Here is a 70,173-nt window from a genome sequence, read left to right as displayed (position 1 = left end):
TATTAGGAGGGTGGTCGGAGTTGGCCTCCTAGAAATGGTGAGATTCCAGTGAGGACCTGAAGGAGGCGAAGGAGCGAGGAGAAGCAGGTATCTGGGGAAAGAGCTTTCCAGGCCCAAGGAGGAACTGCTATAGAGGCCATATCGCAGGAGCATGGGATGTGGGGGGACTCGGGGGCCAGCGTGGCTGGAGCTGCCCAGGAGGGAAACGGGTTGGACAAGGAATCAGATCGCGAGGCCCTGGAGGCCATGGCAAGGATTTGGGCTTTTATTCTGAATGGAATGGGAGTCACTGAAGGTTTTCAACAGAACAGAGACGAGATCTGATCCACATTTTAAAAAGATCCTTTTTGGGGCACCTGGGTGGCTCAGTCGGTTAAGCATCCGACTCTTGATTTCCACTCAGGTCATGGTCTCACAGTTTATGACTTTGAGCCCCACAGTTTGAGCTGTGCTGACAGCGTGGAGCCTGCTTGGGACTCTCTCTCCCGCTCTGCCCCTCCCCAGCTCGCCCTCTCTCTCTCAAAATAAATCAATAAGCTTAAAAATTAAAAAAGATAAAAGAATCCCTTTGGATACTAGGCTGAGAATGGATGTAAATGGACAAAGCAGAAGCGGGAGCTCAGTTAGGAAGCTACGGCAACGATCCAAGGAAGACTCAGACAAGGGTGACGGCAGCTGAGGTGGTGACAAAGGCCAAATTCTGGATGCAGCTTTGTGACAGAGCCAATGGAAGTTTGCAATTGGAATATGAGATTTAAGAAAAAGAGAAAAATCCACAGATTTTGGTCTGAGCACCTGGAAGGATTCTCATCAACTGAGGTGGAGGGGGGGGCCCCAGATGAGCAGACCTGGGGGGAAAGGTGGAAGATCAGGGGTTCCGCTGTGAACACGTTTGATTGGCGATGTCTACACTCGACACGACGATGGAGATGTTGAGCTGGTGGTTGGATACGCGAGCATGGAGTTGAAAAGAGAGTTCCGGACCGATGATGTAAACTTGGGAAGGAGGCGGGCGGGCGGCACGGATCAGTGTATAGACCACGGGATGGGAGTAGAGCACCACAGAGGTGAGGGGGCACAGAGAAGAGAGGAGCCACCAGGACCAAGACCAAGACCAGAATGTCCCACATGAAGAGAGAAGACAGAAGAGGGGGAACCGCAGAGCAGCCAGGGGTGGGGTGACAGGGAGTTAGCAGGAAACCCCGGAGGGAATGACGTCCTGGCCCCTCGACATGGTTTCTCCAAGAAGAGAGAGTGACCCGCTGTGTCAGGCCCCACTGATGGTCAGGTCAGATGAACTAAGGTGACTTAGTTGGGGGGGCAGGGAACAGGGACATCGATAGCTTTGAGGAGTTTTGCTGCAAAGGCGAGCTTTTTAAAAAATTTATTGGGACGCCTGGGTGGCTCAGTCAGTTAAGCATCTGACTTCAGCTCAGATCATGATCTCACGGTTCATGAGTTCGAGCCCCTTGTCAGGCTCTGTGCTGACAGCTCGGAGTCTGGAGCCTGGAGCCTGCCTCAGATTCTGTGTCTCTCTCTCTCTGCCCACCTCCTTCACACTTTGTCTCCCTCTCTCTCTCTCAAAAATAAATATACATTAAAAAAAAGAACTAACTGTAAAAAATTTATTTCTTTGTTTATTTATTTATTTATTTTTGAGGGAGAGAGGGAGATCGTGAGTGAGTGAGGGAGAGAGAGAGAGAGAGAGAGAGGGAGAGAGAGAATCCCAAGCAGGCTCCACACTGTCAGGGCAGAGCCCGACACGGGGATCGAACTCTCGAACCATGAGATCATGACCTAAGTCAAAATCAAGAGTTGAACGTTTAACTGACTGAGCCACGCAGGTACCCCAAGGTGAGCTTTTTTTTTTTTTTTAATGGGCCGATAGCTGGCTAGGAAAATCTGGTATAAAAAAAAATGTGGAAGAAATCACGTGTTTGCTGTGTAACAGGTCACTGGCTGAGATAGGGAGGTGCTGGGAGGTTGAGAAGTGAGCAGCATATATAAACCAGTCACTTAAGAACACGTGAGCCTGAAGGGTCTCACGGCAACAGTGTGATTGCCGGGGGGTCTTCTGGGCCCACTTGAAGTTTGTGGTCAAGAGTTGTGACAATTAAATATAAGCTGATACACAGTATACGAAAGGCACTTAGAACAGTCTGGCATATAGAAAATGCTTGACTCGTGTTAGCTATTATTATTTTAAATTAAGCATAGAAAGGCCTAAGAGAATCAAAACTTTAGCAATAGAAATGTGATGATGAGAGGAAATCTGGGGCGCCTGGGGGGCTCAGTCGGCTGAGCGTCTGACTCTGATTTGGGCTCAAGTCAGGATCTCATGGTTCATGCAACTGAGCCCTGGGATTCTCGCTCTCCTTGTCTCTGTCCGTCTGTGCTCTCTCTCTCTATCTCCCTCTCCCTCTCCCTCTCCAAATAAATAAAATAAACTTAAAAAAAAAAGAGGCAGCCTACCAAATTTGATATTTTATGTATTTGTAATACTTTAGAGCATTTGGTCTATTAGAATGACAGCTGTGTAACTCCAATTTCAATGTGTAATTGAAAAATAAAAATAAAAAAATCAAATAAAATTAATTAATTTTAAAATTTTCTTTTTTTAATGTTTTATTTATTTCTGAGAGAGAAAGACAGCGTAAGCAGGGGAGGGTCAGAGAGAGAGGGAGTCACTGAATCCCAAGCAGGCTCCAGGCTCTGAGCTAGCTGTCAGCACAGAGCCTGACATGGGGCTCGAACCCACAAACCGTGAGATCATGACCTCAGCTGAAGTTGGACGCTTAACCGACTGAGCCACCCAGGTGCCCCTAATTTTAAAAATTTCAAAAGAGGGTATGCCTTGGTGTCTCAGTCGGTTAAGCGTCTGACTCCTGATTTTGGCTCGGGTCATGATCTCATGATTGTGAGATGAGGCCCCATGTCCAGCTCCATGCTGGGTGTTGAGCCTGTTTAAGATTCTCTCTCTCCCGGGGCGCCTGGGTGGCTCAGTTGGTTAAGCATCCAACTCGGGCTCAGGTCATGATCTCACATTTTGAGGGTTCAAGCCCCAACGTAGGCTCTGTGCTGACACTGACAACCTGTTTCAGAGTCTCTGCATCCCTCTCTCTCTCTGCCCCTCCCCCACTCATACTCACTCTGTCTCTCTCTCTCTCTCTCAAAATATAAATAAACATTAAAAAAAAAAAAAGGGAGGCACCTGGATGGCTCAGTTGGTTAAGCGCCTGACTTCGACTCAGGTCATGATCTCACGGTCAGCGAGTTCAAGCCCTGCGTCAGGCTCTATGCTGACAGCTCAGAGCCTGGAGCCTGCTTCAGATTCAGTGTTTCCCTCTCTCTCTGCCCCTCCCCCACTCATACTCACTCTGTCTCTCTCTCTCTCTCTCAAAATATAAATAAACATTAAAAAAAACTTAAAAATAAAGATTCTCTCTCTCCCTCTGACCCCTCCCCCTCTCAAAAAAATAAAATAAATTTAAAAATAAATGTGTAATTGAGTAATTGATTAAGACTTATGATTGCAAGTTGAAATCTTACTAAAGTAATGCATCATATTGGAACATCTAAGTGAGTTTGGGGCTCACCATATTTATTAATTTCCTAGATTGATAAGAATAATGTTGTACTTAGCAAGATTCTGTTTGTTAAGTGAGAAAATGTAAATACTTAAAAAGAAATCAAACATATTTAAATGGATCCGTGCAGGTTTACAATGCGAAGGTGTTTAACTGAGTTTGGAAATAGGACCAAACATTTAAAGTCTCCTTAAAAGTTATTCTCAAGATGCATTAGGCTTATAAATAGAACAACAAGATTTGTGAGTTGAACATAAAAGCCTAAGAAGAACTAAGGTTTTTGGATTTGTAATTTTAATAAATTGACTCCATTTTTAAAACCAAAAATAAACCTTCATAATAGCCTTCTCTGCAGACAAAACATCCTCAAGGGCACCAAAGGACAGAACCAAACAGCTCCAGGGACAGCTGCTTCTTGTGGGAGGAGCGATCAGAACCGAGCACGAGCTATCCTGCTGGGGAGGGGCATGTGGGGGCTGGGCGCCGGGAGTGGGCACCGTGTGAGGATGGGGTCAGTAGNAGGGGGGGGGGGGGGTCACCCGGCCAGGGCGGGAATTGAGAAAGAAAGGCTGGGTCTTCAAGGCAACTGGAAGGTGTGGGTAAGACACGTGAGAGAGCAAGGAGGCAACTTCAGGTGGGAGTGCTCTTCACGGAACTCCCTCGCATGTTGTTCAGGATGCACCAGGAAAAGTGTAAATTGCTTTTAACTTTGGTCACTGAACAGTATTTCTTCCCGAGCAATCCCAAGCCAGAGGGACCATGGGAGGCCTTGGTTTAAGAGAATGTGGGGGGTCCAGGCAGCAAGCTGACAGTTGCGAAGGTCCCTGCAGTTCTGCCCTAGCAAAGGGTATCACATCTGGAAGGCACATGGGGTGTGGGTGGTAGGAAGGGGGTGCTGCGCTGGACGGAGACCATTTCGGAAGCTTTTCTTCAGCGTGAAAGGAGCCACCCTCAGGAGTGTCCTTCTCCTTCGGCCTGGTTCCTGTCCACCAAGTAGCCTTCTGGGATTTGTTTTGTTACATTCCGTTTTTCAGCTCCTGTCTATTTAGTGTTTACTACGTGCCAGGCATTGTTCTTCATTCTATACACAATCATCCTGTTAAATTCTTATAAGAACTCAGGGTGGGGGTGGGTGCCCAGGGTCAGGTGGCTGGTTAATCCAGTCCTAGAGCCCAAATTCAACTAGATTCTACCCTGCCTTTCATTGACAAAGTTTGCTTCCCAGAGACCTTGATATCAGGCTTAACAATGTTAGCCCTATCAGATTTCAGTCTCCTCAGGTATAACATGGGAATCATGCAGGCTACATATTGGGCAGTTACATCAAGTGACAGGGACAACTGTACTGGGGCATGGGTAAAGAAGGAAATATTTCTGGTTTTCTTTAGGAAGACCCTGTGCCCTAAACTCAAGGGTAAGTGCAGGAAAGGAAAAGAGTAGACCAATCTCGCTCATTCTATTGATGCAAAATTGAGTAAAATCATGGCAGAATGAGAAATGTGACATTTCTTGTGCAACTGAGTTTAAGACTGAGTTCACACTCTTTAAACAATATTAGCAAAACAAGTCATAATTCCAGGTTGTGGGATTGAACTCTGGGCGAGGCTCCATACTGAGCATGAAGCCTGCTTAAGATTCTCTCTCTCTCCCTCTGCCCCTCTGCCCTGCTCTCTCTCTCTATCAAATAAAAAAAATGTTTTAAAGATAAGCAAAATAATGGTGTATTAAGAAATAAATATGCCACAATCAAGAGGTATTTATTATAAGAATATTAAAATAGTTCAATATGAATAAATCTATTTATATAATTTATTATGGAAAGTAGACTACAATAATCATTTAAAAGAAAAATATACCAAGACCAAGTGGTATTCTTCACAGAAAGAAAAACATAGATCAATATGAGAAAATGTTACTATAATTTATCTTATTAATAGGTAGAAAAAGAAAGCTGTACAATATTATTAAAAGATCGTGAAATTTCATTTCAAAAATTTAATATCCATAACTAAATTTTACACATCTTAGTAAATTAAAAGTGATTCTTTCTTATGAGTATTGTTTTCAAATGTCTCAAATCAACTTTAAGCATCATGCTTCACAATGAAACTCTAGAAATAGTTTCATCAATAAAGACAATCTTAGGGCACCCAGGTGGCTGTCTGTTAAGTGTCCAACTCTTGGTTTCTGCTCAGGCACAGTTCATGAGATCAAGCCCTGTATCAGGCTCTACACTGAGTGTGGAGTCTGCTTGAGATTCTCTCTCTCTCTCTCTCTCTCTCTCTCTCTCTCCCTCAGCCCCTCTTTCCTGCTCATGTGCTCTAAGGTAAATTTGTTTTAATGTTTATTTATTTTTGAGAGAGCATACAGAGCATGAGTGGGGGAGGGGCTGAGAAGAGGGGGAGACAGAGAAACTGAAACAGGCTCCAGGCTCTGAGCTGTCAGCACAGAGCCTGATGCAGGGCTCGAACTCAGGAATGGTAAGATAATGGCGTGAGCCAAAGTTGGACGCTTAACTGACTGAGCCACCCAGGCATCCCATCTAAGATACTTTTTTTATTAAAAAAAAAAAGAGCAATTACAGATCCCTGCTACAATGCTTAATTAACAGTTCTGAACATTCTAGTTGATTTAATTAGAGAAACACATTACAGGGGTATAAATATTACAAAGAATGAGGCAAAATTATCATTATTTAAAGCTAACATGATTATATATCTGGAAATCCTCCCCCAAATCCATTAACAATATTAAGTGAGTCCAAGAACGTGGCCAATTACAAAATCAATAGACAAAAATCAATAGCATTCCCATCAAACAATAAAAAGCAGAGGGGTCTTGTTTGGATGCTGTGCTTGCATAGAAAATATGTGTACTTGCTCAACCAGCTTGGGGGAGCTGATGGATATTCCAGAGAAGGGTTTCAGTTCGGAACTGATTCAAGCAGCGGGTAGGACAGCCTGTCAGGGGCTTAACTAAAGGGATTTTATTTTGGCTCCAGTGTCCTTATGGTGGCTTCTTGTGTCTCCCACTCTGCCATTCTGCTCTCCTCTGACATCACAGTCACAATAAGGAAAGATGGATGGAACGGGGCAATTCATATAGAAAATGCAACTGACGGAGTCTTCCATACGGGGGGTAAAGTCACCAAGCATACCACCACTATGGAGCCTTGATTAAAAAGAAAGGAAAAAGCCCAAGAGCTTTGAAAGTCAGCTGATTAGAGAAGCAGAGGGAAGTTTGGAGAAAGCCTGTATCTTCAAGGTTCCACTCCATGTCTGTATCTATGGGTGGGCAGCCCTCAACTTCACCCTTGGCTCCCAGAGAGTATATGATGCAGCAGCCTGGCAGGGACATTGGCCTCTGCGGGATGAGCAGGGGCAGTGGGCAGGATTTTCCGAGAGCCTTCACAGCAGAGCTTCATCCGGAGGGGAGATAGTGCCCCCTAGAAACAGCAGTTTACTTATTAGTTTGGGGTCCCTTGTACTGGTAAACTGGTACTGTATTGGTACTGTACTAGTAAAAAAATTTTTTAATTAAAATTTTTTTAATTAAAAAAACATTCTGATATGTAGCATTCACTGATTTCCATGGTATAAATACTCCCAGTGTGGCCAATTTCAAGCTGCCACAGTATAACAACCAGCTCACAGAATTCTGGAATATTTAACAGTCTGCTCTTAGGAGCCAGCATGTGCTAACTCTAGCACGTCACTCTTAGGAGCCTTTCTTTGGGGACTCTCAGAAATAACTGGGGGGGGGTCCCTTGGAGGAGAGACTGAGGATTTGCCATCATGTAGATGGGGTGTTGGGTCATTATAAGTTGAGTATGAAAAGGTAATCAGACAATTAAACCCAACTTTGTAGTAACAAGCTGATGAGCTAGATACTTGGGCTACATTTGCATTAAAATCTTTTGGGGGGCCTGCGTGGCTCAGTTGGTTAAGCGGCAGACTTCGGCTCAGGTCATGATCTCATGGTTCATGAGTTCGAGCCCTATGTCGGGCTCTGTGCTGACAGCCAGCTCAGAGCCTGGAGCCTGTTTCAGATTCTGTATCTCCCTCTGTCTCTGCCCTTCCCCTGCTCATGCTATCTCTCTCTCAGAAATAAATAAAACATTAAAACTCTCAATGTGCATCTCATTGCACAATAGACAACCTTGTGGATAAATTCATTCAATGGGTATTTATGGAAAACCTCTTTGCCAGGGACAGTTTGAGGCACTAGGGATGAAGAAAGTNTAAATAAATAAACTTAAAAAAAAAAGATATAACAATTCTAAATTTGTATGTACCTAATAACATGCTTTTAAAAGGTATAAAGCAAAAAATGGTAGAAATGACAAGGAAAAACAGACAAATCAACCATCACAGCTGGAGATTTGAACATATCTCTTTCAGTAATTTCTAGGACAAGCAGACAAAAAACAGTACGAAAATAGAAGATTTAATGATTAACAAGCTTGACCTAGCAGACATCTATAAGACACGGTATCCAACAACTGTTGATTTCATGTTCTTTTTCAGGACACATGGAACATTTACAGATATCAGTCATATCCTAGGCTATTACGTAAGTCTGAACAAGTGTCAAAGTATTGAAATCATATAGATATGTTTTCAGGCCACAGTGCATTTGTTATGCATTAATAGGGAAAAGGTAACCAGAAAATCACTATATATTTGAACATTAAGAATTATGTTTCTAGGGGTGCCTGGCTGGCTCAGTCAGAGGATCATGCAACTCTTGATCTCGGGATTGTGAGTTCAAGCCCCACACTGGCTGTAGAGATTACTTAAAAATAAATTCTTGGAAAAAAAAAAGAATTATACTCTAAATAATTCATGTTATTCATTGACTACATAAAACCATAATAAAAATGTGTTCCAGGGGTAAAAAAGAAAAATAAGATTAAGTGATATATATGTGTGTGTGTGCGCGTGTGTGTGTGCAACAATGGCATGCGAGTTAGAAGCTGGGTACTGGAGTGAGGGTGTTTTAACGTTGTTGCATAGCTCCAAGGGGAAAAAGACATTGACTAATTTTAGACGTTGATGAGACATTGATAGTAAGGTGAAAATTACTAGGGTAACTACTGTAAGAATAGGATCAGAAAGTATTTCTTCCAGACTGATGGAAGGCGGGGGGGAGAATAAGAGAAAAGAATAGACCTCTCATAATCGATGGAAGATGCAAACAAAAGTATAAATAACAATACGTAAGATTGGAATACATATGGAATTCCACATGGATGGCAAAAATGGTGTTTCCAGCTGTTTCTAGGGACTGGGTGGGAAGGTGGCGTGGTGCAGGAGGATTTAGTTCCCAGCAGAGTCCTGGTCCTGGGAGTACCAGCACCAGGGACTTATTGGAGGCTGTTGATTGTCCCTCCCACACGGCTCCGGCTGATGTATTCAGTCTGCTCCAGTGACCTTCCGGCTTCTGTATCTCGTTATCCGAAGGCTTTTCCCAAAGCTGCAAAAGACCCCCATGCCCTGAGAGTAACTGACAGGGTGGGTATATAAATACCCCAGCTCCTTCGCCCCTCTGATGGGCTTACTTAGCTCTGGTGGGTAAGCAGTAGCTGGTGATACCAGACCCTTCGCTCACAGCCTTCCCAACCCTGTGCCATTTCCCCACTCTTCTATTGGTGTTTCTTGCACTTTCTGAAAAACTGTGTACACTGAAATCCATGTTTCAGGGTCTGCTTCTGGGGGAAGCAGGGACTGTGTTAGAGAGAAGCTACTGGACCCAAGTGGCTGTTGGACACAAGAGGCACCGCTTAGTGGCTGCTGTTCCCAAGGAAGCCATGGACCAGAACCCATTGGAGCACCCTGTGTTTTGACCGTGAAGCACAAGACTCAGGGTTGGGCTGGTCAGCGTGTAGGCCTCAGCCAGCAAGAAAATCTGGAGGGATCAGTGTGTTTCTCCTGGAGTCACAGAGGACGACAGGCAAATCTGCTTCTCAAGAGCACATGGCCTCAGGCAGCCTGGGCCTGCTCGCTGGCAGGGATGGTCCAGACGTAAGACTTTCTGGACACAGTCCCCAGGGAAGACTGAGTGTCATTTCTGGCGAGTACATAAACTTTCTTAAGGGGAAATGGATCCAGGACTTTGAGGCCTCCCTTTACATTTCAAAAAAGCTAAATGGGGGAACTTCCAGGCTCCTTCCCTCCTATGGCTGCAAGAAAAGGATTTTTTTTAAAATATTTATTTATTTTTGAGAGAGAGAGACACAGAGTGTGACTGGGGGAGGGGTAGAAAGAGAGGAGACACAGAATCCGAAGCAGGCTCCAGGCTCCAAGCTGTCAGCACAGAGCCCGATGTGGGGCTCGAACTCACAAACGGTGAGATAATGGCCTGAGCTGAAGTCCGGCACTTAATCGCCTGAGCCACCCAGGTGCCCCTGTAAGAAAGGGAATTTAAGGAGCCCTGTTTCAGTAGTTGGGACCCGACACAACTGAGAAGAAAGAGAGTGGGCTGTAGAAAGAGCAGAGCTCCACTCAAATCCCTGTGTTGTCCCTCGCTGGATGATGTAGAGAGGTGACTTAACCTCTCTGAACTGCAGTTTGCTACCTGTGATACAGGGATTATAACTGTATTACCTTACAGGATTCTTGTAAAGAGTAAATTAAATATTGCTTATAAAGTGCTTGGCACAGGGGCACCTGGGTGGCTCAGCTGGTTAAGCATCCAACTTCGGCTCAGGTCATGATCTCACAGTTTGTGAGTTCAAGCCCCACATCAGGCTTGGAACCTGGAGACTGCTTCCGATTCTGTGTTTCCCTCTCTCTCTCTGCCCCTTCCTCCACTTACACTCTGTTTCTCTCTCTCTCTTTTTCTCAAAAAATAAATAAGCATTAAAAAATGTTTAAGTGCTTGGCATAATATCTGGTTCATAAGTAGTAATCAATAGATTATACCATAATTATTATACCTGCCACAATCTTGCCTACAATAATGAAAAAGAATGGAAACAACCTAAATGTCTATCAATAGGGGATTGGTTAAATAAAGATATTACATCCATATATACAGCGGGATTCTGTGCAGCCGTTAAAAATTATGATGCAGATCTATACATGGTAACATGGAAAATGTTCACATACAGATGGTCCCCAACTTGCAATGGCTCGACTTTACGATGGTGGGAAAGAGACATGCATTTGGTAGAAAGCGTATTTCAAATTTGAAATTTTGATCTCTCCCGAGGCTAGGGATACGCAGCACCATACTTTTTCGTGATGCTGGGCAGTGACAGCCACACCTTCCAATCAGCCACTCAATCAGGAAGGTAAACAATCGGCACATGGACAAGCATCCTGCGTCTGGACTGCCATCCCGGTTCTCACTGTCAGCACACTGTTCAATGAATTACATGAGACAGTCCACACTGATTATAAAATAGGCTTTGTGTCAGAGGATGCTGCCCGACTGTAGGCTGCGTATGTGTCCTGAGCACGGTCAGGCAGATGGACCGAGCCAAGCTATGGTGTTCATAGGTTAGGTGCATTCAGTGAGTTTTCAACTGTACAATATTTTCAACTTACAGTGAGTTTTGGGGGATGTAATGCCACCTTTAAAAAAAAGATTTTATTTCTGGGGTCACCTGGGTGACTCAGTCGGTTGAGCATCTGACTTCAGCTCAGGTCATGATCTGATGGTTCACGAGTTCAAGCCCCGCTTGGGGCTCTGTGCTGACAGCTCAGATCCTGGAGCCGGCTTCAGATTTTGTCTTCCTCTCTCTTTCTGCCCCTCCCCCGCTCATGCTCTTTCTCTCTCCCTCTCTCTCAAAAATAAATAAACATTTAAAAAATTTTTAAGGATTTTATTTTTAAGTAATCTCTACACCCACTGTGGGTCTCCAACCCACAACCCCAAGATCAAGGGGGTTGGATCCCCCCTATGCTCCTCTGACTGAGTCAGCCAGACTCCCTGAGGATGCAACCCCATCTTAAGTCAAGGAAGATCTGTATTTATTATTTAGTAGAGGGAAAAAAGCAGGTTACATCTCGGCATATATCCTTTGACCTGATTTTATGTTTATACCCAACTTCGTATAACTGTAAAAAATGCACATGGAATTCTAGGTAGAAGTACTTGGAAAGATGTTAGGAAAGATGTACACCAAACGGTTAACACTGATTATCACTGCAGACTGAGTACCCGAATAGATTTTATTTTTCTTTCTGTGTATCTGCACTTCAATCTTTTAAATAACTACCATGTGTGACATATGTAATAAAAATAATAAGAAAGGAAAAGATAAAAAATTTGTGGTCCAGAATAAGGGCTCCAAATGAGGTCTGCCGACACAAAGCAGAGCCAAAACGGAATGAGGTTTTTGGGTTTTTTCCAAATAAAAGGGAAGCTTTATCCAGCTTGTTGTTTTTAATTTATTTTTGAGAGAGAATGACAGAGACAGAGTACGAGCTGGAGAGAGGCAGAGAGAGAGAGGAGGAGACACAGAATCTGAAGCAGGCTCCAGGCTCCGAGCTGTCAGCACAGAGCCCCACGTGGGGCTCGAACTCACTCACAGACCGGGAGATCATGACCTGAGTCGAAGCCAGATGCTTAATCAACGAAGCCACCCAGGCGCCCCAGCTTGTTTTCATTGTGACAAAGCATGCATAACATAAAGTTTACCATTTTAACCATTTAAAAATGTACACCTCGTGACCTGAATCATCTTTACACTATTATTTAACTACCACCGCCATCCACCCCCAGAGCTTTTTCACCTTCTCAAATTGACACTGTGTCCCTACTAAATTCATTCCCTCCTCCCTTCGGCTCCTGCAACCCGCATTCTAATTTCTGTCTCTAAGAATCTGACTGCTGTAGATACCTCATATAAGTAGGATCATACTTTATTTGTCCTTTCCTGGCTAGCGTATTTCACTTAGCATGGTTATCAAGGTTCATATTGTGGTGTGTATCCGAATTTCCTTATTTTTAAAGACTCAATAATATTCCGTTGTGTGTCTGTACAGTTTGTTTATCCACCCATTCGTTGATGGACATTTGGGTTGTTTCCACCTTTTGACTGCTATGAGTCGTGCTGCTATGGACAGCAGTGTCTTACCAGCTTTTAAATAAAAGGTCACCATCCGTCAGTCTCTGTCTGGCCTCTCTCCAGTAGCTGATTAGGCTGAGATTCAGCTAACATTTAACAAGTAGCTCTGAGCTCCAGGAACTAGGCTAAGTGCTTTCAATCCATTGCTTTGCATAAATCCTCAAAACAGCCCTGTGAGTGAAGTAAGCCACAATTATTCCCATTTTATAGAAAAGGATACTCAGGCTCCGAGAGGTCCAAGTGTCACGTCCAAGGTCATGGTATCAGGATGGGCTAGGTTATGTTGTAAATAACATACCTCCCCCCGCAAATCTCAGAGACGATTTTTCTTCTTTGACAGATATTTATTTCTCACTTGCGTTACAGGTCCTCAGCGGTCAACTTGTCTGACCTTCACTCCAGGCCTCTCAGGGCCATTGCTGGATTCGTGGCAAGCAGGAAGGAAAAAGATGGCGGTCCACAAGCCAGCTCTTAGCGTGGCTTAGCTGAGAAGCAACATGGCCATTTGCTCCTGCATTTCATTCACCAAATCAGCTAAATATATATAATATATGTAAATGTATATATAGAATTGTATATACATATATGTACAGATGTATACATTGTGTGTGTGCATGTAATGATCTTGCCTGCCTACATTTTATATATATATACATTATATGCTCTACATGTTATATATTCTACATAATATATACTATTTATATATTATGTATATGTAATATATAACATGTAAGCAGACAAGACCAGTGGAAGATCAGGAAGGTTGTTTTCTGGTGATGTAATTATGGGTATTTTGCTTTTATGGATATGTACATATTTAGGAAAAATTATTTCTGATGTGCATTGCCACGTCCAGGCCCTCACGGGCCTCCTGCAGTGGAAAGGAAGGCAATGAACGAGCGGTTTCCATAAAGGGCTACGGAGTCCCAAGAACCTGAGAGTAGTCAACAGCCTTCCCCAAATTGCCCAGGGACTCAGTGGTGAAGGGCACTTAAACAGAGTGTTTAAGGACAATAGCTTTAGCTTTGAATAAGTTTGCACGTATAGGATTAGGAGGAACTTAACGGAGGACCATGGGGGAGAAGAAGGGGGGAAATGGTGGGGGAAAGGGAGAGAGGCAAACCATGAGAGACTCTTGAATGCTGAGAACAAACTGAGGACTGATGGATGTGGGGGGGAGGGGGGAGATGGGCATGGAGGAGGGCACTTGTGGGGAAGAGCACTGGGTGTTATATGGAAACCAATTTGACAATAAACTATTTGTAAAAAAAAAAAAAAAACAAAAACCGTGGTTTCCTCACCTTAGCCACGTGAGCCACCCCTCCACTCCAGGCAAATTCCTAACCCTCCCTGTCAGCCTCGGTTTTGCACTCTGTAAAATGGGTGGTTGTAAGATTCGCTGAGATAATGCTTATAAAATCCAGAGCTCTGTGCCTGGCGCTGTGAGTCGCTGATATTTAAGAAGATGCTTGACCCAGGACTTCCAAATCCAAGTTTGTTGCTCTTCCCAGATCACCGCCCTGCCCCTAACTGGGGACCAGGCTTACTTCGGCAGCCACAACGATGCTCCCTGCAGTGTGGTAGGGACCTCGTACCTCTTCAAAGGTAATGAATGAGCTGCTGTCTCCAGAGAGAGGGAGCTGGGAGGCACGGGTGAGAATACTACTTTATCCTTCTGAACTGTTTGAAAAGACCATTTACTTGCTCATGAATTCCTTTCAGATTTAAAAATATGGGAATGAAGTTATTTTAATGATTTGAATTCATGAACTATTCAGTTACTCCTTCAGTGGAAAGCTCCTTTCCCTCCGCAGAGCAGTTTTCCTCCAAGTTTAGTCTGAGGATCGCTTGTGCTAGAATTCAGTGCTGCCCCCCCCCGCAGGCTCCGATGAACCAGAATTTCTGGGGCGGTGGGGGAGGAGGGAGGCTGCTTAACCTCACTTTTAATTAGCTCCCCTGGTAATTCTTAAAGACACCAGACTTTAAGAATCGCTACTTTATGAATCCTCTGGCATATCAAGTGCTTAGGAACGCTGCCTCCCCCTCAGTCGGTCTTCCCTGAGATTGTATTACAGTTCAGCCAGGCCGAGAGAATCCACCTGTAACTTCGTCATTACCTGCTGTGCAAGCTAAAATTATTCACCTCATCCTCCTGTGGTTCTACCAATACCAGTGGTCAAATGCTGTCTCAACTGGTTAAATAATAGAATATTATGTAAATATTTTTTTAAAAAAGAATAGGCAGGCCCTTTCCACCATACTGTGGATGAAGCCCTAAGATATGCAAAGTGAAAAAAAAATCAAAGTGTACCACAGGGTGCTTAGCCTGCTAGCACTTGTGCAAAAAGCGCTACACGAACACACACATACAAGATATGTGTACACATATGTGCTCGGATATGCAAATCTTTGTGCATCCGGGTCTTTGGAAGAACATACAAGGGACTGAGGGTGGGGCCGTGGTTGTCCCTGGGGACAGGAACTCGGTGGCTAGGGACATGGGTAAGAGAAAGACTTTTTAAAAAAATGTATTTATTATTTATTTTTGAGAGAGACAGAGTGTGACCTGAGGAGGGGCAGAGACAGAGAGAGAATCACAAGCAGGCTCCATGCTGCCAGCACCGAACCCCATGTAGGGCTCGAACCCGCGAACCGTGAGATCATGACGTGAGCCGAAATCAGGAGTCGGATGCTTAACCGACTGAGCCACCCGGGGGCCCCGAGAAAGACTTTTCACAGTACTGTATACCCACCTTGGCTCTTGGAGTTTGAGCCATCTGAAGGCATGCCTTTTTCAGAAATACATTAGACCCCAGTGTAAAACCAGGCTGCCCAGGGGATGCTGTCCTTAAGCTCTGAACGAGCTGAGACTCGTTCTCAGCTCGTCCTATGGCTCCCTGCTCCTCAGACCATCTTTACAGCCAGGGCCATCCTTGCCTGGAGTCCATCACTGTCGCAGTCTGTCCACAGACAGATGCTGATTGCAGTGTTACGCCAGACGACTCTGTCGGCACTTAACATTCCAGTCCAGAGGCAGCGAGAGCACACTTGAAAAAGATTCCCTGATGTTAGATTTTGGCAAGGAGCAGGAGGTTGGTGTGCTTATGTAAGCCAACACTGCTCTCAGAGGTGACGTGCCCAGGAAGCCAAGGTATTTGCTCGGCCCACTGCGACAGCAGGGCTGGTACTTGACCAGAGGCAGCCCAGTGGGAGGTAAGAGGGAGGGGTCTGAGTCCCAGTGCTGCTGAGGGACCTTGACCAATCCTAATTGACTGGTTTCAGCAGAAAGAGAAATACATATACTTTTAAATTTTTTAATGTTTTATTTATTTTTGAGAGAGAGATAGAGACAGCATGAGCAGAGGAGGGTCAGAGAGAGAGGGAGACACAGAATCCGAAGCAGGCTCCAGGCTCTGAGCTAGCTGTCAGCACAGAGCCCGATGCAGGGCTCGAACTCACAAACCGTGAGATCATGGCTGAAGTTGGACGCTTAACCAAATGAGCCACCCAGGCACCCCAAGAGAAGTATATTATTAAGAATACCCTAAGGATGGGGTGCCCAGGGGGCTCAGTCGGTGAAGCATCTGACTCATTTCGGCTCAGGTCATGATCTCACGGTTCCTTATGGAGTCGAGCCCCGCATCCGGCTCAGCGCTGTCAGCTTGGGGCTCTCTTCCTTGGGATTCTCTTTCTTTCCCTCTCTCTCTGCTCCTCCCCACCCCCAACATAAATACGTAAATAAAACTTTTAAAAATAATTTTTAAAAATTTATTTTTGAGACAGAGACAGAGGACGAGTGGGGGAGGGGGGGAGAGTGAGAGAGAGAGAGAGAGAGAGAGAGAGAGAGCCTGAATCTGAAACAGGCTCCAGGCTCTGAGCTGTCAGCACAGAACCCGATGCAGAACTCGAACCCACGAACGTGAGATTATGACCTGAGCTGAAGTCGGACGCTTAACCAACTAAGCCACCCAGGTGACCCAAATAAAACTTAAAAAAAAAAAAAGAAAGAATAACATAAGGATACCATATGATCCACCAATTCCACTCCTAGGTATTTACCCAGGAGAAAAAGAAATATTATGTCCATACAAAGACTTGTACAGGAATGTTCATAGCAGCTTTGTTCGTAATACTCCCTAATGGGGAAACAATCCCAATGCCCGTCAATAGGTAAACAGATAAACAAATCATGGCATATCCATTCAACAGAGTACCACTCAGCAGTATAAAAGATACTTGCCACAACACGGATGAATCTAAAAGTAATTACACTGAGAGAGGGGGGAAAAAAAAGCCAGACAGAAAAGAATGCACACTGCATAATTCCATTTATATAAATCTCTAGAAAATGCAGGCTCAATCTACAGTGACAGAAATCTGCAGATGAGTGGTTGCTCGGGGCTGAGAGGGCAGGGGGCTGGGAGGGAGGGGTTACAGACAGTCAGGAGGACACTTTGGGGGCTAACGGAGATAGTGGTGATGGTCTCACGGGCGGTCACATATGCCAAAACTTATGGATTACACACTTTAAATAGGTGCCACTTCCTGTGTATCAAATATACCCCAAGAAAACTGTGTTTCAAAAAAGAATCGTGGGGTATCATGCGGAACTCCGGAAACAGGTGATGCATTTGGGGTTGAAGGGAATGTTCTATATCTTCATGGTGGACTTTATATTTGTGGGGTTTTGTTTTGTTTCATTTTGAATTTTGTTTTTAGGCAATCTCTGTACTTACCATGGGGCTTGAATTTACCACCTGAAATCAAGAGTCAGCTGACTAAGCCAGCCAGGCGCCTCTGTGTATTTGTTAAAGCCCGTCGAATTGCGTGCTTAAAACTCAGGGTTTCGGCACATACACATTTTACCTCCGTGAAACTGATTTTTAACCAACAGGACATACACATGAGCATGAGCACATACCCACACGAGAACAGGTGGGCAGCTGGACCCCAAGAACATCGGGTGCCCACCCACCTCTGCTGCAAACATATTCTTTCTCCGTCTTTATCTCCTGTGTCTGTTTCTCCATATGCCCACAGCATTCTTCTCTCCCTCTAATCTTCTCACCCATCGATTTCTTTCCAGTTCTCTGGCCTAAAAGGTAAAACCTTTAGCTGTCAATACTTTCTGAGCCTTATATGTTAAGGCCAAGGCATTAAGGAAAAAAAAAAAAAAGGAACTTCTCTCAGAGTCAAGCTACAAAATTCCTGGGGAAGGATTTGAGGTTGCGTGTTAGGCTTTAATTCACTTATATCAAAAATATACACCAGGGACGCCTGGGTGGCTCGGTTAAGTGTCTGACTCTTGATCTCAGCTCAGGTCATGATTTCATGGTTTGTGAGTTCAAGCCCCACATTGGGCTCTGTGCAGACAGTGTGGAGCCTGCTTAGGACTCTGTCTCCCTCTCTCTCTGCCCCTCCCCTGCTTGCACATGTTCTCTTTCTCTCTCTCTCCCTCCCCCAAAATAAATAAACTTAAAAAAAAAAAAAACCAGAGGGGGATGCCTGGGGGGCTCAGTGAGTTGGGCATTCAACTTCGGCTCAGGTCATGATCTCAGGATTTGTGAGTTCGAGCCCCACATGGATCCCTGCTGTCAGCACAGAGCCCACTTCAGATCCTCTGTCCCCCACCCCTTTCTCTGCCCCTTCTCCGCTCATGCTTGCTCTCTCTCTCAAAAATAAATAAACATTAAAAAAACACGGGGTGCCTGGGTGGCTTAGTCGGTTAAGCATCCGACTTTCACTTAGGTCATGATCTCGCGGTTTGTGGGTTCGAGCCCCGCGTCGGGCTCTGTGCTGACTGCCAGCTCAGAGCCTGGAGCCTATTTCAGAGTCTGTATCTCCCTCTCTCTCTGACCCTCCCCTGCTCACGCTGTCTCTCTCTCTCCTAGAAATAAATAAAAATATTAAAAAAAAACACACCATACGGTGCGCCTCTTGCAGGCATTGTGCCGAGCCCTGGGTTCCCCTAGAGAATGACACCAATGAAATCTCTTCCCCTGCGTGGCTTCCAGTCTAGTGAGGAAACAAGCAAACTCCAAACCAGGATCAGCACCTTGAAAACCAAAAATGAGAGTAAGGGCATAGAGAGTGATGGGGCCTGGGGTAATTCTAAATAAGGTCGCCAAGGATGGTCTCTGAGGAGGTGACATCTGAATAGGCACCAAGGCTGAGAACTCAGTTCTCCAAAGATCTGGCTGAAGAGAAGTTCGGTTCTCGTAGAAGGAACAGCAAGTGGAAGCCCCTGAGACAGGTGTGTGAGTCAGTGCGGCTGGACTTTACTCAGGAGAATGAAAGGGGTCAAGAGAAGAAGCAGGGAACCTGGTAGGGAGTGCTGGAGGTAGAGCCAAAGGACTTGTGGGTGGGGGAGGTGTTGGGGAAGAGGGAGGGGGAGGGAGAGGGGAGAAAGGTGGTGTGTAGGCAAAGGCAGGAATAAAGTGACTTAATGTGGCCCGGGGCGGAGTCCCCCTTGCTAACAAGGTCCTTCCCACAGTGATCGGGTGGCTGAAGACGGAGATGGGGCGAGCAGGCAGTTAAAGGAATATGTGCTTATTTTAAATGCTCTCTGAGTCCCAGTAACTAGGGCTGGAAAAGGAGATGGCTGGAATAGCTTCAGCGGTTCTCAGCGGGGGTGGAAACACCCACTACAGAATCCTGGCATTTAGAGGAGGGGGCTGGGGATTCTACACATCCAGAAATATGTAGGACATCGCACACGATAACGAACAGTCCCATGTCCCACTTTTGAATATATGTCCCACTGCAAATTCATTAAGATGAAAAGCCTATAAAGCTATCTGAGGCTGGAATCTAACTCCATTTTACATACTAACATGGTTTAAAAAAATATTTCCCTGGGGGGAGGGCTTGGGTGGCTCAGCCAGTTAAGCGTCCGACTCTTGACTTTGGCTCAGGTCACTCTCACGGTCATGAGACCGAGCCCCCTCATGGGATTCAGTGCAGAGCCTGCTTGGGATTCTCTCTCTCTCCCTCTGTCTCTGCCCCTCCCCTTCTCGTAATCTCTCTCTCTCTCTCAAAATAAATAAATAAACTTTAAAAAATAAAACAAAATACACTTTATATATTACTTTCCTTCCATTTCTCTCTTTTTTTTACTGTTGAGATTGCAATCCTGAACCCATTATATATGTAAACTCATTTAATTGTCAATGCACTAGTATGAAATAGACACTGCTGTTGCCCCCGTTTTATGGATGAAGAAACTGAGGCACAGAGTAAGACCCCCAGCATACACAGCTAATAAGCAGCTGAGCACGGATTCAAACCCAGGAAGTTTACTCCAAATTTTATATGCTCTAAAGCACGAACACTATATCATGTAGACTTTAGGTAGGTTTTCTGTGAATTTTACTTCAGGATAGTAAGGTCATTACTAAATATTGGTCTAGGGGCACCTGGGTGGCTCAGTCGGTTAAGTGTCCAACTTCGGCTCGGGTCATGATTTCACGGTTTGGGAGTTTGAGCCCCGCATCAGGCTCTGTGCTGACAGCTTGGAGCCTGGAGCCTGCTTCGATTCTGTGTGTGTGTGTGTGTGTGTGTGTGTGTGTGTGTGTGCGTGTGCGTGTGCGCTTTCTCTCTCAAAAATAAAATAATAAAAATAAAAATAAAGTGTGCAGTGCAATAACGTTCAGTACCTTTACGATGTTTCGCAACCAGCACCACTGCCTTGTTCCAGAACATTTCATCACCCCAAAGGGAAACCTTGCATCCCTTACACAGCCACTCCCCATTCCCCTCTGCCCCAGTCTCTGCCAACCACGAATCTGCTTTCCGTCTCTACAAATTTCTGTCTTCTGGGGATTTCATATAAATGGAATCATACAATACATGACCGTCCAGGTCTGGATTTTTCACTCGGAATAATGTTTTCGGGGTTCATCCAGGTTGCAGCAGGTGTCAATACTTCATCCCTTTAACAAATCTTTCTATTGAGGTAAAATTCACAGAGCATAAAATTGAACATTTTAAAGTGTACAATTCCGTGTCCTGTAGTACATTCGCAGTGCCAGGAGACTGCCACTCTACCCGGTTCCAAAACGTTTCATCGCCCCAAAATAAAACCCGTGCCTATTAAGCAGTTGATTCCCATTCTCTCCTCCCCTCACCAACCCCCGCCCCCAGCCCCTGGTGGCCATGAGTCTGCCTTCTGCATATAAGGATTCATCTATTCTGGATGTTTCTTATGCATGCGATCATACATGATGTGAACTTTTGTGTCCGGCTTCTTTCGATGAACATGATGTTTTCAAGGTTCAGCCACACTGCAGTGTGTACATCCGGACTTCATACCTTTTTGTGGTTGGGCAATAAATATTTCATTGTATGCAAAGACCACATTTTGTTTATCTTATTCATCCATTGGTGGACATCTAGGTCATTTCCACCTTTTGGTTATCGCGAATAGTGCGCAGCTATAGACACTCGTACACACGTTTCTGTTTGAACACCTGCTTTCCACTCTTCGGGGCGCATACGGACGAGTGGGTTTCTGTCTCTCACAGGAACTCTATCCCTGAGTCACTGACGAACCTCCATCCTGGTCCACCATCGTACACTCCCAACAGCAATGTTCCGCCTTCTCCACCTCCACATCCCCCTAACGATTTTTCAAAAAAGTATTGTGTCTATCCTGGTGGGCAGGAGGTGGCGTCTCATTGTGGCTTTGATCTACATTTTCCTAATGTCTAGTGACATTGAGCATCTTTTCATGTGCTTATTAGCCATTTGTACATTTTCTTCGGGGAAATGTCTAGTCGAGTCTTTTGTCCATTCTTAAAAATTGGGCTGTTGGTCTTTTTGTTGTTGAGTTGTGCCTAAGGAAATCATCTGAAATTTGCAAAGGCGTCTAGACATAAAGTTATTCGCCACAGTGTTATTTGCGTCAGGGAAAAGGCTGAGAGTAACACTAATGTCTGATGACAGGGGATACAAAGACAATCCCCATCCTCAAGGAGCACACTGTCCCATCAGCAGACACAAGAAAAACAATAAATTCAGCAAGTCCTGTATTCACCGGGTGCCAAAGGAACTCAGGAGAGGGGTGGGAGGGTGTCTGACAGGGGAAGAGATGTGAGGGTAGGTGAGTAGCAGAAAGATGGTACTCATCCAGAGCTGTGAAGGAGAATGATACAATTTGAGAACCACAATCTGGGGGTGTCGTGGTGTAAGTTTCAGACTGGAGAGGCAGGAAGAAGCTGGAACAAGAGGGGTCTTCTGTGCTAAAAGTTTACCTGAAAACTTAGGGAGTTTCCAAAGGGGGCGAACTCCAAACATCGACACCATGGTTTGGGAAGATCATTCTGACAGCCTCATGGAGGATGGGCGATGGGGGAGGCCGGACTAGGGTCTAGTCGGGAGGTGTCACAAGACAGAAGGAACCAAGCAGTGGCTATAGGGACAGAGGTGAGAAGGCTGGAAATCAGATATGATTCCTAGATCGTCGTTCCTGCCTGATATGGGTTGGATCAGGGCCCCCACTCCCCCCCAAAAAAAACAGACATGTTGAAATCCTAGCTCCCAGGACCCCGGGATGTGACCTTATTCAGACGTAGGGTCACTGCAGATGTAATCGTTAAGATGAGGTCATCCTGTACTAGGGTGGACCCCTCATCCAATATGACTAACATCTTGATAAGAAGACAGTGTCTGAAGACAGAGACACACAGTGAGAAAGCGACATGATGACGAAGACACAGCCTAGGATGTGCAGTTGTTAAGCCAAGGGACACCAAAGATTGCCAGCAATCCACTGGAAGCTGGGAAGAGACAAAGAGAGCATCTCCAATAGGTTTCCGAGGGAACATGGCCCTGCTGACACCTTGATTTTGAACTTCCAGCATCCAGAACTGTGTGGCAATAAATTTCTGTTGTTTAAGCCACCCAGCCTGTGGTATTTTGTCACAATGACCTTAGCAAACGAATACATTCCCACTTATTTAGGACGCTGCCCTGGCAGAATTACTTAGCTCAATAAATACCAACAGCTAGCATTTCTTATTTACTCCATCAAGCTGTGTGTTAAGTGTTTTGCTCAGAGCAACTCATTCCATCGTCTGTGAGGGAAGAGCCTATTAATATTCTCACTTTCTATTTAAGGAAACGGAAACACAGAATGGTCGGACAAGTTTCCCAAGGTTACAAAGCCAGGTAAATGGCAGAGCCAGGATTTGACGCTTGGCAGGCTGACGCCAAGCTCTAGCGTTCTTGTCCAGTCTGCTACGCAGCCGTTCTAATAAATATTTGCTGGGGCGCCTGGGTGGCTCAGTTGGTTAAGCATCCGACTTCGGCTCAGGTCATGATCTCATGGTTCATGGGTTTGAGCTCCGTGTTGAGCTCTGTGCTGACTGCCAGCTCAGAGCCTGGAGCCTGTTTTGGATTCTGTATCTCCCTCTATCTCTGACCCTCTTCCCCTGCTCATGCTGTCTCTCTCTCTCTCTCTCTCTCTCTCAGAAATAAATAAAACATTTAAAAAAATGTGCTGAAAGTTTCGATGGATGGGTGAATGAATGAGTAAATCTGGATACAGTACTGGCGTGATGGGGTACAATGAAGAACAGAGAGGGATGGAGGATAATCCCCTGGTGTCTGGCTCAGATGACTTGGCAAATAAGGCACCTCTGTTGTAGAGGAAGGAAAAAAAGGGGAGAAGCGTCAGATTTGCGGGGTGGAGGTTGAAGGCTGAAGAAGCGATGAATACATCCTTGAAATGCTGAGTTTGAACTGCTATGAGACCAGCAAGTCCAATTGGGCTGCTCGACAAAAGGATCCGGCGCTCCAGAGAGAGATGTGGTTAGGAATTACAGATCCGCAAGCCCTCAAGGCCCTTCATGTCAGGGAGTTGGATGAGATCACCGAAGCAAGATGTGTGGGAAGAGACAAGCCGACCACCCACAATGGAGCCCTGGAGACAACTGGAATTCAGGAGGCCAGAGCAGGAAAAGGAGACTTTACCTTCTAGCACAGGGTCCGTCACAGGAAGGACAGGAGTCAGCTGGTACTGGGCTGAGGGCTGACTTGACAGTGAACCAGAGGGTAAACAGATGAGCTCCAAGTGAGAGAGAGACACGGCTTTGTGGGCTGGAGTCCACGAATAGGTGCAGAGATTACTTTTCCACAGTGCTGCGCTGGAGTAGCTCCTACCCAGTGACTGGTAAATGTTAGGAACTGGCGAGCTGATTGTTGAATACAATCATTATTTAAAATTAAGTTGCAGAGGCGCCTGGGTGGCTCAGTCAGATGAACATCTGACTCTGGATTTCAGCTCAGATCATGATCCAGGGTTTGAGCCTCATATTGGGCTCTGTGCTGAGCATGGAGCCTGCTTGAGATTTTCTCACTCTCCCTTTGCCCCTCTCCCCTGCTCACACAGGTGCGCTCTCTCTCTCTCTCTCAAATAAGTTTAAATAAGTTGCAAAAACTTACAACTAAATATATTTAAAGACAGAGGTCATAAACTCTTAACTCATCTCTTCCTAATTAGTACATTTTACTCTTAGATGTGCTATTATTAGGTGTTGTTTCTGTATGGTGGAAACACTCTAACGTCCGCCCCTGCACCTTTCTTTCCAGATCCATGTTCAGTGACACCTATTGATAGTGTGAAAGTGGCCGTGGTGGGTGTATGTATGCTGTGGAAACCAGCAAGTGCTACCGATCAGAACTTGATTAATTTTGTGTTGATTGTCTATGCTTAAGAAAGTAATAGAGAGACGGTTGGTGGTTCGGTTGATTAAGTGTCAAGACTCTTGATCTCGGCTCAGGTTATGGTCTCACGGTTTGTGAGATCGAGCCCTGCATCAGGCTCTGCAAAGAGCCTGCTTGGGATTCTCTCTCTCCCTCTGCGCCCCTCCCCAACTTGCGGTCTCGCTCTCAAAGTAAATAAATAAACTTAAAAAAAAGAAAGAAAGAGTTTGGGGCACTTGGGTGACTCAGGGGGTTAAGTGTCCGACTTTGGCTCAGGTCATGATCTCATGGTTCATGAGTTCGAGCCCCACATGGGGCTCTGTGCTGACAGCTCAGAGCCTGGAGCCTGCTTTGGATTCTGAATCTCCCTCTTCTCTGCCCCTCCCCTGCTCACACTCTGTCTCTGTCTCTGTCTCTGTCTCTCTCTCAAAAATAAACATTAAGGAATTAAAAAAAAAAAAGAGCTTGGCAAAAATCAACAAAAGCATTCTGTGAGAATCAGCTGGCTCCGTGGAATTTACAATAAAGGGTAAAGCACATTTTATTATTTTTAAGTTATATGTTACATCCTTTATATCAGTAAAATTTACAGTAAATTACTGTATGTGGGGTAATACACACACACGTTCTGCCTCCAGCAGGGGCAGAGCAGAGTCTGGGAATGGATCATTGGAGTGAAGGTAGCAAAAGCCTTCAATGCTGAGGGGCTAGAAGATGCATTGAGTTTGCCCAGGATGAGCATGACGAAGAGTGGCCTTTAAGGCCCAAAGAACTCCATGCACCGAGTAATGGGGAGGGTGACAGAAAACGGCAGCAATGAGAGGTGGTGGTTGTAACAGCCTGATGGTAATGGTCTCAGGCTGGTATAACCCGAGGGCGGAAGAGCAATGGCCTGGACATGGCCATGGATTGCCGAGCCCTCATCTCTCACTGGCCTTTGTAATACAGGGGTCATGGGAGAATGAGCAGCCTTCATTTTTGAGGTCCCAGGGAAAGCAGTAACCTCAGGGGTTTCAATTAATAACAGCTTCCTCTTAGTGAGTGCAAGAGGAGCAGAGTACAGTGATAGGATCAGGGTTTCTGAGTTAGACGTTTCAGGTTAGAATTCTGGGTCTGCCACTTCCTAGACACGTGATACGGGGCAAGCTACATACCCTCCGAGCTTTCATGTCCTAATCCAGAAAACGGAGATAATATAACCTACCACTAAAAAGGTAGTACCCCTGAAACACTATAAGCACAGTGCCGGGCACATGGTAAAGTTTCAGTGCATTGCAAAGATTTTTGTGACCACGCAAGGGAAAAAGCAAAATGCATAATTATAAAATTACAATTACACACGGTGGGAGGTGGGGAAGTGAAAGGAATGCTGTGTGATATTAACAACTGTTGTCCCTGAATGCCAGGACCATGCCGTTTGTTGCTGTACCTCCTCTGTATTTCCCAAAACTTCTACAACAACCCTAATTTTTACTTCTGTTCAGAAAAAAATATTTTTAATTTTATTTATTTATTTTGAGAGAGAGAGAGAGAGATAGCAAGAGAGCGCACACAAGCAGGGGAGGAGTAGAGAGAGGGGGAGAGAGAGAAAACCAAGCAGGTTCCACGCCTCCATCAGCACAGAGTCCAAAGCGGGGCTCCGTCTCACAAACCCGTGAGATCATGACCTGAGCCAGAACGAAGAATCTGTCCCTTAAGCGACCAAGCCACCCAGGAGCCCCAGAAAAAAATACTTTTTAAGCAAGGATAGTGCATAGCAAGGAAAATATTCATTAAAAAAAAAAAAATCCATATTGTCCCAGAGCATGAGAAAAAATTTTTAAAGTCCTCTGTGGTATACATAGGCCTATCACCCTAGCAAATTACTGCAAAGGGCAGAAAAAATTTGCAGAGTTTGGCATTCCCAAGTCATCTTTTTTCACCAGGAATGAAATGGGTGAGTTTAAGGACGGTCTCCTCTTCCCTATTTTCTATCTCATCCTATGATTTTTACATTTCAGGAGGACTTATTATGAATAAAAGTGCTATAAATTAATCTAAACATGATTCAAATCTTTAATTTATGTGTTCATTAAAATTTTACCTGTTATCAATCTTAGGGTTCCAGGTGTTAATGGCAATTCTAAATGAAAGTCAAATATAATCATTTGCATAAAAGCATTAGAAGGTGATTAATTGGTATTTTCATACAGCTGTGATCCATTCTGCACTTCAAGCGCTGAAAAAAATTTCCCCCCTAAAAACATTTACCTCCGCTAATCCTCATGAAATTGCAGAACATCTTCCCGTTTTTCATGCACTCGGCTACATTTATAGCATGTTCATTACTGGAGTCACATTTCATATTTCCTGATTTTAAAAGACATTACAATTGTGCACCCTTGAAAATCAGGCTGATCTCCACACCATTCCTTGAATATTTATGTGTTCCCTTCCTCCAGGAAGATAAAGATTAAATCTACTTGGGTGAACAGATCCCCATTTGTGTGTTTTAGCATGATCTGGGGACTATATTCCAATTTCAAGAAGCCTGAACCTGAGGTACCCCCCCAAAAAAAGTCACAGGGCTTAGGTAGAAAAGTGTTTTCAGAAAAGTGATTTATCTCTGCCGAATGAAAGCTGTAGCAGTGGCAGGTCAGATCCAGTTACGATTGCTAAGGCATGTCCAGGCTGGTTATCTAATGCCTCTGCAGGAATTTAGGCCATGCATTAATGCACTGAAGATAAAATCAATTTGAAAATTTCTTAAATCAAATACCAATCCTGGAGTACGACTCTATGTGCAGGAAAAGCAGCCAACAGTAATAGGAAGCCAATTACAAACTATAAACCATGCTGCTCAAACAGCCTGGCTTGTCACTGGTAGGGCCCATTACACACAATTTGCACAAGTTAAATCCACTGACTAGACAGAACTGCTTGCTAGACACACACACACATGTGCTACACACACACACACCCCAAGGTGCAGCTCAATTAACAGGGACTCGCTGAGTGCAAAAACCCACAGCAATATAAACATCATCCCATCCTGCTGTGCAGTGTAGCCAAGCATTTTACAAATCAGGCCTTCATTCAAACACTGGCCTAGCCAATTACTTATGATTTCCCTTCTCAGTTTCCTCATCTACAAAATGGGGTTAGCAGTGAGTGGAATCCTGTGGAGATGACACGAGAAAAGGCATGTGAGAGTCTGAGCACAGCTGTACTCGGCCGATGTTGGCTAGTGTTCGCCCCTTGTTCCTTCATCTTCCTGACTGCCCTGACCCCGGAACGGCAAAGGCACGGCATTGTTGTCACAGGGGCCAGTGAAGTCTTCCAGGGCAGTTGACCAGGCTGTAAGCAGTAAGGTGTTTAATTGCTTTCATTGCGTGGGTGATCTGCAGAGAAAACCAGAGGTGGGGGCCATTTTACAAATCTTTCCCAAGGCCAGATATTGCAGCTGACATGAATTAATCCCTTGAAATGTGAGTGCAGATCTACCGATCTTCTTTTCAGGTAATCCTGGCTCTGGTGGCTGACAGAAAAGATAGTTTTCTACCCTGTTCCTCTGAGGCTCCCTTAGATGAGGCCCCAACACTTCTGTCTTGGCCTACTGCACGCAGGCCATCATCAACCCACCATCCACAAATGGTCTTTCAACTTCTACTCTCTCCAATTCACATTCCTTCATTCAGCTGGTATTTGTTCCATGTATAATACAAATCAGGCACTGGGTTTACGGGTACAGTCTCTAATTTAAAGAGTTTCTTAGGAGCAATGGGTGGTTCAGGATGTTAAGCATCTGACTATTAATTTCGGCTCAGGTCATGATCTCATGGTTCATGGGATCAAGCCCCACGTTGGGCTCCATGTTGACAGTGGGGAGCCTGTTTGGGATGCTCTCTCCTTCTCTCCCTGTCCCTCCCCTACTGGTATCCTCTCTCTCAAAGTAAAGAAATGTTTATTTTAATGAATGCTTATTTATTTTAATGAGTGTTTATTTTAATAAATGTTTATTTTTTTATGTTTGATTTATTTTTGAGAAAGAGAGCACAAGCGGGGGTGGGGCAGGAGGGGCAGAGGATAGCAGCGAGCCCAATGTAGGGCTCAAACTCACAAACTGTGAGATCATGACCTGAGCCAAAGATGGACGCTTAACTAACTGAGCCACCCAGGTGCCCCAATAAATATTTAAAATAAAAATAGTTTCATGGGGTGCCTGGGTGGCTCAGTCGATTAAACATTCAATTCTTGATCTCAGCTCAGGTCTTGATCTGTGGGTTATGAGTTCAAGCCCCGCATTGGGCTCTGTGCTGGGTGTGAAGCGAGGAGAGGAGAGGAACGGAGGGGAGGGGAGGGGAGGAGAGATAGAGAAAGAAAGAAAGAAAGAAAGAAAGAAAGAAAGAAAGAAAGAAAGAAAGAAAGAAAGAAAGAAAGAAAGAAAGAAAGAAAGAAAGGAAGGAAGGAAGGAAGGAAGGAAGGAAGGAAGGAAGGAAGGGGAAGAAAGGAAGAAAGGAAGAAAGAAGGAAGGAAGGAAGGAAGGAAAGAAGGAAGGAAAGAAAGAAGGAAAGAAAGAAAGGAAGAAAGGAAGGAAGAAAGAAAGAAAAAGAAAGGTGGATTGATAAATAGAGCTTCTTGAATAACCTCTTTGGGCACAGATATGACAATGTAAGTTTGGAATGACCTTGGTGGTACCGGATGTGTACGTTTTGAGTAAACCTCGTTAATTGCGTCTGATGTTCCCTGCTGACTGAGGAACTGTAGACTAATGCACACATTTCTTGCTCTGAATCCATAATACTCTCTGCAATATGGCCCCAACCTTCCCAGCCTCACTAAACACAATTTGCCTCTGCCTAAATTTTGCCTTTACTCCTTACTATACTCCAGCCATACTACCTGCACTGCTGTTTCCTGAATATACCCAGCTCATCCCTTCACGATTACACATACCATCACGGACACTATTTGCAAAGTGCCTCCAGCACCTTCACAGAGCATTTGCACGTAGTAGGCTCCTTCCCCAGAGACCTTCCCTTACCATCCCATCTACCTCCACACATAACCCTGGTCACTAACCCCTCACCTGCCTCACTTTCTTCCAACCTTCATAGCATTAATCGTTATCTAAACATACATTAGTTATTGGTGTACCTGTTTATTCTTTCATCTCAACTAGAATTTAAGCCCTGTCAGGGCAGAGCATTTGTTTCATTTGCTCCCATATCCTCAGTGCCTAGAACAGTGTGCAGTATGTGGTGGGTGCTCAAATACTTAGTGGCTAAATCATCTCTCCTCCTATGGGATGGGTGCTTCAGTCACAGCACTTAACATGCTGTTTTTAATAATCAAAGTCTAGGCTCTGCTGGTTATTAAGGAACTAGGGACAAGGGACACAAGGGACAAGGAAGGGGCAGAAACCACTGAGAAGGCCTCGTGGCCTAGTGGAACTTGGCTGGGGCCAAGGCATTTCTACCCAGCTCCTGGGCCACAGTCTTTTTGTTTTGCTCCCTAAGCTGCTACTGCATCCTCCTCGTCCTGTGTTTACTGAGCTCACCTATCTCAACATCTGCACTGGCCCTACTGGCTTCTCAACATCCAAGAGTCTCCTTCCTCAGTTAAGAGTAAGAATTTGCGGACCGCTGGTTAGCTTTGAGCCAGCCGTCTATCTCTTGACCCAGTTAGTTGTAGCCTTGGGGATGGAAAGGGAGGCACAAAGGGGGAGTGTCTAGCATACTCCCTAGAATCTGAGGACAACCAGGGCTGCCTGGCATAAACCATACCCTCCAGAGATATCAGATCATGCCACTTCTCCCAAATAGACCTTGCTCTTTCATCCACTCCCTTGCATTGTTTTTCCTGCCCGAAATATACTTTCTTCAAAGCCCAGCTGCGGGACATTCACACTGTTGTGCAACCATCACCTCCAGTTCCAGAACATTTCATCACTACAGAAAGAAACCCCATACCCGTTAGCAGTTGCTCCACATCCTCGCCCCCACCCCAGCCCCAGGCAGCCACTCATGTTTTCCATTCTCTCAGGTATGGATCTAGAACTGGATATTGGATATATTGCAATTTCTGGGTTATATGGCAATTCTAAGTTTAAGTTTTCAAGAACCTGCCAGAATGTTTTCAAAAGAGGCTGCACCACACTGTACCTCCTCATCAGCAAGGTAGGAGGGAGCCAGTTTCTCCACACTCTTGCCAGGTCTTGTCTTTTTTTTTTTTTTTTTGAGACAGAGACGGAGCATGAGAGGGGGAGGGGCAGAGAAACAGGGAGATACAGAATCCGAAACAGGCTCCAGGCTCTACCTCACACTTCAAAGCCCAGTTTAAATATGACCACCGTGTAACTTCCTAACCTGCTCCAGAACAGGTTGGTACTCCGTTCTCCATTAATACCACCATTTATGTATCAGCGCTGACTTATTACCATTCCTGAGCACCCACGATATGCCAAGTACTTTTCTAGGTGAAGATACAGTGAATGAAACCAAAAATCCCTGTGCCTTGTGGAGCTGGCGGAAAGAGACAAAGTCTGTGAAACAATCATTAGTGCTCTGGGGAAAACTAAAGCATAGACAGACAACAGAACATGCCAGTGGTATGAGGGGGGCAATTCTAAAGTGAAGGTCACGGAAGGTCTCACTGAAGTTAACAGTTGAGAAGGAATTGAAATTGTTTTAACTATGGAACATCCATGAGAGAGGTCAAGTAGGCTTTGAACGATGGGTCTGGAGTCCAGAGAATAGAGTCCAGGTAAATAGGGCAGAAGTGGAGATCATGAAGAACCAGAACTTCAGACTGAGATGTGTCTGCTCAACTAGGTGAGAACTCAGAGTATGAGATCTGTTCTAGAAGGCAAAAAACTCTTGTGTTCATTTTCTATTGCAGCTGCAACAAATTAACGCTAACTTAGTGGCTTAAAACAACACAAATCTATCATCCTATGTTCTGCAGGATGTCCCACATGGGCCTAAAATCAAGATGTTGGCAGGCTGAGTTCCTTTTTGAAGACTCTAACAGAATGTCCCCTTAATTTCTCCAGATTCTAGAGGACCCCTTCCTCAATCTTCCAAGCCAGCAACACTGCATCTCTCAGACCATTCTTCCTCAGTCTCCTTCTGACTTCAGCCAAGGAAGATTCTCTGCTTTTAAGGACTCATGCAATTAGACTGGACTCACCCAGATAACCCAAGATAATCTCCCCATCTCAAAACCCTTAATCACAGCCATAAAGTCCCTTTTACCATGCAACATATTTATAGGTTCCAGGGATTTAAACTATGAACATGGGGTAGTGGGTTGGTATTTATTCCTCCTACCACAGTAAATGAAAGCATTTCAAAGTGATTAACCATGTTCTATGCTAACATGTCAAAAAAGTTAAGGATTAAGAACTGACCATTGGATTGGGACGCCTGGGTGGCTGAGTCAGTTAAGCATCTGACTTCTGCTCAGGTCACGATCCTGCAGTGGAGTTCGGGCCCCATGTTGGGCTCTACGCTCTACACTGACAGCTCAGAGCCTGGAGCCTGCTTCAGATTCTGTGCCTCCTCCCTCTCAAAAACAAACATTAAAAAAAATTTTTTTTGACCACTGAAAAAGTGCCATGGTGCTTCTAGTGATCGTTACGTGGGCACTTTCAGTGGAATCAAAATCCTCATTGGAATGGGTTCAAAAGACACAAGCAGAACGTACAGTTACGTAACTTTTGAGTTTTGCTATAAAGAGCAGACAAGGGGGTGAGTGTGGATCAAACAGGATTTTAACATGGAAGAAATAATAGTACGTTTGTAGGCTGACAGGAATGATCTAGCAGAGGTAAGTTAATGAGCAGAAGGAAGATAGTTGTATCTGGGCCCTTTGAATTGGGATGGAATCCAGTACACAAGTGTTAGAGCTTGCCTAAAGAAGCGCCAGGACAATCTGTCCACATAACTGAAGGAAAGACAGAACATACAAGCAGAGATGCAGGCAGGTAAGTAGATGCCATCAGACAGGAGCCTGTGGAAATTCCCTTGTTTCTATTTTCTTCGTCTGGGGGTTGCGGGGAGGCTGTGGGCGCTGGGGAGAAGAAGGCCACAAACTAAATGGGGAAAGAATGAACATTTAATTGTTCTCGAGGAGAGCCCAAGTAAATAAAAGAGAAAGGAGGATTGTCAGATGGCACCAAGAGTCTATCTGAGGTCACAACTTTAAACACAGACACAGAGTCAGCATGTCCAGTTGCACAAGGGCACAAGTGCAAATAAGGGGGCAGACTGAACTTAACCAAAAATGGAGGTTAGCCAGGCAAGCATAACGAAGCAAGAGATGTGGCAGGGCAATTTACTGGGTAGCCAAGAGTGAATGCAACGACAGACCACTGAATGTAAGCTAGAACACAAGGTGGGAAATTTAAGAGAGGGAGGAGGCTCAATAAACTGTAAGTCACGCAGTACACTGTACCCAATACTCTGCTTATTCTGTTCTTGACATCTACACATCTATCGCCTCTTCTAAACTAAGGTCCCCAAAGTGAGAACAGTGTCTTGTCTTCTCGTTCTTAGTACCCTAGCAGATAAGCTTGTTTTCTGAATGGATGGATGGACGCTGACCCATGGTTTGAAGGAAATTCCCCACCCTCAGTCCTATGATATAAAGTTCCTCCTTCCTTACTATTCTTTAAGAGTTCAAGTAAAAAGTTGCAATGCTTCATCAAAACCTGTGGTATAAACAAATCCCTCGGTCCTAAAAGCCAGCAAGTTATTGGGAACCCACCTCTTCCCCAAGTAGCTTAAAAAAAAAAAATCCCGGGGCGCCTGGGTGGCCTCGTCGGTTAAGCATCCGACTTTCGCTTAGATCATGATCTCGTGGTTCGTGGGTTCGAGCCCCGCGTCGGGCTCTGCGCTGCCAGCTCACAGCCTGGAGCCTGTTTCAGTCTGTGACTCCCTCTCTCTCTGACCCTCCCCTGCTTACGCTGTCTCTCTCTCCTAGATATTAAAAAAAAAAAAAAATCCCTTGGAACAAGACAAGATGCTGAATTCCTACGATGTGCCCAAGAACTGAACCACGAAATGTGCCAGATGTATCCCAACTGCAGTTAAGTTTGCTGTACTGAACACCTGGGTGGCATGAAATCTTTGAACTTCCCAACCTCTAATTATTTCACCTCCTTGCGGTAATTAGCAGGCACCAGAACAGGCCTCAAGAATACCAAGTTTTCTAAGGAGACATACGTGAAATTCAACCTGGGGTGGAGAACAGCACACAGACAAAGAGCATGTAAAATATGTTTTATTGTTCTTTAAAAGGGTTCAGGGTTTGGTTTTAGATCAGGCTGCACACCTTTCATCAGTCTGACATCTCTCACCATGTCAAACCGGCTTCAGCTAGCAATACTTCATTAAATCCAAAAGAAAAAAAACTTTTTTAATTTTGAGGAAGAAAATCCAGTTCTGAAAACAATTAACATTAGTATGTAATTTAAAACAAAATGAGGGATAACGTTTCTTGTCGCTTTAGACACCCTTCTCCTCATACAGAACCAGGAATGTAATTTTCCTAACTCAGGCAGGCACTGATACTGCTGGACACTGCACACACATATACACACAACTCACACACACGTGCGCGCACACACACACTCCCCACAAACAACAAAAATCAGAGCATGTCAAAGGGAAAAAGCTTGTTATTATATTGATCAAAACCCCTGGAGTCACCAGACAGTCTGAGTGTAGATGGTATGCTGTTTTGATCTTGAACCTATGTTAATGGAGTCTATTGTCATGTTCTGAAATAAAGAATTTTGGAGAGTACCATCATTTTTCACCTTAAAATTCTAGAAACAATTTCAAAAAGCATTATTTTGTTTTGTTTTGCTTTGTTTTCTGGGACAGGGGAGGAGAGAATCTACAGATTTTCATTTAGTTAAAAATCAAAACAACTCCGGCATAGGAAATAGGCAGTTCACACAGCCAGCCAACGTCTGAGGTATCATCAGTGTGAGACAAGGTCCCGGTCCATTCCTACTGGCCTAGCTGATCCTAAAAAAATGGGAAGTTCATGGCTCTGCATCACAAATTCCAGCAAGACAAGATCACCCTAAGCCTTTATTCAGATCCTCAGCAGCAGAGCACTATTAAGTAATGTTTAGATGAAGGGTGCAAGAGCCCTGGATGGTGTCCTTCAACTTGCTTTGTGAGTGCAGCCCGGTCACGAATGCTTTCTGCAAAAGAGCAGAAAGACAGCTTCTCTAGATCAGCACATTGAACCCAGCAAAGAATCTGTAAAACTGATACTACACCAATTCATCAACAACACAGTCCCTTTGCTATTCACTGGTTTGCTTTATGTCTGCCTGCTACCCTGGATGGCCTGTGGACACGTACTCACTAGGCATTGTTGGTTTTGAACCAGCGATTTTTTTTTTAAATCTCATAAAGAACCTAGTAAGAAAATAACAAGGCAATCAGTGGTTAAACTTAACTGTACATAGAGGGGATAGTTTGACAAAAATGCATCACAGGCATTTGCCGAGTCCAAAATATCCTATCTTTGCTGTCACTCCTTCCGCCGTTCTTGAAAAATTCATCATACGAGTAAATCCCAAATAAAACTGCCAAACTATCAGCATTCTCCGACATCATGAGACAGAAAATCGGAGTAATGCTACGACCCACAATTCTAGGAGATGTACAGAGTATGCTAACTCTCTACCTGGACACATCTTTAGTGACGGCCCGGAGCGCTCGCTCCCCTTCAGAAAGCCAAAGTTTCTGGGAGACCCACTTAGCTTCATTGGTTGGAAAAGAGAAGAATTCGACTCTCAGCTAAGTTCTTTGAGAAGAAAGACTCTTCTTAAAATGCCATTTCCCCACTAATTCACCAAAACCAAAACAAAAGGCTCTTGGCTACGTTGCCTAATGTTGAATAGGGTTTCCAAGAAAAGAAACTAACATGAACACCCCATCATCAGTAAAGACTAAAAACCACCTGGCTCATATAATACATATGCCACTGCTTTTTTTTTTTTGGTGTTTTTTTTTTTTTTTGGTGTTTTTTTTTTTGTTTCTTTTTTTTTTTTTATTTGTTTGTTTGTTTTTTCTAAAAGTGCCCAGGTGGGCTTAAGGCTGCCAGACTGCACACACGTCTACAGCAACAAGGGCTTCTCCTAGTCCATCTACGACTTATATCAGGGGGGAAAAAGAGGAATGGGGAAAGAGAAGAAGGGAAAAATACACGCCCACCACCACCGAAAAGAAAGAAAAGAAAAAAAGAAAAGAAAAGAAAAGTCCCACAACAGGGAGATCTATGTGCCAAGCATAATGGAAAAGTGTGCTCCCCAAACAGATGGTTCTGCACAGGCTAATGTTCTGCTGGTTTTCCTTAGAGACCTAGTTTGAAAAGTTAAAAAAGACAGGGGATTTGATATAATTCAATCCTGACAGAAATTCAAACTCCCAACAATTAGGAGCAAAATCATCCTTCACTGAATTAATCCCTTTTTTCTTTCTTTTTTTCTTTTCTTAAACATTTTATTCATGTTATAGAGGGATTTCTTTTTTGTTTGCTTTTTTCCAATCATTAGGAGAGTGGTTGAGGAGTACTGAATCCATCACTACTTTGGTGACACAGTTAAGATTCCAGATTCACATTTCCAGGTACCAAGAGTTCCCTCTAAATGCACAATCAAGTCAGCCTTCGTTTACGCTTCTTTTTACTGAACACAGCAGTGCCCATTGGTGTCTCTGACACGCAATCGCATCTTAGGTCGGTATTTCTCCAGGTAAAGCAGCTGTTTGGAATTGAATGCTCCCCTTCTTTTTCTGAAAATATAAGAATCAGAAACTTTATCATGGGGAAAAAAAAAAAAAGCTATCTGATTCACTGAAATGTATCATTAATCGCCTAAGGCTTTTCTGACTCCACACAGTAAAAACCAGCATATTCCCTATACAACATCACTTAAGAGAAAGGGCTGATGAATGACCAAGTATTAAATGAAGCAGCAGGCACAGATGGCATTCCTTGAAATATGCTACCTTCCTAGAGCTGCTACCATACATTTCATGACCTCTTGTCACAGTCTTTTCTTTTCTTTCCTTTTTTTCCCCCTAAGAAAAGGTTGAAAGGGAAAGGACAAGGTAGTAACTGCCAAAGAATTCTGGACAACAAAATAACATGGCTCATTATTCCAGACTGATGCCAAGATTCTATCTGAGAACCGCCATCCTGATTTTGTGCCTGAACAGGTCACTTAAGATTCCTAAGTGATTAACTGCTCCTCTATAGACTCTTCCTTGCCTCTTGGTCATAGTTGCACTTGGGAGGTATTTCGGACATCCATTAAAAGAGTCACTAGGTCTCTGAGACTCTACTACCTATTCATTTTAAAGATTCCTAGATACTCAGGTCATAATGGACAAATTCTTTAGTGTCCAAATTTGCCACCTAAATCAGAAAATCTTTAAATCTGGAAACAACAGTACTATTACAAGTTTATCCCTTGCTCCTTTTGATTTCTTCCATCAAACAATATTTTAAACCAACAAATTATTCCATACCACAAAAGGGTACCTTCCATAATTCCTTCTTCTTATATGGTCTTGCTTTATGTGTTTTGGAACAGAAAACTTCATACTCACTGTCTTATAAACTGAACTGCATCTTCATACTTCATTCCACATTCAATCAAAGCAAGTGCAACCAGCACGGGTGCTCTACAGAGAGAAACTCATCTGTAAATATCCACAACTCTTTGGAATTAAAGGATTTTTTTTAAACCCAGGATTATGTATTATCAAAACGACACAAAGCTTGAGGATCCCTTTTTTCCGTGGACTGAAAAAGCTATTTTCCTTATACAAAAGTCTGTATCACGATAGGGTCTATGGTGTTATGTACTTTTCATAAAGCACTAAATTCTACACCTTCATTAAGAGATCTTTATTTAAAGCATCATCATATTAGATCTCAAATTTTCACATTATATGTCCTCAAAAATTCTTCACTGGCCTTTAATCAATACCGCAGTAAAATAAATGACCAAATGTATCATCCATACTAAGCTTCTCGAAATTTTCATTACAAATCCATTTTAATATCATTTCCTCAACAAATACCACAAGGTGCTAGATTTCTTCAACAAAATCCTTTCTGTGAGTTATAAGACTGTCGGAGAACTGGTAACTACAAACAATTTTCTATATATGTATCTTTTTTTTTTTTTTCTTTTTACATCTAACAACGGACATTGAGGCCTGAGCAGGTCCCAACCTGTCCACGGTTTGGGTATGCTATCTGCCTCATAAAGCAAAGGAGAGGGTTTGTCTTCTGGGAAGACAAAGTTGTCTTCTCTGAAAAAGTGTCCTGCATAGTTGGATTTGGCATCTTCCAGGAACACAAAGGTAGGGGCTGAGGCCTCGCGAGTCTGTGTTTTCAGCTGAGGTAGAGAGAGAAGACTGGGTCCTGATCAGAAAGTCCCGAGTGAGGTGTAGTTACCTCCAGGACTCATCACTGTGAACCCAGCTTGGGTTTCGTGACAGTCACAGAAGTAGACTCCTTAAAAATAAAATAATAACACACACACACACACACACACACACACACACACACACACACAGACCTAACAAGGGAAAGGATGCTTTTTTTTGAGAGAGAGAGATAGAGCATGAGAGCGGGAAGGAGCAGAGAGAGAGAAAGACACAGAAACCAAAGCAGGCTTCAGGCTCCAAGCTGTCAGCACAGAGCCTGATGCAGGGCTCAAACCCACGAATTGTGAGGTCATGGCCTAAGCCGAAGTTGGACACTTAACCGACTGAGCCACCCAGGTACCCTGGGAAAGGATGCTTTAAAATGTCTACTACCTGGCACCAACTCTGGACTACCTGATGAAATAGGTACTTGTTACAAAACTGCCAAGTTCAGTTAGAACAGTACCTTCACCCTCAGAATAAAGACTGAAGCTTCTGACCCTGAAAAAGAAACTGGAAAAAAAAAAAAAAAAGGAAAAGGAAAACAGCAAACAAAAGGGCTAAGCGGAGGCAACAGCCTGAGTCACTACCATCTTGAGGCAATAGCAGCCTGCACTAATGTTCTGAGTCAAAGTGCACGTCATAAACTGGCATCTAATCTGCTGCTGCTGGGAGTGTTGCGGCACCATTGTAAGCAGTGCTCCAGGAAAAAGGCTTAAAAATCAACGTCATTTTTCATTCTCTCCACATCTCCTTTCAGAAGTTTAAAGTTCAGCCATCTGCTCTCCACCTATTAACTTCCCATTCATCTCAATCCAAAATTAACTACATATAGATTCTTTAAAATCTAAATCATTTTCATTCTGTTGCCTATTTCAAAGACCTAAGTCTTTGAATATGTGAAATAAGGGGGCGCCTGGGTGGCTCAGTCGGTTAAGCACTCAACTTCAGCTCAGGTCATGATCGCAAGGTCTAAGAGTTTGAGGCCTGCATCAGGCCTGTGAGGACAGCTCAGAGCCTGAAGCCTGCTTTGGATTCAGTGTCTCCCTCTCTCTCTGCTCCTCCTCCACTCACGCTCTGCCTGTGTCTCTCAAAAACGAATAAATGTTAAAAAAAAAAATTTGAATATATGAAATGAGGAAAAAAGGAACTATACTGAATTAAGACCACATTTTTTAGCTCAAATAAGATAATTACATTAAATCAGTTTCAAAACAATTTCTGAGTGATCATCTACTAAACCTATGACGGCATTAGAATCAAGACAACCAATGAAACATAAAAAGCTGTCTTAGGAAATCTGCATCAGTTTTTGCTCTCATTTCCTTTTCTTTCAGACAATTTAATATTTAGTGTAATAAATACAAATTTCTACCAAAGTGAAGTTTTTGAACATGAACTCACAAACAAACAAGCAAGAGCTTACCTTCCCAGTCCTGCAACACAATGCACTGCAACACAACAACCTGGCTCTTCACGAAATTTGGTTTTTAACAGGTTCAGCCAATCGTCTACTATCTGATTAGGGGGTGGTGCTCCATCATCAAAAGGCCAGTCCTGGAAAGGAAAGATCTTTACGTTAAAATGTTAGTTTTTCCAGGATAATATCCCTTGCAGAATAGCTGCATAGTACACAGGGTGGGTCTAAGTGAACCAACTGTACTTTATATACCTACTCTTAATACTGTAATTCTTATTATCACAACTGAAAAATGATCCAAGACCAAAATTCTTCTCAAAGACACGTACTCAGCATTGTAAACATCTGATTTCATCTTACAGAAATCTCTTATCAATGTGGTAAGAAACTAGTGTTCCTCAAATATTTTATCTGAATAAAGCAGTAATTAGACACAATAGAGAAACTATAATTAAAGCTGAGACAAAGTAAAAGAGGATAAACACCTGTCAGTATGATTTAAAAGTCCACTCTGGCAAAGAATACCATCTGATCTCTACAAATATTTTGAGGATTATCCCCCTAAATAGCTCTAAGTTATGATGTCTTTCCTTTAGAGAAAGATTCTCAAGAAATCTCGAGTAGTTAGCATATCATAACAGACATACCACCATCTTTGTGCTAATATAGTAAAGAAAAAAAAAAAGCCAAGTAGCAAGTATTTTTAAAGTTCTGCCTAAGTTATACATATCCCATTTAATAAGCAAATTACCACACGACAGGGTCCTGAGCAAATGGAGACCTTTTTCTCAAGTATCCCTTTTTTTTTTTTTTTAATATTTTTATTTATTTCTAGGGGGTAGAGAGAGAGAGAGAGAGAGACAGCGTGAGCAGGGGAGGGTCAGAGAGAGAGGGAGACACAGACTCTGAAATAGGCTCCAGGCTCCGAGCTGGCAGTCAGCACAGAGCCCGACATGGGGCTCGAACCCACGAACCGCAAGATCATGACCTAAGCGAAAGTCAGATGCTTACCGACTAAGCCACCCAGGCGCCCCCCCTTTCTCTTTTTTATATTCACCGATTTTGTTTTTTTAAGTAATCTCTATACCTAAAGTGGGCTGAAACTCACAATCTCAAGATCAAGAACTGCATGCTCTACTGACTGAGCCAGCCAGATGCCCCTTGGGTTGCTTTTTAATTAAGACCAACCCCAGGTGCATTGATATATAGGCAGGGGTTATCTTCCTTCCTACCTAGCAAAAGACCTAAGAAACCAACATAAATCAGCTTTATTTTTATTTATTTATTTATTTTTCCAAAATATTTTTATTTATTTCTAGGAGAGAGACAGCGTGAGCGGGGGAGGGTCAGAGAGAGAGGGAGTCACAGACTGAAACAGGCTCCAGGCTCTGAGCTGGCAGTCAGCACAGAGCCCGACGCGGGGCTCGAACCCACGAACCGCGAGATCATGACCTAAGCGAAAGTCGGACGCTTAACCGACTAAGCCACCCAGGCGCCCCTAAATCAGCTTTAAAGAAGGAGGGGAGGGGAACCTGGGTGGCTCAGCTGGTTAAGTGTCCAACTCTTGATTTTGGTTCAAGACATGATCTTGCAGTACATGAGGCCAAACCCAGCGTTGGGCTCTGCTCAGACGGCAAGGCTTGGGATTCTCTCTCCCCGCACCCCACCATCCCTACCCAGTTCGCACACGCGTGTGTGAGTGCATGTGTGCGCACACACACGTGTGTGTGTGTTTTCCCTTTCTCAAAATAAACTTAAAAAAAAAAAGAGGGGAAGGGAATTCACATTTTGCATTCTCTCTCTTCCATCTAGCCTCAAGGACAGAAATGCAAAAACACTGGGAATTTTTTTTTTTGTTAACATAAGATTACCCTAATGAGACTGGATAAGGACACTTTAAGATACTAAAGAAAGAAAAAGAGATAAGTGACAAAACACTAAATTGATTCTACCCTCATTATGGGCACCTCTAGGACACTTCATGTAGCCCATTAGCCATGACAACACATTATGTTTGATTTGTCAACTACACCCCATAATTAAAAGGCTGTCAGTGTTACCATTAAAAATGTCACCATAGAGTTAAACTGTAAATAGCAGTAAAACCAGTAAGTTACTGCCTTAGTTGAGAGCTTATTTCCTCTAATACTTCCTAAAATGCATCTAGTTAAGTAACAGCAGTATGAAATATACTTCACTTACTCATATAAGCAGTTTCTACCAAAAAATCGTTAAAGTAATTATTTAGAACGGTATGAACTTCAAACTGACATAAATGAAACTACCATTAGTCTTTTCCAATATGCCTCTGATTTGCAAAAACATTGGGCAAAGGATTTGAAAAGTCATATTTTGGGGACATGCCCTTATAAAGTGTTCCAAACTCTCTTCACCTACGAAAAGTAGATTAACAATCCACTTAAAATCTCTGGGAAAAGGAAAGAAATTCCAAGCTTAATTCTAAATATTGGTTTTTACATGCTTAAGTTAGACCTTTAGTTTATCTGATCACAGTGATTTAAAACAAAAATAAAACAATAGCCTAGATTTAAAGGCCTAGCATAAATCCCAGACCTACCATTATCTTCCACAAACTAATTCAAGTTCTTTAGTTCATTTCTATTTCATAAAGGTGTTTACCAACATAAGTGATTCAAACAGTCTGTAGTCAATCCACAGTTCATTTTCTCACCCCTGCCATCTGTCAAAATTGGTTTCTCATCTGACCCCTGGAGATCATACTCACAACATAGGAAAAAGAAATTTAGCCTAGTTTCGAAAGTTAAAATGTTGTTTATATATTTTTAAATACAGGGCTACATTTTATACAAGTTTCTTCTTAGGGGACCTTAAAGTCATTTAGAAATGGGAATACAAGCAAATTATTGCCATGCCATACTATTAAAATACATTTTTAAAAAACATAATGCTTGGGGGCACCTGGGTGGCTCAGTTGGTTAAGCGTCTCAATTTTGATTTCGGCTCAGGTCTTGATCTCATGGTGTGTGGAAATGAGCCTCACATGAGGCTGTGCTGGCAGCACAGAGTCTGCATGGGATTCCCTCTCCCTTTCTCTGCCCCTCCCCTCCCCAGCTTGTGCCCAAGTGCACATACACTCTCTCCCTCTCTCAAAATAAATAAACAAACCATTAAAAAATAAAAAACAGGGGTGTCTGCGTGGTTCAGTTGGTTAAGCATACTACTTCAGCTCAGGTCATGATCTCACAGCTTCTGAGTTCGAGCCCCACGCTGGGCTCTGTGCTGACAGCTCAGAGCCTGGAGCCTGCTTCACTGTGTCTCCGTCTCTCTCTGCCCCTCCTCCACTTGCACACACTCTCTCCCTCTCTCTCAAAAATAAACATTAAAAAAAAGTTTTTAATAAAAAATAAAATAAAAAATTTAAAATGCTTTAAAAAAAAACAACATAACACTTGGCTATTTTGTTTTTGTGTTTTCCCCAAAGGGGAGGTAAGGAAACTTAACAGATCAGATATGAGACAGCTGCCTTACCAAGAAGGCATTTATTTCCTTTGCAACTGACTTCCCAACCACCGACCAACCAATGCATTAAGACTATAAAAGTACCTCTCAATAAATACCCTTGTACCAATTTCTTCTTTATTACTTTCTTCCTCACCAACTACCTAAAATACCCGTGTCTTCCCACAATCAAATCAAATAGCTCTAAGACACCTAAGACTACAAGGTCATTTCATTACATGTTCTTGCAATTTAGACAACTATTTAGGGAAAAATAAAATAGTGTATTTAGGGGCTAAGGAGGAAGTTGAAATAATTCCAATCACTTTATGCTCAAACTGAACAATAAAAGAAATCTAATCACACAAGAGCTTCTTAGAAACCTACCAGGAAGTGTCAGAACTTATGCTGATTACTCTAGAGCAAGATGCCTTCTCCCTCTCCTTCCTTATCTCTTGTCCAACCTTTTGGTCCCCTATAAGTTATCCATAAAACATTAAGTAACAAATAGTACTTGCAAAGTGAGACAGAATACAGCTGTCCTTCAAACAACATGCATTTGAGCTGTGCAGGTCCACTCACATGCAGATTTTTTTTTTCAATAAACATAGTACAGTATTGTAAATATATCTTTCCTGTTTCTTAATGAAGTTTTCTTTTCCCTAGCTAACTTTATTGTAAGATTATATTACATGATGCCTATAACATACAAAATACGTGTTAATTGACTGTTTGTTATTAGTAAGGCTTCTGGTCAACAGTAGGCTATTAGTAAAGTTTTGGGGAAGTCAAAAGTCCTATGTAGATTTTTGACAGAGTGGGGGGTTGGTGTCTCTAACCCTGCATTCGAGGGTCAACTGTAATTCCATGTGACTTAATTCCTGACAGAAATTACTTTTAGTTAGATTCAAACCAGTAGCCTAGAAACAAAAACTAATTATTGCAATAATTTCCTAGAGAAAACAAAATCAAATTTCCATTTTCTTGAAATAAGTGTATATTAAATTTTGCTTTTCATTTCTTGAAAATACTTTGCATATAGACTTTAAGGGCACAAATGAAAAAAACTGCCAATCTAAAAAGTTTAAAAGACGGCAATCAACACTGTATCTCCATCTCCTAGAAGCTTAAAAAGCATACTGAGTGTCCAGTTTTAAAAACAGCTGTTTAGGGGTGCCTGGGTGGCTCAGTCTCAGTCGGATGAATGTCTGACTTCAGCGCAGGTCATGATCTCACAGTTCGTGGGTGCGAGCCCCGCGTGGGGCTCTGTGCTGACACCTAGCTCAGAGCCTGAAGCCTGCTTCGGATTCTGTTTCTCCCTCTCTCTCTGACTCTCCCCTGCTCACGCAGTCTCTCTTTCTCAGAAATAAAATAAAAAACGTTAAAATTTTTTTAATAAAAAAAATAAAAACAGCTGTTTAAAAGGTACTACTAGTTGTCCATAGTGAAAAACAAAAACACTACACACTCACTAGAACGTGGATTCCTTCTTTTTCAACTGGAGCTTTATCATATGTAGCATCACAAACTCGAACCAAAGTTGTCACTCCATACTTCTTAAGTTCCTTTGAAGAAAAACAAACATAAGGAAACTTTTCAGAATCTGCAACCAAAACTTTAAAAATGTACTATTACAAATTGAAGCAATGAGACACCATTCTCAAAGATCAAAATCATTCTCATTGTGGCAATACATAGAATGGACACTCAAGTTCTTAATGGAAGCATCAACATGATTCGCCTTTATAGACGGCAGTTTGGTAACATGTCACAAAACCTTTGAAAGCATACATACATTTTGACCTAGAAATTCTACTTCTGAGAATTTATAGTAACAAAGCAATTAAATATATACACAAAAACTTAGGTACCAGCATGTGTAAGATGGGCTGTTTGGAATGGTAAAAAGGTAGAAACATTAATGGTCCAAAAACAGGCGAACAGTTAAAGAAAGTATGGCACACTCATACACAATACTGTAACAGCTATCAAAATAATAGTAAGAAGGTTGGGGGAAAGATTTCTGAAAATAAACTGTGATCCTATCTATACGTATACAAGCGAATATATACATATATGGAGAGAGAAACATCCAGAAGACAAGTATTAAGTGTTAAGTATTTTTAAATTTTTTTATTTATTTTTAATGTTGATTTTTGAGAAAGAAAGAGAACATGAGCAGGGGACAGGCAGAAAGGGGGAAGGTAGAGGATCTGAAGCGTGGCTCCACGCCAATAGCAGACAGCCCAATGCAGTCGAACTTCTGAACCGAGAGATCATGGCCTGAGCCAATGTCAAATGCTTAACCGATGGAGCCAGCCAGGCAACCCTAAACTGTCTTTTGCTTATATATATCTTCTGATTTTTACACAGTAAGTACCCACTGCTTTTTTAATTTAAAGAAACAAAAGTGGGGCGCCTGGCTGGCTCAGTTGGCAGAGCATGCACCTTGATCTTGGGGTTGTACGTTCAAGCCCCATGTTGGGTATAGAGAGTACTTACAAATAAAATCTTTAAAGGGCTCCTGGGTGGCTCAATCAGTTGACTGTCTGACTCTTGGTTTTGACTCAGGTCATGATCTCACAGTTTCATGGGTTCAAGCCCCACACAGCAAGCTCTGCACTGGCAGTACAGAGCCTGCTTGGGATTCTGTCTCTCCTTCTAGCCCTCCCCTGCTTGGACTCTCTCTTGCTCAAAATAAATAAACTTTAAAAAAAAATTTTTTTTAATAAATAATATTTTTAAAAATAAAAGTAAACAGAAGTAATTCTGAAATTAAGATTAAAAAGTGGTATCATGTTATAAACCCAACAAACATATAATTATAGGCAGAAGCCTTGCCCCTTTAAAAATCTTCCTCCAGGGCTCCTGGGTGGCTCAGTCAGTTGAGCGTCCGCCTTCAGCTCAGGTGGTGATCTCACGGCTCAGGAGTTCGATAGCGTGGAGCCTGTTTTGATTCTGTCTCCCTCTCTCCGCCCCTCCCCTGCTTTCTCTCCCTCTCAAAAATAAATATTTTTAAAAAAATGTTTAACAAATAAAAATTTTCTTCCAGTAATGCCTAATCCAGTGACTACCTATCTTCAATGGGCCACCAACATTTTTTTATAGCTGCAGGACAGTGGCCGCTGCCACTCTTGGAGTCTATCACCAAGGAATCCACAGGCTGAAAATAGCATCACATAATTCAACCAGGCTTAAAGGTGACTGAACAACCTAAGGGCACACAGCACAGGCCTGGAATCAACTTACGCACATTGTGTACACAAAGGTATGAGCTCTGGGAATTAGAAGTATAATGAGCAGGAACAGTGATTTTCTACAAATGTCCATCACTTGGTTAACTAAAGAGTAAAAGTTATTTTAATTGCTAAAGGATTTTATTTTTCAGAGAAAGGCCTTCTAAAACAGACACAGAAAAGTTGCTGCTATTACATGGAGTCAGTAATTTTAAAACATTTCAAAATAGAAATGAAATCCTATTAAAATGAACTCCATAGAAACCATTCACTGAAAGATTATGGTAGTTTTTTTATAGTAAATATTTGTGTCCTTATGCAAGTCAAAACCTCTTCTGGACTCCATTTTGCCATCTGTAAACTGAGAGGGATAGATTTAGAATTCCTAGGAGTGCATCCAGCTCTCTAAGTTTACTACATAAATACAGCAGAGAAAATGAAAGAACTGACATAAAAATGTTACCTATAATACCTTTCCTCCCCATGAGGTTTTGATCCTTGTAGATGATGGTTACTATTGCGAAGTAGTTCTGGAATAGCTTTTTATCAAAAGCGGCTAGAATATTTGAGGCAGACCTGGATGTTAGGGTCAGAGACAGTTCTACCACATGTTGTGTGCCTCTAGGCAAATTACTAAATTACCAAATTGCCCTGAACCTCATTTTCTTCATCTGTAAGAGGAAGAAAATAACAGTACCTATGCCTCACAGGGCTATTCTGAGAAGTAAATAATATAAGGCACAAAATCACTTATTGTAACACTGAGTGCATACTAAGTATCCAACAAATATTATTTTCATTATTAAAAATATGACAAAAGAATTACATAGAAAGGACATTAAAAAAAAAAAAAAAAAGCACTAGATAATCTCCCCAAATTCAAATTCAATAAATGTTCTTTTAAAAAACTGTTGTAGGGGCACCTGGGTGGCTCAGCTGATAAAGTGCCTGACTCTTGATATTCTCTCTCTCTCTCTCTCTCTCTGCCCCTCCCCTGCTCATTCTCTCCCAAAATAAATAAACTCTGTAACTATTTCAACCCAATGCAAAGATTGGGAAGGATGACCACCCATATTCCAATCATAGAAATAAATGGCTTAGTGATAAGAGATTTATTAACAGTGTTCACTTATAATAGAACTTTGCCTATATATAAATCAATCCAAAAAGCAGACCACACTATGATCTTACCTCTGTGAACTTGTTGAGGGTAGCATTGGTAGGGTTGTGAGTTATCAGAAAACGCATGTTCTCATAGGAGATCTCCACAGGGGCTGGACGGTTCATTATGGCAAATAAAAAGTGTGAGCGTGCGTGTGTGGGTGTGACGGGGAAAATGAAAAAAAAAATCAATAAATCTTGAAATGTTTCACAGCAGAAAACATTAAAAAGACCACTAAAATGCCTAATATCGATCAGTGTTTTCTCTATTCAACTTGTTTATTCTTTAAGAAGCTTCTCTCTTCAAGGTAAGCAGAAGTATTTAGAATCCACTCCAATCCAATTCAACTTGGGCCTCAATGTCTGCAGATGGATACCTTCGGACTCCAAAAATTCCAACTACATACAAAACTGAAGTAGCCTTTACTACATTTAGGCACTAGTGAGACAAGTTAAAAGTGTAGGTTGCTTTCCACTTTTGTTTACTTGATGCTTAATTTTACTGGAGTCATTAAAAGAAATATGCTTGCAAAAAAAAAAAAAAAAAAGGAAAGCCAACTATGTCTGAGGCCAGTCTCGGTGTCCAGAGTCGTCAAGGCAATGTTAATTATGGCACATAGAACCCCCAAGCTCACTTGTCAGCGAAAACGCTGTGCTGAGCCTGGCAGAAGTCTGCCCTCACGCTCAGAATCGCCATAAATGTGCAACGTATATTCCAACGGAAAACCTAGAGGAGAAAAGCAGAAGTGAAATGAACAGAAGGTTGATAGCACGGTAAGCATGATGCTCAAAGTCATGAATTATTCTCTTTGCCCAAAGATATCTGAAATGCTGAAATGCCACCAATTTTTGATTACTGTCATCTATTAAGACTAGGATAAAAAGGTTTACCAAGAGTTTTAAAAGTCAGAAATTCAAAAGTCAAGTATGTTTTTCCTTTTCCAAAACAGGATTCAACAAAATTTCTATGTTAATAAGATTATTTGTAACTAAAGTCATTTTTAAATGATTAAATTTTTAAATTCATTTAAAATACTTATTAGGGGCGCCTGGGTGGCTTAGTCAGTTGGNTCTCTCTCTCTCTCTCTCTCTCTCTCTCTCTCTCTCTCCTAGAAATAAATAAAACATTAAAAATAAATAAGTAAATAAAAAATAAATAAAATACTTATTAAAAGATCCTTAAAGAACCTTCCATTTACAGGCTCTTCATAAAGTTCACAATGATCTTACTGAGTCTTTCACATACACACTTTGTTTAAAGTAAGATATATCTGGGGGCACCTGGGTGGCTCAGTTGGTTAAGTGTCCGACTTCAGCTCAGGTCATGATCTCACAATCTGTGAGTTCAAGCCCCACATCAGGCTCTATGCTGACAGCTCAGAGCCTGGAGCCTGCTTCGGATTCTGTGCTCCTTCTCTCTCTGCCCCTCCCCTGCTCGCGCTCACTCTCTCTATCAAAAATAAACAAACATGAAAAAAATAAAATAAGATATATCTGTAAATGGATGAAGGATATCTACCAAAATTCTACTTTGAGGATTTAATTCTATCCAAAGGATAAGCACTAGCCCCCAATTATAACACTAGTCCATAAAGTACTTTTCAAAAACTGAGCTTATTTTCCTCACAACTCTGAGTACTTATTGCTACCAACAAGGAATGAGAAAAGAGGATCAGAACAGTGAAATGACTTGTCTAGGTGAATGTCTTCTGTTAGCAATGTTTTTTCCGATGTACCACACATAATGCCTGCTGCCTCAACTAACAATGAATCCCATCATCTCATTTTGAGTCCAGTTTACCTTTTTACTATTTCTCACATCTCTGTCTCAAGAGTACAAAAGCATCTAAAGGTCATTGATTCACACAGCATTCTTCTGCCCAAATATTAATCCATCCCAAAAGCAAGACAAAAAAGTGGCAGCATTTTTAATATTATTTTGGGCCTGCTGTTTTGAAACACTGTAACCTTTATAGTTAGCTTAGTCAGAGTATCAACATAATCATAAATTGCTCTGGGGATGCCTGGCTGGCTTGGTCGTGAGGCTGGGAGTGAGGGTTTGGGAGTTCGAGCCCCACCTTGGGAGTAGAGCTTACTTTAATAAACAAACAAATCTAAATAAATAAATAAATAACTCTGGAAACAGGGACAAGGTCTAAGTTCTTTCACTTGCCTCTTCTCTAAGCCACCAGTAAATGCTTATTTAGTAGTCTCTGAAAAGATGATTGTGACCAGATAGAAAAAGACATGAAAGATAATGGCTACAGAACCATTTTCAGGAAGAGACTAAAATACATCTAAGAACCTAAGCTTGCAAACTTTCAAGCCTATTCTATCCACAAGTAGTCTTTTTATGATACTCTTATGGCACTGTCTTTTGTCAGTGACATACTTGTGACCATATTACCATGGACACAAGCACAAAACTAAAACATTCCTAAAACATGAAAGACACATAAAAAATTCAAAATGGCATTTGAAGAACTTCAGTACCTCAGCAGAAGTTATACACTACAGTTAAAACATGAAACTTCTATACTCAAACTAAGAAAAACAAAAATATACACCACCACTTTCCTAACTCCTAATTCTAACTCTAACCGCAAAACACAGCCACCTTAGATTACACATTTCATAGAGTGCTACTCCCTGTGCAGTCAAGGAATTTTAAAGCTATGAGAAACTTAGAGAGCAACTACTCTGACCTTNGATGTTTGCGGGGGGGAAGTTAAAATGAGTTAACTAAGACCACATCCCTAATAAGTAACAGATCAAGGACAAGAACCCAGCTCTACTAACTCCATTCATGTTTCCAATTTTGACTATGGAGGTACCCACATATTTTTCAAGTCATAATTTTTTTCATGTAACTGTAACTTTTCTTCAAATATTTGCTTGGATGTTGATCTGCAACTCTGTGACCTTAAATAAGGGGAGAAAAGAACAATGGTCTGTAAGCAGTGAAAAGCAAAACACAAGGAAATTCTAACCTGTTTGAATCCCTTTGGTTACCGATGTTATCACAGCTAATATGTGTGTCAGCTGAGGAAAGGCACTGAAAGACCTGCTTTGTAGTGATGACCAGGCTTAAAAGGTTATAGCTCTAGCATTAAGTTTTCTACCTAGTCTCCAGTGTTTGTCTGCTCAGCAAACAGAACAAATGTTATCCCATCTTACTCCTCCAACCTCATTTTAGAAGGACCACTTCCAAGGATAAGGATAATTCATTATTAGATTTTCAATTCTTAACACCATACTGAGATCCCCAGCAAAGGAATTTCCGCCAAATCAAACAGTATGTTCTATCAATGTTAAGAGATACATGATAAAAACAAGCTTCTATTCCTTCTCCAGCCCCCCACCCCAGTTCAACTACACATCAACAGTTAAATGCTCTTGCACCTGTCAGTTCAGATAAACTAATGTTAATTCCTGTAACAGACAGAAGAACACAAAGCAAGCAGTATGTAAAAAAAAAAAAAATAACGCACACAGCTGGAAAATACTCAAAAGTTACAAAGGACTATTATTTCAGCATACACTCAGCACCTGCACATCTTACAAGAAAACTTTCTTCTAAAGCTGTCTCACTGGCATTAAGTAATGTTATCTTTTAGAGAACTTAACTTTTAAATGTTGAATTTGGGACATTTCCTAGGCAACATTTCCTTTTTTAACAAAAGATGGTAACTTCACTGCAGGATTAGAAGGAATGGTCTGTGACAGACATCCTTTTACAAGTTTTTAACTTTTTTTTTTTTTTTCTTGAGAAAGAGACAGACAGAATAGGAGCAGGGCAGGGTCAGAGAGAGAAGATGACACAGAATCTGAAGCAGGGTCCAGGCTCTAAGCTGTCAGCACCAAGTCCGACGCCAGGCTTGAACTCATGAACTGTGAGATCATCTGAGCCAAAGTTTTAACATTTAACCAACTGAGCCTCCCAGGCGCCCTGTAATTTAAATTAAAGAGAAGAAGAGAGGGAAGAGAGAAAGAAAAAAGAATAAAGAGACTGGAAACAAGTGAGCAGAGGCCTACCAAGCTAAGATAGTATACTGCCAGAAAGACTAAGTCAGTAACACTACAGAGACTACTTAAAACTTTGAAAAGGGGTATATTAGAGTTTCAACGTCCTGTGTCAAGTCTAGTGCTAACATCTACCTATATGAGAATCAAAAACCAAAACGCATAAAATTTTACAATAACCATCATATAATCGTGGCATATTCTTAAAAAGGAAACTATGCCAAGGTTAAAAAGAATAAAACAGACCTATATGAACTATGGAAAGATGACTAAGAGACACTAATAAGTGAAAAGAGCACATGATAGTATGAACAGCATATACAGAAATATCTATGAGTGCTATATAGCTTTCATACCCATGAACTATTTGGAAAGTTACAAAGAGGTAACGGTGGCTGTCCAGAGGATGGAAAGGACTGGAGCTAAAGGCCAGAATCCTGATTTACTCTACCATAATACATACCTTTTGAAATGTTTTGTTTTTCCCATATACATTTTTTTTTTTTAAATTCTGGGGTGTGGGACACCTGGGTGGCTCAGTCAGTTAAGCATCTGACTTTGGCTTAGGTCATGATCTCTCCATTCATGAGTTCAAGCCCCACATCAGGTTCTCTGCTGTCAGCACAGAGCCCACTTCAGATTCTCTGTCCCCTTCTCTCCGTCCCTCCCTCATTGTGAGCACATGTGCCCCCCTCTCTCAAAAATAAATGGAACATTTTTAAAATTAAAATAAAATAAAACTCTAGGGCAATTAAGAGCCCTACAATGATTTACAATTTACATTCTCAGGGTGCCTGCGCGGCTTAGCACATTAAGGGACGACTTTAGATTTTGGCTCAGGTCATGACCTCACAAGTCATGAGATGGAGCCCCACATCAGGCTCCATGCTGGGCTGTGGAGCCTGTTTAAGATTCTCTTTTTCTCGGGGCGCCTGGGTGGCTTAGTCGGTTAAGCGTCCGACTTTCGCTTAGGTCATGATCTCGCGGTTCGTGGGTTCAGGCCCCGCGTCGGGCTCTGTGCTGACTGCCAGCTCAGAGCCTGGAGCCTGTTTCAGTCTGTGACTCCCTCTCTCTGACCCTCCCCTGCTCACGCTGTCTCTCTCTCTCTCCTAGAAATAAATAAAAACGTTAAAAAAAAATTAAAAAAAAAAAAGATTCTCTCTCTCTCCCTCTCCCTCTGCCCCTCCCTCACACGTACTCTCTCTCCCCACCCACCCCCCAAAAAACAAAAAACTACAACTTACATTCTCAACAGTGCTACAACCATAGGATTACAAACAGCCTGAAGAGAGAGCTAGTCCCTCTGTCCCAGGCAGGCCCATACCTACACAATTCCTGACAGTTTTCTTCTTTGTTCAAAATATTACATTATTGGGGCACCTGGACGGCTCAGTCGGTTAAGCATCTGACTCCTGATTTCAGCTCAGGTCATGATCTTACAGTTTGTGAGATCCAGCCCCAAACTGGACCCACATTAACAGCATGGAGCCTGCTTGGGATTCTCTCTCTCCCTCTTTTGCTCTGCCACTTCCCCCACTCATGCATGCACATGCACTCTCTCTCAAAATAAACTTTTTAAAAAATATTAAATTACTGAATAAAATTCAGGTTCTTCTCTGGCAACTGTAATTCTAAGTTCAAACATAAATGAACAGAAATTGAAGGCAATCCAAACTTACTAGGCATCCTTTTAAAAATCCTGTCCATCTACTCACACCAAGTTTCCCACTGAGAAATCACCCCTATTTTCAAATTAAATTTTCAAATTAAATAATACAATAAACCCTCTCATTTGATGGGTCATGCCAGTATTCACCAAATTAAAACAGCACCTTAAATCATAAATGCACAATAAAGAATTCTAGATCTAAGAAAAAAATCTAAGAGCAAAGGTCTAGAAAAACAAGTAAGCACACGTTTACTGCTACTTTTCTTACCAGAAATTCCACAGGAAGTCATGCAAATTTTAGTCAGCTTGGTTTGTACAAACAGGCAACATGAAAGCATCACACTGCATATAAGGCTAAGATCTTGCAACAATCTTTTCCTAAAACAAATTCACATCACTTCAATAAAGACACCAGCATTTCTCTTAAACTAAAATGAATAATCTGTCAACAGCAAAGAATTCATTCTTATGAAAAGTTAAGACATCCTCCTTACAATTTGACTAATTAAGAATTTATTAATAATTCAAGTATGTATTAGACAGACTATGTGTCATATACTTTTATAGATGCAGCATGAGCAGTAAACAAACAAAAATTCCTGTCAGAGTGGATGTTATATTTTAGCAGGCAGAAAAAGACAAACTACGCCATGGTTACGGAGGAAAATGCAAAGCAGGGAAATCTACAGAAAGGAGAGGGCTTCCAATTTTAAATAAGGCTATCAGGAAAGGCCTCACTGAAAAAAGTGACATTTTATCCAAGACCTGGGGGTGTGAGCCAAATAGATATTTTGAGGGAGCATTCGAGACAGAGGGATTAGCTGTGGCAAAGGGTATGAGGCGGGGCCATGCTTGGAGTGTTCTAGGAACAGTAAGAGGGCTAGTGCTACCAGAGTAGAGAAGGCAATGGAATGAATAGGATCAGAGAAATGAGAGAGCCTTACAGGTCAATATAAGTATTTGGGGTTTGTTCCAAGAAAAATGGTAAGGTTTCAAGTGAGAGTGACAACTTTTGTTTAAAAAAAAACAAAAAACACTCTAGCTGCTGTGTGGAGACAGATTACACAAGTAGTGAGGGCAGAAGAAGGGACATCTGGCAGGAGCCACTGCTAGCCATATCCCGGAGAGAAATAGCTTGGACCATGGTAACAGCAGTAGAGAGAGTAAGAAGGGATCCGTTTCAAGATCTACTTTGAAGCAGACCTGTCCGCAGACTGGATGTAGGGTCTGTGAAAAAAGAAGGCCCCGAGTAACTCAAAGAACTCAGAGAAGCCTAACTTAACATTCTGAGCCTATTCAAAAACAAGACACCATAAAATCATCACACCCACCAAGCAAAAGTAGGGAAATTCTTCTGTAATGTACTACTATACCTACTGCATCCTGACCATTTGTGGGGAAATGTATCTTAAAGACTTGTTAATTAAGAAGAACTCAACTCTGCTGATTAATCTTCTAGTTAACTGGTCTCAAACTGAAATCGTACTCATCTTTCATAACCTACCAACTCAAAAGAGCCTTGTAGAAACAATAGTTCTACTCTCTCTGCTTCTTTGTTCATCCCTCAATGGTTGCCATTTATCAAGCTAAAACTGTATACATCTGGCTCCCTGAACTTAGTTCAAATTAACGTTAGTTCCCCTCCCCTACTACAGTCTCGAAGGGAGTTGATAAGGAAAGAGGTATCATTAAATTCTACACAAATTAGGATCCAAAATATCTGTAAACAAACTAAAAATACCAAGATGCTTCTTCACTGCTAAAAAAAAGTTTCATAGTTACTCTCTTGGTTATTCCCACTTTTCCACTTCCTCATTTAAGAAGGGAACTTGAGAATCAAGTTCCAGTACAGAAATCAATAATCACTTATATAAAAAGAAATTATGACCTTGATGGTGGGAAAGTATCTTAACATTTCAGAACCAGCATGAGATGCATGGCCTGCCACTCAGAAAAGAAAGGAAAGAAATTAACCAACAATCCCACCTGCTTCTGAGAACAGTGACCATTATTTACTGAAGTCCTGTGGGCTCTGTTGCCACTCAAAAGAAAAGGGAGTGGTTTTCAAATTTGTATGTACCCTAGTGATTAGAAGTACTTGTCAGTTTCTAGAAATTCCTACCTCTACAAATAACTGTAAGATGAAAACTGCATTAAATATTTTCATACCACACTTGAAAATATTTACTTTTCGATTTTGTACTTTACTGTTCCTCTAAAGATTAGCAATTCTCCAGCTGAATTTCTTGCCTCAAAAATGTTATTTTTCCTTTAAGTTAAAAAAAAAATTAAATGAAGGTAACAGGACTATGGTCAGTTTTCAGTTTTTCTAAAATAGTTATTTGAGGGGCACCTGGGTGGCTCAGTTGTTTAAGCGACCAACTTCAGCTCAGGTCATGATCTCAGTTTGAGTTCAAGCCTCACATCAGGCTCTGTGCTGGCAGCTCAGAGCCTGGAGCCTGCTTTGGATTCTGTGTCTCCCTCTCTCTGTGCCTTCCCCACTTCTGTTCTCTCTCTCTCAAAAATAAATATTAAAAAAAATTTTTTAATGGTTATTTGAATACTGGTACTAACATTAAAAATCTTAACAGCACAATTCTAATACTGGGCTTAATCTTACTGATTTCAGTGAATCTTTTATTTTTTATTATTATTTTAGAGAGATTGCGTGAGCAGGAGAGACGGAGAAAGAGAGAGAATCCCAAAGAGGCTCCACACTCAGCTCAGAGCCCAACGCGGGGCTCGATCTCGCAACCCTGGGATCATGACCTGAGCCAAAATCAAGAGTTGGGACAACCAACTGAGCCACCCAGGCAACCCTCTGTGAATCTTTTAAAAACTAAGTTAAATAGCTCTATTAAATTGATTCTATTCATTCACACTTTTTATTTCTAGGCAAAGATATTACAGCTATCTTCATCGGCTTTACGTTTAATGACTTTAGTTTATGGGGGCGCCTGGGTGGCTCAGTTGGTTAAGCGTCCAACTTCGTCTCAGGTCATGACCTCACAGTCTGTGGGTTCGGGCCCCACATCAGGCTCTGTGCTGACAGCTCAGAGCCTGGAGCTGCTTCAGATTCTGTGTCTCCCTCTCTCTCTGCCCCTCCCCTGCTCGCACTCTGTCTCTCTCTCAAAAATAAAAAATAAACATTAAAAAATTTTTTTAGAAAGACTTTATGAAGTTTAAGCACATTGTGTTCCTATATAACTGTGGTAACCTCCTTTATACAATAACAACTATCTCAAATTCAGCAGCATTCCCATATAATTACATTCTAATATTTGGGGTTTTTTCTTTTCTTACACCCTTTAACCTCAAAAGGTTAAGTAATTTTCCTGGAGAACAATTTAAGTTTTAATCATTCTAATTTAGTTTCCAACATCACTATATGTACATTAACCCAGAACCACTGAATTGATTATTTCATTAATAAATACACTTAAGATTCTGAACTTCAATTGTAATAATGCAAATTCAGTAGTGAAAATCTAGAAATAAGAAAGAAGAAAAGAAAGAAAATCCACAAGGACACCTGGATTCTTCCTGTCAACACCACTTTGAAATGTTTTCTGAGCTATATCAGGACAGTTAGAATGACGGTAACAGCTGTGAGTTCCCTGAGGTTGCAAAATAGATACTTGGGAAAAGGTTATTTGAATCACCTTTCAAAATAACCTACAGCACAGGAGCAGCATGCAAAGTAAGAAGTTCCAGGCTATTGTTAGCATTATTTAAAATATATGTTTCAGAGATGAGCAGTTTATGGGTCAGCTTAACTCTTTCATTTCCCCTTTTTGTCAAATATACTGAACATTATTTAAAGGTCCTGTTTAAATATCCACCACTGACAGGGAGGGAAGGAAGCTATGTACAGGATACAGAATAAAAACATTCCAAATTACATCTTGTCAGCATAAATTCTTTTGTTCGAGCCCCAGAAATTTTTTTGCTGTTAGGGCATTTTGGTCCAAGTTTCCCCTAAAACCAGTTAAGTTACACTTCACTTCCTCTCTTAAACTTGCTTTTTATAAATTACACTGTACTTCACAGCCATCTCTCTCAGTGTAAGGAGTATAATATAAGACAGACAAGAACCCAAATCATTCTATTTGGAGCTGCTGGTGGCCTTTTAAAATATACTATCTACCCACTAATTGTCCAAAAATGGCTTGATGTGTATTTTCATAAAACACAACATTCACAACCTTTAAAAACCATACAATGAAAGCAGTTGTTTCGCATAAGACATGAGAGTGAAGTGAAAATGGTGAAATACCTCTCTAATGCCAATGCCAAGGGCTTATTCTTTGCTCACCAGTTCAGTTCAACATGGATTCGCCTTCCTTCTCTTCCAACTTAAGAGAATGCAAAAGGTAACTTTCTCGTCTTCTTCCCCCAAATGCTTACTGAGATGGGGGAGAATATGCCATCTCTGAATGATCCTAAAATGCAGCATATCCAATCTAACAATGAGCCTTTGTGGTGCTCTTTGTGCACACCATACAAACACTATCCAGGATCAATAGCCTAAAAGAATCCACGTGGGTGAAAAATATTTGATGAAGGACATTAAAATTTCATATTAATGCCACATACTTTAAAGACACAAAGTAGGTACGAGTCGAATGGAAGAGGATTAAGACTACTGAGGCAAGATAAAACTTTTCTGACAAGACTGTAGAAACAGTGAAGGGCCAGGGTAGCATGACTTGAGAAAGGAAAGGAGTCTTTGGTTAAGTAACTAGTGGGAGGCTTTGACCATGCTGAGAATTTCAAACCAATTCAAATGCAATAAAAGCTTTTAAGAATTTAAAAGTAAGAGTAACAGTCAAGAAGTGACTCTTCACTCAATGACAGAAAACAAGTATGTCACATTGGTGGACATCTGCTGATCTACCAAGCACCTCCATAGTTACAAGCTTCACAAAACCAGACTCTCAACTTACTAACTCCTACCTCATAGGTGAATTATTTTTCCTAGTAAACAGATAGAGGAGTTTAACTAAATTCTACTTGTTGATTATCTCCAAATGAAGCTCTCATTTCACTAGAAAACATTCAGGATACAGTCTATGACTTAAATTTGAACGGCTTCTCATCTAGGAAGATCTAAATTATTTGAATAATTTAAACCAATCACCAAAGGAAACTTCTTTGTAGTCACACGTGTGGAATGAAGAATAGTGTCACTAGAATCTATTGTTTCTCCATCATATCCTTCTCAATTTGCTGACAAATCCTGCCGATGACTCATATCCTTCTGCACTAACCAGTCACTCTGTTCCTTCGTGATAGGCTTTCCACAAATAATGGAAAGTAGAAAACACATCAATTTGTTTTGCTACTAAAAACAGTAAATATCAACATATGTATACAAATCCAATTCAGTCACTGTGGTGATACAACCTAGTGAATGTCTCCTGTAAGACTGCAAAAAAAAAGGTATGTTCAAATCTCAACTAAAACTGAAAGAGGACAAGAAAGCAGACTGATGGTGAATTTGAATTCTTGTCAAAGGATACATTAGTTAAGAGCCAACATTTTTGACCACTGCAGAAATAAAAACACAAAGTAATTTATCTGATCTGCTAAAGCAAATATATCATGTGTGCATTTTATGCCAAAAGAATTAACATTTTCTGAGAAGACTGAAATTTCAACCCAAAAATACTATGAAAGGAATTAAATATCTCTAAAGGTAAAAACCATTCTAATGGTCAAAATATTTTTTCAAAACAGGCTCAACTAGCAGAGAAAAGGGTCGCAGAAAAGCTTAAAATCCCCTACAGTTTAAAAAGGCAATGGTGTGGGGCGCCTGGGTGGCTCAGTCGGTTAAGCGTCCGACTTCGACTCAGGTCATGATCTCACAGTTTGTGGGTTCGAGCCCCACATTGGGCTCTGTGCTGACAGCTCAGAGCCTCAGGCCTGCTTCAGATTCTGTATCTCCCTCTCTCTCTCTCTGACCCTCCCCTGCTCTCCCTCTCTCAGAAATAAATAAAACATTAAAAAAATTTTTTTTAAATAAAAAGGCAATGGTGTGCAATGTAAATTTATATTCAAATGATGAAATTTAGTTTCCAGGCCCCTTAAAATGGAGTAGATGCTGTATTACAGAACGTATGGGTAAGAAATCAGCGCAAGCAAACAAAAAACATTTGTATTCAAGTAACAAAAACTGTTGGTATAATCTGTCAACTCCTCACAGTCATTTTGCCAGGAAAGATTTTGTGGCCTGTCAATCAGGGAAAACCACCGCAAGACATGCAGAAGGGTCATTTTCTGACCTAGGTCCTGTTAACGCCACAGGCTAACTGTGAGAAGTGGACAGAGCTCGCAGTGCTATGCAGCTTAAAAGGTTCTAGACTGGTGGCAATTTCCGCTCAGGCTAGATACATCTAATTCCAAGGAGCAGAAAACATACATACAATATCTACTTGAGCTCTACACCAAGCAGTCCAAGTTCCAAGTTCCAAGCCAGTGGCCAGAAGTCAAAGGAACTAGAGAATGTGGTTCAGTCAATAAAACAAAGGATAACTAGAGAAAGCTACCAGACACCTCTATACATATACTAGCCCTAAGGATGAAAATGGATAAAAGGCTCTTCTAACATTCCAGATTAACAGACTCAAATCACCATTTCCCCCAAAATTTATAATTGGTGGTATCCACGGTTCATTAACAAACCCAAGGTACAAAATTATGTGAACTGTAACATCACAGACTCTTGCTTTATAATCTTAGAAAATAATCATCAGTCTCTACATAACCCAACTAGTGTCTTAAGAAAACTCCCAAAGCAGCAATACCCCCAAAAGAGCAAAAAAAAGTATGCAAATAACTGAAGCATCCTTAAAAACACACACACACAAAACTACACTACAAACAAAAAGGCCAAATTCTTTATTTGTTGATTGAAGTAATCTCTACACCCAATGTGAAGCTCAAACTCATGGCCTCGGGATTTAGAGTCACATGCTCCTCCGAATGAGCCAGCCAAGTGCCCCAAGGCCAACTTCTTTAACATCTACTTAACTCTTATATACCTCCCTATAAAATGACCAGAGTTAACTCAAAAATCAAGTTTAGCCAGAGATTTAAGTACTTTAAGCCTCAAGGGGAATTTTTTTTTTATCCACTGCCATCTTTTTACTGATACTCTTTAACTTGGATTCCAAAACCTGGGATTCAACAATTGATTCTATAAATCAATTTCTTTATCTACACAATTTAAAGAATGCCACTGACTCAAAGGATTATGAATTTTAAGTAAGAAGATTTACGATTCAGCACAGATAAGATTCTCAAGAAGGGAATGTTGAAATTTAGAATGTAACAATGTTGGACATCACAAGTATCCTAAAACCTCAAGATCTCTACCGCTGCCCTACTCACTAAACACAACTAAGTCTACCGTGTTAAAATGACGGGTCTTGATTTTCAGTTGTTCAAAATGTTTAAAGCTCCTCCAACTTCTATAAGTAACATAGCTGATTATACAGTATTTGAAGAAATCACTCTAACTGGGGTTTCACTCTAAGTTTCACTCTTACAAGACCAACAGCTAAAAATTTATGTACTGCCACTCTGCATCTTATTTGTAAATGCTTTCTTCTAGAGGCTTCACTGGTTACCAATCCCATATTCCAACGAAAAGGAACAGTATAAACCCTGTTAAATAAACCTCTACTGAATTTCAACTTTGTCTCAAAATCCTAAGAAGTTCTATAACTATGGGGCTCCTCGGTGGCTTTACTAGTAGGTCGAGCGTCTGACTTCAGCTCAGATCATCATCTCATGGTTCATGAGTTCGAACCCCGCTTTGGGGCTTTGTGCTGACAGCTCAAAGACTGGAACCTGCTTTGGATTCTGTGTCTCCCTCTCTCTCTGCCCCTCCCCCTTGCTGGTGCTCTATCTCTCCTTCAAAACTAAACAAACATTAAAATAATAATAATAAAGTTCTATAACTATGCTACAAAACTTTTACCTTTAAAAGAAAAAATGTTAAGAAGCGCCTGGGTGGCTCAGACACTTAAGCCTCCAACTTCGGCTCAGGTCATGATCTTGAAGGGTTTGTGGGTTCGAGCTCCGTGAGCTCCATGTCCCGGCTCTGTGCTGACAGCTCAGAGCCTGGACCCTGCTTCAGATTCTATCTCCCTCCCTCTCTGCATCCCGCCCCCCAAGCTCACAATGTCTCTCTCTCTCTCTCTCAAAAGTAAACATTGAAAAAAAAAAATTTAAGACAAATTGTTAAATAGAGTTAAATCCTAAGAAAAATAAATCTATTTTACCTCATTTCACACAGATATCTTTTCAAGGAAATACGAGACTTTCAAACTTAAAGTTATACGCAAAAGCATTCAAACATTTACTCTTCCTAGTGCCACCAAAGTTCAATGATGTTGTAAATGGCTTCTGCCTATAAATTCAGTTCGTTCAAATTAAATATTACTTGACTGACTCATGGAGGGAGTGGTTTGACTTTTGCTGTTCTGAGTCAGAACATACCCAGTTCAGCAGTTCTAAACAATTTTTCATTTGTATAGGTGTCCTAAATGCTAGCTTTTTCCAGTTACTAAACATAACAAACTGTTGCCTCAGAAAGTCTTAATGGTGGTAATACTTTAAATCTATATAGTTCAATTTATAATTAACAAAGTGCTTCCACATAATGTTTTCTCACTTGACTTCATAATCTCTTGAGTTAAATACTTCATACAGCTGAAAAGACTTTCACGTAAGAGTGACAACTTCTAGTTGACTATTAGCCCCAGTAACTCTTTCTCTTTCCCCCAAAATAAAAAACATAAAAGGCTGATGGGTTTCTTTAATCAGACTTTCCTCTCCCAGACATATCCCAGGTGCCTCATAAAAACTATGTCTCAAAGCACACACCCTGGGGCCCCAAGAGTTTCAAGGCAGAATCTCCACCCACATAAAAGCCTAGCTTAGGCCCCAAAGAGCCTCAAGTCAGCATCTCCTAAATGATCCCTTTGCCTCTGGCCATTTAGTCTTCTGCATTAAATTCAACATTTCTCATCTGTACAAGCTGCTAGGTCACTGTGTGGTTGAGAAACCTCAAAGTGAGACGACCTACTGCGAGAGTGGTGATGGTGTAGTGGAAAAACCAAGGACTCGAGTCAGACAGACCTGGGTTTTTAATCCCGCTCCAATTCTTATTATCTTGTGACCTGGACAAGTTACTTAACCTCTTTGAGTCTCTGTATCTCTTCATCTCATCACTGTAAGTCATGGAGGGCTCATCACTGTATCCCAAGTGCCTAGCAAACAAAAACCACTCAGTATGTGCCAAATAAATATAAATGAGCACCCCTACAACCTTCACAGTAGCTGTGAGATTTAAATTAGTGTAAAAAGTACCTGGTGAGTAACAGGCACTTAATACTAATTAATCCAGTCCCCCACTGAATATTAGTTAACAATACTATTCACTACTTCTGAAAGCAAAGAGAATGGGATGCTAGTGATTGAGAAGGACAGTCTAGGAAAATATAATTCCTGACTTCTAATTACACATAGATGGTTTGGTCTATTATTCGATTATGTCTACTCTTTGTTTATCATTATTGAAAGACTCCAAACTTCTAAGAAACTTATCATTAAGGTGTAAAATCCATTCCAAGTACTCTTTATCAAAAACCCATACTTCCACAACACAAGAATCTGGCAAAGTCCATTAACAGCTCAAAGCCTGGAGCCCGCTCTGGGTTCTGTGTCTCCCTCTCTCTCTGCCCCTCCCCCCGCTCATTCGTGTGCCATGCCTGCGCGCGCTCTCTCAAAATAAACAAACAAACAAACATTTTTTAAAATGTCTTTTCACTCTAACATGAAACCATTTTGAAAATGTCAGATCAAAAATACAGGCAACCAACTTCTCACCATCTTCACCAACACAAGTGATTCTGGAGCCTTAATATTGTGTTCTTCTGTAGCCTTAATTTCCTTTTGCACATTCAACATGGCATAACTTCACTCACTTCCTGTGTGAAACTACTCAATAACTACCATATTCTAATCCCGCAGCCATTGTAGTTTGGGGTCTCCAAACAGTCAAGCAGGTCTCTGGTGATGCTAGAACTGCTAACCACTTTATCTGTTTCTTGACAAACTCCAGGGAATGATAACATAAACTAGCCTGTGGTTCTTCTTGATCGTCATCAATGATACATTATTTTTTCTTAAGAGTTCTTCTCCAGAAGGTAGAAAAGAGCCAAAACCTAACAAAAATTCTTTCCACTTATCTAATAACAAGATACCTTTCACCTGAACACTAGCAGCGCTTTACAAAAGAATCTATGCTTCTGAACGCTCTAAAGAGTGACAGGCTTGTTCAGTGGGCCAGACTAGGATGGGATGACGACCTCGTCCTTGGCAAATTGAGAAATATATATCGATGTCCTAAAACATGGGGGGAAATATTCACACACACCCTCCCTTCCGAAAAAACACGACCTTTCTTTTTATAAATTCCGGAACGAGAAGATTATAGTGCCACTGGACAGACTCCTATACCGTTTCCTCATACTGGAACCCAAGAACCCAGGGAACAAGACGCTCCTGGAAAGAACCCCCTAACCTAGGACATGAGGGTTCATTGCCGCCATATACAGAGATCACGATCACGGAGTCTCCTGGATGCCCGCTCACACGCTGGACAATCGCAGGCACACCCTTCCACGCTCCCTCATCTGCCATTCACCCTCTCCCCGGCCTCCCTCTCACTCAGCACTCATATCCGCCCCCCCACCCCATACACTGAACGCTCTCTACCTCTCCCACTTCCTCACTCTCCCCCATTTACCCCTGTCGCCCACGCACACTCCCCTCCCCCCATCTCTACACTCCGCCCGCACTCAGTNCCTCGTTCTCCACGCTTCCCGGCTGCGCTCCCCCCGCCCCCGGCCCGGCCCGGCCCTCCTTCCGGGGACGTGTCTCGGGCCTGCACTAATGGCTGCGGCGCCTCCCGCCCTCCCCTTCCCCGAGGCCCCGGGAGCCGGCGCGGGGGCCGCCCGGGAGGAGCGCACTCACGCTGGCGAGCTGGGGACTGGGCATTGAAGTNCCGCGGGGCGCTGACCCACTGCCCTCGGCGCCTCCCCCGCTTCTCCTCGTGGTTCGTTCCGCTCCGCACTCCCGGCTGCGGAAGGCGCGTCCATGTGACCGGGGAAGGGGGGAGCGGAACGTGGCCCGTGGAGTCGTTCGCCCACACCGTGGCCCCCCCATCCGCACCTGGGCCCAGGCGAGGGCCGGTGGCCGCTCTGTAACCTGCAAGGTCGAAGGGCTTTTTCCCGCATCCCGAGCCGCGAGGCCTGGGGCCAGATCCTGATGGGACGGGGCGGCGACCGAGCCCTTTGCTCGGGGATTTCCAGCTCAAAAGTGACAACCAGGGCAGCTCAGTACTTGGCTGCCCTTCCTCGAGGCCCCAAATAAATAGCATGTGCGTCTGCAATTGTGAAAGATGCTTCTGCGCCTCTCCCCACCCCAACTCCACCACACACACACACCCCAGGAACCCTCCTTGACAGACCAAACTTCCGGGAGGAGCATCTTGGGCAAGTTATTTCCTCTCTCTGAGTATCCTCAACTATTAAGAGGAAATAGTTAGCTACCTCATAGGGCTCTTTTCACATATCAATGATATGAAGTATGAAAAACGTCTGATAAAGAGGAAACCCTGAATTTAAAGGCTTCCTACCCAACGTCCCCTTTAACGACAGAGATTACCGTAGGGAATCCAGGATTCTCTCTTGTATTTAGAAGGTGTCCAGAAATTCTTTAATTCTTTGCCAGACCACGGGTTCTGAGTCTGGGTTTGGAAAATGTGGTCACGGGTGAGTTGGGAGACTGGTCTGGGCCACTACTGGATGGCAACCAGAAAGAGAAATTGGAGACTGGCTTGGGAGGAAGAGGGGAAGCTCACCCATGAGAGTTGGGGAGGATTCTATCTCCCCTGTCCACCTTAGTATGTATGTCTCACCTGCCCAGAAATGCCACCTATCCAGAAGGGACTCCTGCCCCCTAGGCTGCTTCCCCTTCACCACCACCGCACACATGTTCATCTGGCCCTGCGGAGAGAAGCAATGGTCAGTAGTCATCATTAGGCCATCCCCACAAGGTAGACCTGGGCATTGCTCCTGACCAGAAGGCTTCCTTTAGAGTTTAGCAGTAAAAAGAAAGGGCTTATGACTCAGCCACATCAAGCCGCAGAACAGAACCCAAGACGTTAACCACCAGCAGGTGGCCCAGGAGAGGGTATTCTAGGGCAAGGCTGGCTGGCAGATCTGCGTGGGAGTTGAGAGGCCCTGAAGGCCCTTGGATAAGGAGCTCAGCCTCAGCTGCCATTTGCACTCTGTATGCCTCCAACAGGCAGCATTTTCTACTTCCTGGAAGCACAGACTTGAAACAGAGAACTACTTCCTCCATGAAACTTTTGCTGAGTCTCCCTGTCACTGATTCTTTCACTAAAGTCTCAAAACACCTTATGCAGTCCCCTATCATAGCATTTATCACGAGCATTGTAAATACCTATTTTCTTGATTCTCCCGTCCTTAGACTGACCTACCTGGGGCAATCTAATACATGGTTGAACAAATGAATGACTCTTCCCTCATCTAGCTCTCAGCCTGGCCGTAAGATGACAATAAATAATACGATAAGAACTAAGGAAGACAATAATGGCTACAATAGTGGCTACCAATTATTAAGCATCTACGCTATTTTTTTTTTTAATTTTTGAGAGACAAACACAGAGCCTGAGCAGGGAAGGAGGCAGAGAGACAGGGAGACACAGAATCTGAAGCAGGCTCCAGGCTCTGAACTGTCAGCACAGAGCCTCACACAGGGATCGAACTCACAAACCTGTGAGATCATGACCTAAGCCGAAGCTGGCTGCTTAATGGACTGAGCCACCCAGGCGCCCCACATTTACACTATCCTAAGCCCTGGGTAAGTTGGTTTTAAATATATAATCAAGTTTACTCTTCAAAATAGTACTATAAGGAAGGGATCATTTATTTTTTAAGTTTATTTGTCTATTTTGAGAGAGAAAGAGAGAGAGCGCGAGCAGGGGAAGGGCAGAGAGGAAGAGGAAAGAGAGAAAATCCCAAGCAGGCTCTTCTTAACTGAGCACCAGGCCCGACACAAGCCGTGAGATCATTCCTGAGCCGAAATCAAGAGTCGGATACTTAACCAAGTGAGCCACCCCAGCACCCCTATTATCCTCATTTTAAANTTGTGGGTTTGAGTCCTGCGTCAGGCTCAGTGCTGACAGCTCAGAGCCCACAGCATCTGACTTTGGTGCAGGTCATGATCTCATGGTTTGTGGGTTCGAGTCCTGCGTCAGGCTCAGTGCTGACAGCTCAGAGCCCGCAGCCTGCTTCAGATTCTGCATCTCCCTTTCTCTCTGCCCCTCCCCTGCTCCCGTCTGTCTCTCTCTGTCTCTCTCAAAAAAAATTTTAAGGGGGATCGGAATTTCAGGGAAATAAAGTGACAGAACCATGATGCCACCACACGCCCAGGACAGCAGGGGAATGCTCTAACCCCTAACACGAATGACCTTATCCAAATGATTTCCCAAGGAAGGCTGCTCACCTCAAACAGATCAGGAACTGGCTGCAGACGCCTTATTATAGTGTGAACCACCCTTGGCAGTGAATGTCACACATAATGAGTGCCCTGAGTTTATCCAGTGCCTTTGCTGAAACCTTCCAAGTGCCATTAGCTTATTAATCTTTCCAGTGCCCCTGCAAAGCAAAGCTGGCAGTATTCTTGGCTGGTTTTACAGAGCATTGGCTTCTTAAGAGCAGGTGCTGTGTGGGCCTGCCACACACAGGAGTTAGAAGCCATGGTGATGTGGTAAAGAAACAAGACCCTCGGAGAAGTGCATTGCCATTTAGTCCCTGGGTGGCCTTGCGAAGTTACTTCATCTAGTCTCGATTTCCTCATCTGTAAAATTGATAAGGTAACAGTACTTACCTCCAAAGGTAGTTTGGAGCATCAGGGGAATTAGTGTACATAACTCAGGTAGAACAACACCAGACACATAATAAGTATTCAACAGGGGCACCTGGCTGCCTCAGCCAGTACAGCAGGAACAACTCTTGATCTTGGGGTCGTGAGTTCGTGCCCCATATGGAGTCTAAAAATTACTTAGATAACTAAAGCTTTTTTAAAAAATAAGCGTTCAGTAAATGTTAGCTACTCTTACAATTATTAGAATGGTACTTGGCACTGTGAAATGAATAAATGGAGTAAGTTTGCTACCGCTGGTTCTTCAGAGCCTGTTTCAAAAGTGCAGGCTCTGCGACTTATTCTAGCTTTGTGACCTTGGACACGTGGCTTAACTTCTTGAATGAACCACTGTCTTCATCTGTGAAATGAGACAGTTCTGAAATGAAGATCCTGAAAGTGCTTTGTAAACTATCAAGCACTATATAGACATTAACCATGGTTTTGTTCTATGACTGTACAGGAATCCCAGTTCCGCCCCTTAAATTCCCCTTTAAATGTATAAAACCAATTGAGCTGGGATTATTTCCGGCTCTGCCACCGTGTGGCCTTGAGCAAGTTACCTACCCTCTCTGAGCTTTCTGATTCCTTGCCTCTAATAAGAGAGAAGGTATGTCTACGCTGCAGTTTTAGGAAAACAACAGACTGACCCAGCATAGACCTTGCCTCAGAGTAGGGGCTTGCTCAATAACTACTCACCAGTGTACTGACAGACCTATGAACTACTCTTATGGAAAAGACCCAGTTGGAAGCAACGACCAAAATTCCCCGACCCGATACCAGATGCGGTCATGAGCTGCAAAATAAGCGATCCAACTCTACAAAGTTCAGCTGAGCTTGGGAGGTTCCCGCCTGGCACCGCTTAGCTTGTCTGGACCCCATGGACCGGTCAGGAGAAGGTCTAGAGAGGACCCTCCCCCTCCCAAAGTGATAACCGGGGAGGAGGAGGCAGGGGGAGGAAGGAATGTACTGATTCACCGCCCCACCCATCCCCTGCTTTTAATCTCTCTTCCAGCATTTTACAGCCCTCTTGCACCGGGGCGGAGGCGGAGGGGGCAGGGCCCCGGTTAAGGCCGACTGCCGGAATCACCCCGCCACCCACCCCCACCCTCGCCAATCAGCTGTGGCGGGAAGCCCCCGGGGATTTAAGCACCGACCCGTGCAGTTTGCTCCCTATGGTGCGTGCTGTTGGAGGGGAGCCCCGCGGTAGGGGAGAGGAACTGTGAATTCCGACAGATGGCCAGGCTCGCTCCGGGGTGGGTCCCCGGGCGGAGAGAACTCCCTCCCCTCTGGCCGGTAGGAGCTGGAGAGCTGGGGCTGAACTCCAGCTGAGGCCTGAGTGCACTGGGAGAACGCGGTTTCCTTCAGGAACCTTCCCTCGGCCAATCAGCAATCAGGATCCCCATCTGCACCGCAGTCAGGTGTAACTGGATTTCAGCCACAAGTCCAAAGAGGAAAACGACTTCAGGACCTGGCGGCCAAGGAGTGGGAAAAGTTTAGAAACTTTTTAGAGGGGCGCCTGAGTGGCTCAGTTGGTTGAGTGTTGACCTTCAGCTCAGGTCATGATCTCGCTGTTGGTGAGTTCGAGCCCCGTGTTGGGCTTTGTGCTGACGGCTCAGAGCCTGGAGCCTGCTTCCGATTCTGTGTCTCCCTCTCTCTCAGCCCCTCCCCCACTCGTGCTCTGTCTCTCTCTCTCTCTCTCTCTCTCTCTCTCTCCCAAACATAAATAAAGCATAAAACGTTTTTTTTAGAAGAAACTTTTTAGAAAAGGTAACTCTACCACCTTACTGGATCTTTCTAAGGATGGGGGCATCTGCCCCGGGACCAGGTGGGGATCTGCTCCATGCAGTACATTGAGTCAGCAGTGGACTGACTCCCAGGAACTTTAACCTCTGGAGCTGCCCTGCCTTCTGGGTTCAGTTCACAGTATTCTCTGATAACCTCGAGACTTAGTTTCCCCACTTGGCAGCCGGGAAATATAAAAGAATTTATTAATAGCTGAAACAAGAACTGTTGGAAACGGAACTCATCTCCTGAGGCAACAAAGGGATTAGAAGGTAACGATGTTCACGGCTAACACTGACCACTTGCTATGTGCCAAGTACTGTTGTTCGAAGCATTTTATATGTATTAACTAACTTAAATTTCCCGATATGCTAGGAGATGGCAATTTTTATTACTCCCGTATAGAATATGGGGAAAGTGTGATGACCGCAAAGCCACTTGACCAAAGTCTCCCAGCTAGTATATGATAGAGGCAGGATTTGAACCCAGGGAGCATTTTCCCAGGGCCGCACACCCTCAACCACAATGCCATCTGCCTCTTCCAGTGAGCATGTGGTTACAGTCTACCCACCTGCACATTGGTTTAACGGTATAAGCTCTTTTCATCATGGCAACCTCTTTCAAAGTGACTTAGATTATCTGTGTGAGTATAAATGTTTAATATGGGCTCTCTGTGCTAATGTTTCTACACACTGAGACATCAAAGCACCAGGTTAAATGGGGCAATCAAGGTCACACTGTGAAATCGAGAAGATTCCTTCCCCAATGGTGCACGGTTGTCTTCATTCTGTCCAGTGCTATGGCCAGAATGTTGACTTTCCCCTCACACAGGGACCCATTATACCTAGTGGTAACCTGGAGTGCCCATCTCCCCACCAGTGACCCTAATTTGACTACTGGTGTGTTTTTCAAAGGTGCTGAGAATGTTGCTCTGCCCCCACCCAAAATATATCCCCTACCCTATCCTCAGCTTGTGTGCCAATAAACTACAGAATTGGAGCTTGCTTTCTTGGTTTCGAGCCAAAATGAAAGTTCATCTTTTGTTAAAATGCAAACATTACAAAGGGGTGAAAAACTGGATTTCACCAGCCATTTTCATGTAATGAGAACAAGATTATGAGAGCCTCCCTATAAATGAGTTTTGGTGGGAGAGAGAGCAGGGCTATGAAACTCCCTGAATTAATGTCTGAAAGAACAGCAGAAATCATCTAGTGCAACGCCTCCTTTTACAAGCGCAGCTAGAGAAAAAGAATGTCCCGGCCACTCAGAGATATTGAGAGCCTGAGAAGGGGTGGGGGGCCCACTGTGAGGAAGGGAACAGACCTACAGGCAAAGGGACAAAAGACTAGATCAGCCTGAATGTTAAGCCTTTCCCTCCAGTGGTGGGTGTTCTGTTTTTGTTTTTGTTTTTCAAGCAAGCTCTATGCCTAGTGTGGGACTCGAACTCACAACCATGAGACCAAGAGTCACATGCTCCACCAACGAAGCCAGCCAGGTACCCCTCCAGTGGTGTTTTTAAAAATCTGTTCATAAATAAATAAATATCTGTTCTCCCAGGACGCCCGG

General features: G+C 42.8%; 1 protein-coding gene across 3 annotated transcripts; it reads right to left on the bottom strand.

Moving 5' to 3' along the window:
- Positions 1 to 33,612: 33,612 nt before the first annotated feature.
- On the bottom strand, positions 33,613 to 64,173 carry PTP4A2 (protein tyrosine phosphatase 4A2). 3 transcript variants are annotated; one of them, XM_077763535.1, is made up of 6 exons: positions 64,045 to 64,173; positions 47,139 to 47,835; positions 44,184 to 44,276; positions 39,238 to 39,383; positions 36,984 to 37,058; positions 33,613 to 36,164 (listed from the first exon to the last, which is right to left on the bottom strand). In XM_077763535.1, the coding sequence occupies exons 2-6, from the start codon at positions 47,232 to 47,234 to the stop codon at positions 36,056 to 36,058; spliced, it is 519 nt and encodes a 172-aa protein (XP_077619661.1). In that variant the 5' UTR covers positions 47,235 to 47,835; positions 64,045 to 64,173; the 3' UTR covers positions 33,613 to 36,055. The 3 variants fall into 3 exon arrangements, with proteins under 3 accessions (XP_077619661.1, XP_077619660.1, XP_077619662.1); XM_077763534.1 differs by lacking the exon at positions 64,045 to 64,173 and adding an exon at positions 63,847 to 63,883; XM_077763536.1 differs by lacking the exon at positions 64,045 to 64,173 and adding an exon at positions 63,847 to 63,883 and having other exon boundaries at positions 39,238 to 39,368.
- Positions 64,174 to 70,173: the final 6,000 nt, after the last annotated feature.

Source organism: Crocuta crocuta, unplaced genomic scaffold, assembly GCF_008692635.1.
Source record: "Crocuta crocuta isolate KB4526 unplaced genomic scaffold, BGI_CrCroc_1.0 scaffold214, whole genome shotgun sequence".
Classification (NCBI taxonomy): Eukaryota; Metazoa; Chordata; class Mammalia; order Carnivora; family Hyaenidae; genus Crocuta; species Crocuta crocuta.
Note: the sequence above shows the minus strand (reverse complement) of the source record. Positions and strands in the feature narration are given on the sequence as shown.

Bases quoted from the DNA above. Each gene is read 5' to 3' on its own strand.
- PTP4A2 (XM_077763535.1), bottom strand. From the start codon at position 47,234: ATGAACCGTCCAGCCCCTGTGGAGATCTCCTATGAGAACATGCGTTTT. The intron at 37,059-39,237 runs GTAAGCTCTTGC...TTCTCTCTGTAG, and splicing joins TGTGTTGCAGGACTGGGAAG to AGCACCCGTGCTGGTTGCAC. The intron at 36,165-36,983 runs GTGAGTATGAAG...TTATATTTTCAG, and splicing joins GCAGTTCAGTTTATAAGACA to AAAAAGAAGGGGAGCATTCA.